At 47.3% G+C, this 71103-nt stretch overlaps 3 protein-coding genes and 1 long non-coding RNA gene across 11 annotated transcripts; all 4 read left to right on the forward strand.

The window, feature by feature from the left end:
- The first annotated feature begins 8663 nt into the window (after nt 1–8663).
- LOC103640376 (uncharacterized) lies at nt 8664–9248 on the forward strand. Its single transcript, XR_002264787.1, has 3 exons — nt 8664–8723; nt 8990–9094; nt 9178–9248. It is a non-coding gene; the product is annotated as an uncharacterized lncRNA (long non-coding RNA).
- A 2960-nt stretch (nt 9249–12208) lies between these two features.
- LOC100501729 (uncharacterized) lies at nt 12209–32398 on the forward strand. Of its 5 annotated transcripts, none has more exons than XM_035962374.1 (3): nt 12209–13676; nt 25280–25373; nt 32078–32398. In XM_035962374.1, the coding sequence occupies exon 1, from the start codon at nt 12326–12328 to the stop codon at nt 13622–13624; it is 1299 nt and encodes a 432-aa protein (XP_035818267.1). In that variant the 5' UTR covers nt 12209–12325; the 3' UTR covers nt 13625–13676; nt 25280–25373; nt 32078–32398. The 5 variants fall into 5 exon arrangements, 4 of the variants coding, with proteins under 4 accessions (XP_035818267.1, XP_035818268.1, XP_035818266.1 ...); XM_035962375.1 differs by lacking the exon at nt 32078–32398 and adding an exon at nt 28028–28258; NR_159511.1 differs by lacking the exon at nt 32078–32398 and adding an exon at nt 27823–28249 and having other exon boundaries at nt 12412–13676.
- A 16859-nt stretch (nt 32399–49257) lies between these two features.
- LOC100282968 (phosphomevalonate kinase) lies at nt 49258–57522 on the forward strand. 4 transcript variants are annotated; one of them, XM_008660414.4, is made up of 11 exons: nt 49258–49445; nt 49563–50610; nt 50706–50856; nt 50985–51082; nt 51214–51326; nt 51445–51497; nt 52318–52713; nt 52815–52916; nt 56017–56244; nt 56681–56808; nt 56987–57522. In XM_008660414.4, the coding sequence occupies exons 2-11, from the start codon at nt 50603–50605 to the stop codon at nt 57015–57017; spliced, it is 1308 nt and encodes a 435-aa protein (XP_008658636.1). In that variant the 5' UTR covers nt 49258–49445; nt 49563–50602; the 3' UTR covers nt 57018–57522. The 4 variants fall into 4 exon arrangements, with proteins under 4 accessions (XP_008658636.1, XP_008658634.1, XP_008658635.1 ...); XM_008660412.4 differs by having other exon boundaries at nt 56681–56803; nt 56987–57520; XM_008660413.4 differs by having other exon boundaries at nt 56017–56211; nt 56681–56803; nt 56987–57466.
- A 3803-nt stretch (nt 57523–61325) lies between these two features.
- Nucleotides 61326–62407, forward strand: LOC103639349 (protein RADIALIS-like 3). Its single transcript, XM_008662111.2, has 2 exons — nt 61326–61954; nt 62051–62407. The coding sequence occupies exons 1-2, from the start codon at nt 61695–61697 to the stop codon at nt 62082–62084; spliced, it is 294 nt and encodes a 97-aa protein (XP_008660333.1). The 5' UTR covers nt 61326–61694; the 3' UTR covers nt 62085–62407.
- The last annotated feature ends 8696 nt before the right edge of the window (nt 62408–71103 follow it).

The following is a 71103-nucleotide window of genomic DNA, read 5'->3' on the forward strand; positions in this document are numbered from 1 at the left end:
TTTATTTTTGAAAACATCCCTCCCGCTTTGCAACATCATCTTTTGTAAAAACAAAACCTTTTGTTTTGCTAGAGCAATACTAAGCATAGGAAAAAACCTTTTGTAAAACAGGTATTCAAAGGAAGGTAATCAAATTCAAGGAAGGAAATGCAGGAATTGTTTTAGCACACAACTCCTATCACCTAATGCATCAAGCAAGTGAGAAAGATTTTAGAAGGATCAAGGAGGTGGCAAATGCACCGGGGCTTGCCTTGTGTTACTGGTGAATCAGGCTTGGTCCTGCAGATATCAAAATAGAAACAGCTGCCTGCCTGATGTTCCTTAGGTGGTGGTGATGATGAAGTCCTTGTCTCTTCGATTTCTACTTCCTCTTCGTTTTCTAAATATAGCCAAGTATAGTAATGAATGCTCATGTAGTACTCATGAAGATGCAAAAATAATAGAAGTTTGTTATCTAAAGTCTTAAGTACAACTTTCCTTCACGGTTCTCCGAGAACCTAGGGTTTCCGGAGTCAATAGTGGAGTTCAAAGGGCAAGGACTAGGGTTTTGGGTTCTAAGTATCAAACATGGTCCAAATCATACCAAACTCTACCCAAGGCTTCTAAATATTATTTAGAGATTATTCTAAAAATTTAGTAAATTTTGGATTTATTACTTATTTTCTAAAAATCCAGAAGCATGGTCTTGGGTTGTTTTAAATACTCTATAATTTCCCTTTTGGACCAAAAATCAATAAATTATTTTTATTAAATACTATAGGAAATTAGAGACCTAGCAAAATTGGTCTGGCAATTTTATCATTTTCCTATAATTTCTTATATATTTCCAAATTTTAACAGAAAAAGAAAAGAGAAAAGCAGGAACAATATTGGGCTCATTTCAGTCCGAGGCGGCCCAGCAGAGACCGAATTCGTCCGCGTGCGCGCCCGCACTGGTAGTTTTGCACAGAGACCCCCGCTGACTTGAATAATATGTTAAGAACCCCTAACTACTATTTACCCTCTCTCTCTGACAATTACACAGAGGTCCCCTGACCTTTGCTTCTTCTCCAAATAGGTCCCTAACCACGGCGCGCTCGTCGTTCATCACCGACGCGGCCCGTACTGGCCATGACCGGCGGTGGCTGTTTAGTCTAGCTACAGGGTGAGTTTAACCGGTCCCAAGCGACCTAGGAACGAGCTTCACTTTGGCTTGCATACGCAGCGGATGTTCTACCCACGTACACGGCGGAACCCGCGACGTCGAGGCCGCGTTCCCAATCAATCAGGCCCGTAATGATCAAACAGCTACCACGATGAGCTCAACGGGTATACAGGGCTGCTAAAACAACGATTCATAGGCGCAGAACCATACCAGGTTCGTCGGGCCACGGAAGGGCTATCCACGGCGGCGCGGAGATTCAATTTGGGGGAAAACCTGAATTGCAGCGCTATGGCGGATGATTGGAGATGAGAGTGGGTGCTTTGGCTTGGGGATAACCTGACGGAGCTCACAGAGGCATCAATTTATAGAGATCAACCGTGAGCACGACGAATTTGAGCGGCGGATGGCTATCGGTAAGAAACAAGATGAGTCACCGGCATGGTGATTCGTGGCCTTCACCGTGGCGGCCTCCCCGGCGATCATCGGATATGCATAATACTGGTGATTGCGACGTGGTAATTGCTGAGGCACGTGGCGTTCGGTCGACGGGCATCCAACTCCGGTGATGATAATCTCGGTCGACCGCGCGGCAAGTGGGCATTACGGCCGGACCAGCTAGCGGCCGAAATTTATCCCACCACTGATCTTTTCACCCCGCCCCAGTGTTATCCACTCCTCATCGAGCACGAATCTCCCAGGCGAAACCCGAATCCCGGCGCGAGCTCACCGGCGACGGGTGCACTACACCTACGATCTTCTTCAGACCACTATTCATTCTGAATCTCCCTTCGAAGTTGCCTGACAACCCATGTTTGAGCCACAATTACTCCCTGCTCTAGGCAGTAACACACCTACCTTCCTTTGACAAAGTTGTACTCCAATATATGGTCTCCAATATTGTCACAGTGACCCAAGTCTTAACTCCACTGGATTAGTCACAACTTGACTCCAAAGTTGATCCAATGCCACTGATCATCCAATTTTCAGACTGTTTTAGTCTGACAGCCAATCTTTGGGTCTAATTATCTCCCAATTTCTTATGTAACCAAGGATTAATCCCTATAGCAAAGTTATTCCCCTTTTAAAGCTCTACAAACTTGATGTGGTGACCTAGGGCAAAATATTCATAACTTGGAAGATATAGAGCTCCAAAGTTGAGCTAATCCCACTGAAATTCAGACTTAGCCCATAGGTTTCAAATAGGACCTTTTGCAATTAGGTCCAAATCTCAAGGTTTAGGTTGCAACTCTTCATAATTGTGAACCATATGACTTAAGACACCTTACTTTCATAGTTTTTGCACTTTAGTCCAAAAGTGCACTAGTTTTGCACTTAGCCCCCTAGGGTTTAAGTCTAGGGCTTTCTGGGGTTCTTTTTAGAATTTTTGGCACTTCCAGGGTTTGGATGTTACTTAGGTCCATTCCTAGTGACATTTTATGACTATTTCAATTGAGTTTTAAGTTTTCCCTCCTTAAGCCTTGTTTACTCTATTATGCACAATCTAGGGTTAGGTACCCTACTCTAGAGTTTTATCCACAAAATGTCATATCAATACAACTTATTTGAAATTTTTGCCTAGTGAATGCACTCTAGGTGTGACAAACATATGGAATGCCAATGCTTATGATGTTATGCTCAAGTTTTAGTAACAGTAACACCAGGGGTGTTACAAGGGACCCCGTCGGGGAGTAGAGATCCTAGGTAATGTCTAGGCTCGGGTAGACCGACCTAGACTCCTCTAATCGACGTAGAGTCAAAGAGAAGCGAAAGATTTGGGTATTGGAAGACTAAACTTAGACTATACTAGAACTATTCCTAGGATAAAATGTAAATTGTACTGATTGAAGGTTTGATTGATTATTTCAAATCGGCCGTATACCTCTCTATTTATAGAGGAGGGGGGCTGGACCCTTTACAAACTAATTTCCGAGCTTATCTCGAGATTCTCGCCAACAAACATAGCAAGAAACTCGGAACTCTACTCTATTCTGCGCTTGCGCGGACCGTCCGGCCCACAGACGCGGACTGTCCGGACCGTGGACCGTCCGGCCCTAGGACCGGACTGTCCGGCCACTCATTTTGGTGCCCAACAGATATGTATAGATATGTTTACCTAGATCAATTATACAGTGATCTCTCGCTGTATACAAATAGCTAATTACACATATCATAAAGCACATGGAACACATAAACACCATGGGGTTAAATAGTTCAAGAAGCTAAATTTTGTCACACATCATGCAACGAACAATGATGCCTTACATGGAAGGAAAAACATATTAATACAGGTGCTACTTATAAATTGTTGTATTAACATGTAAGCAAAATAGGCTAATGTATGTGTTATCTATAACATGCATGCGCCACTTATATAGAAATAAACATAATATAAAGCACATGCGACACATGAACTAAGTGGGATAAACTAAAATGTTAGTCATCGCAAATTACGCGGCGGACTAATGCCATTTTAGGGTGTGTTTGGTTAATAGGGTGTTTGGTTTGAGGAATGAACTAATCTATCATCTTCTCATTCCTCACTATTTTTGTTTGGTTTGTGGAATGTAATGAGTTGATCTATCACCACCTCATTCCTCATAGTTAGTTAGTTAGTACTAATATGGGGAATGCGGTCATCCCACAAAATTTGAGGAATGAACCAATGATGCACCACCTCAATTTGGATGTAGTGATTCCTTAAACCAAACACACCCTTAAGGAATCACTACATCCAAATTGAGGTGGTGCATCATGGGTTCATTCCTCAAATTTTGTGGGATGATCTCATTCCCCATATTAGTACTAACTAACTAACTATGAGGAATGAGGTAGTGATGGATCAACTCATTCCATTCCACAAACCAAACAAAAATAGTGAGGAATGAGAAGATGATGGATTAGTTCATTACTCAAACCAAACACCCTATTAGATTCCCAAAGTAAGTTGAAGTGGAGGCTATGAGAAAGCTTACCTGTGTGTACATCATTAGGTTGCGTCCACGTTGCCTTTTGACGTACTCTATCTGCAACGGTTGATCTTAACAAAATTTTATTAATAAAATAAAATAATATAGTAGATTACACCTTTCGAACAAATTAAATAATAAGGAAAAAAGGATCTCAGGACGTGCAAGGGGAAAAAGAGGGGGAAACCGAATAGAACACAAATCCACCAAATCAGATGTGTAAAGTTGTTGTGGTCTACTAAGGATCTATGGTGAGGCCGAAGGAAAACAAAAATGCAGAACACGGATGCATGTGCGGAGCCGAGGGATCTCTACGGCAAAGGGGACGCCAACAGATCATGGGGCAAAAAGAAACGGTAAAGCAATGGATGCAGCAAAATGTGTACGCCTGGAAGGAAAACTGCGCGGAGAAAAATAGCACTGGAAAGATTTGTGTTCCGTTGAAGAAAAAAATCCCGGGTCTGTACCTCATGTAGGCAGAGCGACGGACAACAAATAGGCTTGTGGCCTTGTGGGTAGAAACACGCACGCAAGCGGAAGAGGCCAGATAAGTCCAAAATGCTTCGAAGCGGAAGTAGACGGTTCCACTGCGAAGAAAAAAAATGCACGAACCGGAGTCGACGAGCAAAGAGACTAATTTTTTTAGCAAACATTTGGATAAAGTGATTTCTCAAACTAAACACTCCCTTAAAAAATAGATTCATATCTCATGCTGGATAGAATTATTTAAATCATACACACTCTTAATGGCGCATCATGGGTCCATGTCCAAATTTGGTGTGATGACCTCATTACTCATATTAGTACTACTAGTCGGTTGTCCGTGCGTTGCAACGGCTTATAACAATATTAATGTAAACTATCTACCAAAAAAAATTTCAAGATTTTTTATTGATTGTCTCCGCTCTTCGTATAATATTTTTTTGATTTGACTAACTGATGTTATTGTTTACTCTATCCAATATGTCTTGATACAACACATGACCAATGAAGTGAGCGGTTTGAAGAGATCACAACGGCTTGCTGAACGAACCGAGATTATAAAATAACATAATTCCACCATACAGAGACTAAATAAGAGAAAATTTATGAGTTCAAGTTTCTAAAATAAGTCACATGAACTCAAACTTATAAAAAAGATGGATCAAAATATGGAGTGATTGTTAAAATCAAGCATCAATAAAAACTGGATGTGTTCCATATAAATTATGTTATCTCGTAGCAATTACTAACGTTTAAAACCAACAAATAACCTTTCATTTTACTGTCAGTGTGACAAATCATTGTTACTCCATCCAATTCAGCAACCTCAAACACCATTGAGTCCATTGCGCCAATATGGTCTCAGAAACGACCTAATGCTTGCAAGAGTCAAGAACGATGTACCATGCTTGGGCTGTAGTCTTGACCCGTAGTGCTGGCCCGGCCCGACACGATTATAATTTTTTATTTTACAAAAAAAGTATATACATATATACAATTTATATTCAATATTAAAAACATCTTAGCATTATGTTCTACTAGTTAGATAGCTTCACCTAGTGTCTTCTGCCTTTCTTCCATCAGGGCATGAGTTTGAACCCCAACTCCTGCACTATAGAAGTAACTATAAGGAATGTAGTGATGATTGACCAACTTATTCCAATCCACACACCAAACAAAAAAATGAGGAATGAGAAGATGATCAACTAGTCAACTAGCTTATTCCTAAAACGAATAACCCTATTACATTTTAGAACTAGTGTGATCTTCAGCTCCGGTCTCTATAGTGTGCCTACATATCTCTACTACTAATTATGTATGTATTGTAGGCGTGCACACCCATCCTGTTCTGCCCCGCGCCCCCCGCACGTCTCTCCGAAGCCGCCCGCGTCTCCACCCGATACCCTGACCCACCCCAGCCTCCACCGCCGCCGCGCTCGCGCTCCCCCGTGACAGCCGCCATGCGCCCTATCTTCGCTGTGCCTGCGCCTCCTCCCCCGCCCGCCAACCTCCCTCTACGCGCCTGCCTCCTCCTCGGCCGGATCCCGCCGCCAGCGCCTGATCCACCCCAGCCTCCACCGTCGCCGCGCTCGCGCTCCCCCGCGACAGCCGCCATGCGCCCTATCTTCGTCGTGCCTGCGCCTCCTCCCCCGCCCGCCAACCTCCCTCTACGCGCCTGCCTCCTCCTCGGCCAGATCCCGCCGCCAGCGCCTGATATGGAACCCTAGCCGCCGATGAAACCCTAGCCGGCCCTAGCCGCCGTCTTGGACCACCTCAAGCCCCACACCGTCGGCACCTTCCTCCCCCCTCGCCGCGCCGGCCCTCAATCTGCGTCCGCGACAGGTACCCCTCTGCCCTGGATCGTCGCCCTCGCCCTCGATCTGCGTCCACGTCCGCGTTGTGGCGTCTGCAGTCTCCATGGAAGGTGAGTCCGCGCGTGGATTGTGTACCCCTCTGCCCCGGATCGTGCTCGACCCTGCCATGGCCGTCGTCGCCATCCATGGCCGTGTTGGCATCGGCCTCTGATGAAACCCTAGCCACCGTCTTGTACCACCTCAAGCCCCACACCGTCGACACCTTCCTCCCCCCTCGCCGCGCCGGCCCTCAATCTGCGTCCGCGATAGGTACCCCTCTGCCCTGGATCGTCGCCCCCGCCCTCGATCCGCGTCCGCATCCGTGTTGTGGCGTCTGCAGTCTCCATGGAAGGTGAGTCCGTGCGTGGATTGTGTACCCCTCTGCCCCGGATCGTGCTCGACCCTGCCATGGCCGCCGTCGCCATCCATGGCCGCGTTGTGGCGTCTGCATTGGACTCCGCCTCGCCACCATCCATGGCCGCCGTCGTGGGGCTCTGCTCATCGAGCTCTAGGTACTCCGTGACAATAATGCTTGCTGGTGTGATCGATGGAGAGGCACTTGATCCTACGACAACTTTGGCCTGACATTTTTTTCATGGGTTAGTTTTGCTCATTTAGATCCGCTTGCTATATATTTTGCGCATTCGTTACTTCTGGTAAGTGTAAACAGGTCGATGATGGGCACCAGTGAAAATCCTCTGCTATGCCCTCAAGGTGGCCCTCTTCCTCGATAGGTAATTTGGTGTCATGGCTTCGCCCCTCTTCTTCTCTTCTCCTGCATTGATCGAGGTCGCTAATGTGCAATGGCCCCATTCTGTAGGGTGCTTGTCATGCCTGCAAAGATCTGCCTTAGTTCAATGCACAATACAAAGGGGGTCCTTCATTCAAGCAATTGCACACTGTTTTTTGTCGAGTCAAAAAAAATATCCTAATAATACTTAAACTCCACGTCTTTGCAGGTGGGAAAGGGTTCTTGTGCAATGGAATCGTTATATGATATCAACCTCATATCAAGAATTGTACTTGTTTTTTTGGATAATCCATGATCATGGTACAAGATAATATCAAGGAGTACGAAACTCGGTGAGGCTGGCTTGGTGGTGCATGTGCAAGGGGTTAGCAGAGCTGACCTCAAACAAAATTTGAATTATTGTAGTACATGGTCTGGGGATGGCTTGGTGATGCAGCAAACAAGGTATATTGTTAAGAGATTTACTTACTATTTTATTTTATCATCGATTGAAATGAAAGTGATAACCAAACCACGGAAAAATAATCATTTCCTAGCATTATCCTGCTTACTTGCTTAGCTCAAAACTCTATTCTTGACATTTATTCTATTAACTTGTCATTAGCTATCTTGTGGAATTTATGTCTTGTTCATGGTCTGGGGATTAAATTTGTTCTTGTTCCAGGAACACATGTTCAAATTGATAAGCTGTTGTCAGAAGGAGATTAGTTCTATGCAACACCCTCATGGGGCAACTTCACAATTCATCCTTAAGCAAGCACACTATTTGCACCTGCTTGTGCTCATAAAAATCAACCAGATTTTAAAATAAACCAGTATATATGACATCTACTGATCATATAAAACATATTACAAGAAAGTTAAGAGAATTGTGTAGCTATTGTGGCATATAATTTTCTTAGACATTTGGCCCTCAGAGCTCCAGGAGATATATTTGATATGCTTGCAGACTGTCACAGGAATTCCATGGGCATTCTTAACAGAGCTCCAAGACATATATTACCCTGCTGCTAATCAAGGTATGCACCCTTGAAATTGGCGATTTCATTAGCTGTTTGAACTTGACATTTTTGTTATAACAACTTTTTTCTTAAATCACACTAATATATTTCTTTTAGGTCCAAGTCAACAAGAGTGACTACGACAATGTGAAGGTTTTCCTCTACCTCAAAGTGAATAGGAAAGCAATCTGGGATCTTCGAAGCAATCGTCAAGTACAATGACATCCTCCCGTGCGAAATTCAATTTGTCCAATCCTAATCTCTTCTATATAGAATCACAGATCGCAGCGATGGAGCCGGATCCGGTCGCCGCTGGGGCATCCTCCTCGCCGCCGCCTTCACCAGCGCCGGCCACGTCCCCGCCGTGGCAAACGCGAGGTACTGTTTCTTAGTTCTCAGGCTAGGAGTAGGGTTTCTTTATTATTGGGGTGTACCCAGCTGGCGTGGTGTGCATACCGTGAAACATACCGTGAAACAACATTGCTATTTGATGAGATGCACTCTGCAGCTGCCAATAAGCAACGAGTTGGTCACTATGCAATTGTATTATTTCAATTATTGTACTTATATACTAAGTTGATAATGTGTAATTATGTATCTTCCCATGACATGTAAAACCATTTGAATCAGGCAACAGTGGACAATGCTGAACGTGACCGCACATCAATTTTCTTTTTGCCAAATAATTTAATAGTCATTAGTGCAGAAGGATGTGATATTATTTTGTAGCATGTGCTGTCACACCAACTATATATAATGATGTTTTGCTATTTGTATATTTCTCTATCCAGGTTGCAGTTGTTGTAGCTCATGAATTAGCTCATCAATGGTTTGGAAATTTTGTCACAATGGAATGGTGGACACATCTGTGGCTTAATGAGGGCTTTGCGACTTGGGTAATAAATTAGAACAAAAATAAGTAATTGCAAAGATCTATATAATTTATGTTGTTCATATAATATTTTTCTTTCCACTGCAGGTGTCTTACTTAGCTGTAGATCAGTTCTTTCCTGAATGGAATGTTTGGACTCAATTTCTAGAGGAATCTGCAATAGGTTTCAAGTTGGATGCTCTTGCAGGTTCACATCCAATTGAGGTAACAGAAAATTTTGTTACTTTGCAATGTTATGACCATATCTGTGCTCTGTGGGAATTTACAGATGTATATATTACATTCTTAGTGAATTTGATGTTCGGTGCATTGATGTGAGTGTTGATAGCTTCCCTAATTTTACCAGTCCTAAAAATAAATATGATATGATTGGCTTTACATGCATTTATTTAGTGGCAAAACATAGATGGATAACTCAATTGAGACTGAAGTTGGGACTCGGGATACACGCATCCCAGTTTATGTTTTATGAATGTTTTGAGTTGTTCTACTTCCTGGTGTGGTGGTACCCGCAAGCCTATTAATTAGAATATGATTAGCAAAATTTTGTTTGTTCTATATTAGCAAAATTATTGATTAGAATATGATTAAAGTAGTGTGATGATGAAAAATGATATGTGGTTGTATAATGGCCAGTTTAATGCCATTATGCAAGCTGAATATTTTTTGGGGCCTGTAACATATTCTAATCAGTCAACTTGTTTGTCAATCTGGTGTATCAATCTGGATCCAAAATTTGTATTCTCACTTATTGAGATGTACTATGCCATTTGCTCGTATATACTTAGTGCCAACAATGTGGTGCTTCATGATGTCTTTTGGTTTGAGCTGTTAAATATTTCTTAGGTCCTTAACTCTTTTAGAGTTAATTTTAATAATTGATGGTTTCCATTGTGATGTATAAGAAAAAGTGCTAGACCACCTGGTCCAGCTCACCAGATTTTGTTCTAGCACCCCACCAAAAGCTATATATTTTGTAGTAGCACTAAGCTAATATTGGTTGCTTAGTTAGCTATTAGTTACTTAATTTAGTTTTTTTATTCTGTGCTTGTATGTCTCTCTCATTCACATGAGTTGCATACTAAGTATTATCATGCAAGCAATGCTAGGATCTGGTTCTATGGTGATGATAACCTTACATTGGCTTTATGTATCTATGGAAGTGTATTGGCTCCAGGATCTCTTGCTAATGAAGAATCAGGTTTGTACACTGACAAGTTTTTATTCATATAATATCCTTTTCTATGTATGAAAATATGATAGCTGCTCTTTGTTCCTATTTTTGGAAGCCAAGTTAAGCATTATTTTGAAGGAATATTTATGTCACCTTTAAGAGATGATACGTTGCAGCCTACTAAACATAAGGACTAGGTGTTTTTTGCTTTCAGTTTCGTTTAAAAACAAATCAGTGAGTTCTTTGATGTCATGGTATAGAGACAAGAGTGATGACTGAACATTATGTATGGGTTCCCATCTTAACTCCTTGTGCATTTTAATTTTTTTCATTTGAAATGTTCTTATGAAGGGTTCTACTATGCAAATGTGGTCTCGAGCGAGACATTGATATGCTAGGAGGTGTCGTACTTGAAGTTGACATGAAAATCAAGAAAGGAGACGAAGAATCAGAAGATGTGCAACTGATTGATGGAGTTTCATACTACTGTTAACTGAGCACGCCACCATGCATAGTATTCACTAGCACATTGAGGATGCCTTTAGCGCAGTTGACATAAGCTCAGCGCTTCTGTGCAACGCTGTTGAGGCCATGATAAACATCAGGATATCACAAGCTGACGACAATAATAATAATGTAGATTTGTTGCTGACTTCGTCTGCCAGTGAATTGCCTGAAGAAATTCATCTCTTTTGCGGCTTGATGTCCAAGTCGTCTGGTGTGAAAGGTTTGTGGTTGTTGTGGTGAGTGGCACTAACTTGGATTTGAAATTCAAGGTTCGTCAAACAGGACTAGACGATGGTGTTGAACGGTTCTGTTCCTTCAAAGCAACAGAGCATGGATGCAGTATCGAACAACTAGCACTTGAGTTTGCCACTATATTAGTGAAGCTTAATTGGTTGACTTTGGTAGTTTCAATCTGATGTCTGCCCTGCTTGTAGATATCGACTATGTTTATTCTGGGTTTATTGTAACCTACACAACTTGACTATTGTAGCATGCAAGTTGTGTGTTAATGATATTTTGTCAGGTATGCTAATGCTACATTCCTTTTTAGAGGTTATTCCTTTTTTAGAGGTTCTGTCTTACGGTATATGCAGTTTCATAGTAATTGGTAGAACACACAATTGTGGTTTCAATTCTCGAAGCTTTGCGTGCTAATTCTACTTGGTTCAGGGTCAATGGGCTTGGAAAATACGTTGTGATCAATATGTATAATTATGTGAGTATGACTGTATAAGTACATGGTGCCACTTTAGGGTCATTTGGTCAACCATATTCCAAAATAAGGGATTGCAGGGACAATAATAACTGTACTACTACAAAGCATATTACTACAAAGCATCAGTCGTCGTGAGTCTAAAACTTTTAAAAAATTTCTTATATTTTTTAACCACCAGATCACATATACTTTAGTGTTTAAAAATAATCAATAATTATATTTGTTGCCTAGGCGCCGTTCCCCAGCCTCGTTGCAATGTAGTGGTGAAATAGCTAGATTAAAATAAAAAAAATTTATATATGGCTAGGAGCCTAAAATTACAAATAGATTATGAAATCTTTTTTCGTAACAATATAACACACATTTAGATATAAATTATTGCATTTTAGTTGTTTCCGTTGCAACGCACGGGCATTCACCTAGGGAAACAGGAGAGGAAGATGTGACATGAGCTAGAACTGGAAGCGTCTAGCAAAGAGTGTATATTCAAATTACACCTGCTGCTGCGAATGTGGAAGGCATCCAATGAAGAACCGCACGTCTGCTCTAGGATGCCGGTTGCTGTGACCATGAGATGAAAGAGTTCTATATTAATTTTTGGCGGCAAACGGAGCAACTGTGCTATATTTTCCCTCAAAGTGAATTTGTGCACGGCAAATATGGGCTTGACTGGGCCGTGACAAATGGTTCTCTCAGTGGCATCGTTAGATTCAGCTTATGGACAGGTGTATCACGTACTGCACGCGCGTGCCGTAAAGGACCGAAGTCAGCCGACCCCGATCCCCGACTCACACGGTACGCGCTTCTCCTCCTCGCTTGCCGCCGCCGCCGCCGCCGCGATGGAAAAGGAGAAGCTCTCGTTCTCCATATCCTCCTCGAAGCAGCGGCCCCCCAAGCCTCCCGCACGACCTGCGGCCGCCGCAGACGACGATGACCTCCGCTCCGCGCCCGCTCCGGGCCAGCAGTACGTCACCGAGTTCGATCCGTCCCAAACCCTAGCCGCCGCCTGCGCGGCGCGCGCCGTCATCGCGCCGCTCCCCAACTCCGGCAACTTCCTCACCCACCGCCCACGCAAACCGTCCTCGCTCCCCACCCCTGAGGAGGAGGCCGCCCTCGCCGCGGAATCCGGCGGCTGGGGCCCCGCCTTCGTCCTCGACACCTCGACCGCTCCCGAAGACCCATCATCCAAAATCGGCTACGGCCTCACTCGCCGCAACGGCGCCATCGACGCTGCTGCTGCCAAGGAACCGGAGAAGGCGCCGCCACCGTCACCGTCACCGCCTCGGGCCACTGATGCTGCCTCCGCTGCCGGCAACCTCATGCTGCAGCGGTACAAGGAGGACATGGAAGGCCTTCCGGAGCACCGTGGAATGGACGAGTTCAATGAGATACCCGTGGAGGGATTTGGCGCGGCTCTCCTTGCTGGATACGGCTGGACAGAAGGTAAGGGCATTGGTAGGAACAATAAGATGGGGGATACCAAAGTTCTTGAATACCACCGCCGTGCTGGCACACAGGGGTTAGGGTACAACCCCTCTGAAGCAGACCCTAGGAAGACTCGTTCTGGCGACTGGATTGTTGGCAAGAAGGTGTCAGAGGGCGGGAGTGCGAAGAGAGATCGAGGCAGTAGAGATAGGATGGAAGAGAGCGATTCTAGTGCCCAGAAGAAGAGATATAATGAGGAAAGGTCTGAGAAGGAGGGCCGTGAAAAGGTGAGGAATGGCCGTGGTAGCCGAGAAGGCACAAGTAATGCAAGCGGTACTCATAGCAATGTACTGTGGTTGCAGAGCCATATCAGGGTTCGGATTGTTAGTCAGAAACTAAGCAAGAGGCTATACTTGATGAAGGGTAAGGTTGTCGATGTGGTGGGGCCTACAAAATGTGACATCATGATGGATGATGGATCAGAGTTGGTGCAGGGGGTGGAGCAAGATATGCTTGAAACTGTACTTCCACGGACGAATGGGCGGGTGCTTGTGCTTTATGGGAAGCACAAGGGTTTATATGGGCACCTGGTAGAGAAGAATTCCAAAGAAGAGATCGGATTGGTGGAGGATGCAGATACAAAAGATATTGTACGTGTTAGATATGATCAGATGGCAGAATACACTGGAGATCCAGAGTTGCTTGGCTACTGATTAAGTTTTTTTGGGGGAGGATATGCTTACCGGGAGCCTTCTGCTATGCTTGGTATTATATTTTTCTTCTTTACAAACTGTCAAGAATTGCTGCAATGTAAAACCTTGAACAAACTGGCGGTTGCTATGCATTTCTTACTTGTCTTTGTAAGCTTGCTACTTATTTGTCAGCCCTCAAGTTAGTAATCATCTAGGAGTGACCACTAATGTTGGAGTGGGGCTCTTTTGATAAACAGTGGAATGTTTCTGAGCGTAACTGTTTGTTTCTTTGTACGCGAAAGAAGCTGTAGTTTTGTGTTCTATTAACTTCATGTCGACCGATGTTATTTTGTTCTCTCTTGCTTCCTTTCTTGAGTTCTTATAAATTGAAGAGGGCTTCTTGAATGACTTAGTGGAATACTTGCCATCTTGTTTTTCTGAACTTTGTTTATTGTCCTGTGATTGTCACTATCTATAACTAATGTTCACTGAAATGCATCAAAATCATGCATCTATATTAATTTATGCTCACATCAGAAAATTAGGGATTGCTTTCATAATATCTCAAACTTGTGGGGAGAGTAAAGGAGGGAAACAACTTAATGTGGAAAATGGATTGACCTTTAATTCTCGTATTATTCACCAAACTGTTGATATTAATTCACGTCTATATTTGATAACTTCATCGTTAATTTTGGTGCTCTTTTTTAATATTGTGAAACTTCCTATTTGGTTAGATATTAGTCTGTGTGGCATGTTCATTTACCTTTTGTTTTCACACAATATTCTGGTTCAGGGAGCTAAATTTAAGGGTTAGTAGAATCCTATGTTTTCTGGTCGCTCGACCAGCTAGTCGGACTGGGGGAACGACCAGGCGACTAATCTCAATTAGTCGTCGACTAGGTCGACTAATCGATCTCTGGTCGACCTGGTCGTTTACTAGTCGTCCTGTTCATCCAGGAGACCAGGACCTATGTATATAGTATATACTATATAATATATACTATTATACTATATAGTATACGTGAGAATGTCTGCAGTTACAGAAACCCTAGCTACAGTGCGGCTACAGTACTAGTGTTCTAATGGGCCAGGCCCATGTACATATATCTGTAATACCCCCCCGGCAGTCGAAACTCTAGCCACTGCAGATGTTGAGACTGGACCGAAACTCTGCAAACACCGCGGACGGAAGCCCTTTGGTGAAGACGTCGGCGAACTGGGAGGCGGCCGGGACGTGGAGGACGCGAACATCTCCACAGGCGACCCTCTCGCGGACAAAGTGAAGATCGATCTCGACATGCTTCGTGCGCTGGTGTTGGACAGGGTTGGTGGAGAGGTAGACGGCGCTGACGTTGTCGCAGAAGACGAGTGTGCTCCGTGCTAGCGGACTGTGGAGCTCTTGGAGCAGCTGACGGAGCCAAGTTGCCTCAGCCACGCCGTTTGCCACGGCGCGGTACTCGGCGCTGGAGCAGGAGACGATCGGCTGGCGCTTCGATGACCAGGAGACGAGGCTGTCCCCTAGGAAGACGTCATAGCCCGAGGTGGACCAAAGCGTGTCTGGACAGCCCGCCCAGTCGGCATCGGTGTAGACGCGAAGCTCCGTGGTCGGGGAGCGGCGGAGAAGGAGCCCAAAGTCGATGGTGCCACGCAAGTACCGCAGGACGCGCTTCAGCGCGTTGAGGTGCGGCTCTCGAGGGTCGTGCATGTGAAGGCACACTTGCTGGACGACGTAAGCGATATCGGGCCGAGTGAAGATGAGGTACTGCAGGGCTCCAGCAAGGCTGCGGTAGCCGGTTGGATCAGCGACGGGGGGCCTGCGGCAGAGACCTTGCCCTGGGTGTCCACTGGGGTCACGTAGGGCTTGCACTCGGCCATGCCAACGCGCCCGAGGAGGTCGACGGTGTATTGTCGTTGGTGAAGGAACATGCCCTGGGGCCTGCGCTCGACGGTGACCCCTAGGAAGTGGTGGAGGGCCCCGAGGTCCTTCATCGCAAACTCCTGCTGGAGGCAGGAGACGATGTGACGCAGGAGCCCAGGGGAGGAGGCGGTGAGCACGATATCGTCGACGTAGAGGAGGAGGTACGCAGTGTCCGGACCGTGACGGAGGATGAATAGGGACGTGTCCGACTTGGCCTCGACGAAACCCTACGAACACAAGAAAGTGGCGAAGCGACTGTACCAAGCCCGGGGGGCCTGCTTGAGGCCGTAGAGGGACTTGTTGAGCTTGCAGACCATGTCGGGGTGAGCAGGGTCGACAAACCCAACGGGCTGAGTGCAGTAGACCGTCTCCGTCAGGGTGCCGTGGAGGAAGGCGTTCGCCACGTCGAGTTGGTGGACCGACCAGTCCCTGGACAGAGCCAGAACAGTCCGGATGGTGGCAGGCTTGACCACCGGACTGAAGGTCTCGTCGTAGTCGACCCCGGGGCGCTGGGTGAAGCCCCGGAGCACATAGCGGGCTTTGTACCGCTCCAGGGACCCGTCGCCGTTCAACTTCAGCTTGAAGATCCACTTCTCGGTGACCACGTTGGCGTCGAGGGGAGGGGGCACCAGGTCCCAGACGTGGTTAGCCTGGAGAGCCGCGTACTCCGCTTCCATGGCACGTCGCCACTGGGGGTCGGCAAGCGCACCACAGACAGTCGTGGGCACCGGCGGAAGAGCCGGAGAAGAGGCCGCGGAGAGAATCAGGCGATTAGGTGCCTGGAGGACACCTGCCGCGCGCCGGGTGACCATCGGGTGGATGTGTCGAGGATCTCGGTGGGACAGTCGTGGGCACCGACGGAAGAGCCGGAGAAGAGGCCGCGGAGAGAATCAGGCGATCAGGTGCCCGGAGGACACTTGCCGCGCGCCGGGTGACCATCGGGTGCATGTGTCGAGGATCCCGGTGGACGACGACGGGGTGATAGGCCCGGGGCTCGGCGCGAGAGCGAGCCGGGGCACCACGTCGACCACGGCGCTGGTACGTCTGGATGGGGTCGGTGTAGCGAGACGACGGGGCAGTGTGCGTTGGTGCGGGAGGCACCGGGGCTGTGCGGGGGACGGCGGGGCCGCGCGAGGCGACGGAGGGGACGTTGGCTGTGCGAGGGAGGTCAGCGCTGGTGGGGCCGCGCAGGGCGACTCAGGAGGCGTCGAGGCCGCACGTGGCTGTGCGGGGGAGGGCGTCACAAGCGGGGCCTCACGAGGCGGAGCAGTGGACGGACCTGCAGGGAAGGGAGGCACGACAGTGGGGGACACAGAGTCGGGGTCGAGGAACACGTCGAGCTCGGTGAGAGAGGCTGCGGGAGAGGACGAAAAGGGGAAATCCGACTCGTCGAAAACGACGTGACGAGAGATGAGGACTCTGTGGGAGGTGAGGTCGAGGCATCGATACCCCTTATGGTCGGGGGAGTATCCGAGGAAGACGCAGCGAGTGGAGCGGGGGGCTAGTTTATGAGGAGCAGTGGATGCGAGATTAGGGTAGCAAGCGCACCCGAAAACGCGAAGATGGTTATATGAGGGGTGGATGTCGAAAAGAGCGAAGTAAGGAGTGGGGGTGGGCAACCGCCTTGGTGGGAAGACGGTTGAGGAGGTAGGTGGCAGTGGCGAGGGCCTCAGCCCAGTAGTGAGCAGGAAGGGAAGCCTGAAAGAGTAGAGAGCGCACGACATCGTTTGTCGTGCGAATCATACGTTCAGCCCTGCCGTTTTGAGGAGACGTGTAGGGGCATGACATGCGGAGGTGGATGCCGCGAGAGAGGAAGAAGTCACGGGACGCATTGTTATAGAACTTGCGCCCGTTGTCACACTGGATGCTTCGGATGGTGCGACCAAATTGAGTAGAGACCCAGGCAAAGAAGTGAGACAGGGTGGGAAAAGTGTCCGACTTCTGACGTAAAGGAAAAGTCCACAAATAATGCGAGAAGTCATCGAGAATGAGTAAATAATACTTATAGCCAGAAATGCTGATTACAGGGGATGTCCATACATCACAGTGTATCAGATCAAAAATGCCTGCTGCTCTAGAGGAGGTGGGGAATGGGAGCCTAACATGGCGACCTAACTTACAAGCATGACAGAGGTGCTCAATAGATCCCCTACAACCAGAAACATAAGTACTACTGGAGAGCTTGGACATCACATCACGCCCGGGGTGGCCGAGACGACGATGCCAAGTCGCAGAAGAGGCGGCCGCTGCAAGAACATGTGGGGCTGAGGTCGAAGTAGTGGGAGCAGGCAGGCGAAGCGTGTAGAGGGGCTCGGGGCTGTCACACCGAGCGAGAAGAGTCCTGGTGGCAAGATCCTTCACAGAAAGACCAAACGGGTCAAACTCCATGGAACAAGAGTTGTCAGTAGTAAATTGACGTACGAAAAGAAGATTTTGAATGATGTGGGGGGCAACAAGAACGTTGGTTAAGCGGAAAGGACCGGGGAGGACCGCGTCACCTACTGAGGTGACGGGAAGGGCGGACTCGTTTCCGACAATGATGGAAGAGGGAAGAGAGGGGTGGGCGGGGGAGGTGGAAGATAGAATACCTGCCGAGGCTGGGGAGGAGCCAAGGGTGCCGCCGGGGGTGCAGAGGCAAAGAAGACCTGCTGAGAGGCGGTGGGGCGAGGGGCCGAGGCACCCGCGGACAGCCCGGGCCACATGTGAATGGTGCTAGTCCACGGGTTGTAGAAGGATGGCCACTGAGAGCCACCCGAGGAGCCACCACGGCCTCCCGACAGGCCACCGCCACTGCGTCCGCCCTTGCGACCACAGCCGCGTTCGCGGCTGCGAGCGCCCCCGAAGCCAGTAGTCTGTCGCGGAGCTCCAGAGGGCAGCGGGGCCGGAGTGCGGGGAGCAGGACCCCCCCGGAGTCGGAGGGGGCAGCCCGAGGTGCGCTGTAGAGGGCCGTGGCGGGAGCGGTGGTCGCAGCGGCGGAGAGGCGAAGCTCCTCGAGAAGCAGATCGTTCTTAGCCTCCGCAAAGGTGGGAAATGGCTTCATGCGGGTGAGGATGGGGGCCACGCGATCGAAGCGAGGACTCAGACCACAGAGGAGGTTGAGCACGAGGCTCTCATCGGTCATGGGGGCCCCGAGGGTGCGGAGAGTGTCCGCCATCGTCTTCATCTGACGGTAGTACTCATCCACAGAGAGATCGCCCTGAACAAGCTGGCGGAAGGCGGTCTCTAGGTACAGGATCCGAGTCTGGCGGTTGTCGAGGAACTGAGCCTCAGGGGCACCCCAGATATGGTGAGCAGTATCGTCCGGCACGCGAACGATGTCCTGAAGTTTGGCCGTGAGGGTGCCATGGATCCAAGAGAGCACCACTTCGTCCATCAGGAGCCAATCCTCCGTCGGTGCAGCGACCGTGGGGAGGACGTGGTCGGCAAGGGCGTAGCGGCGGAGGGTCTGCAGGACCTGGTCGCGCCACCGAGGATACTGAGTGGAGTCCGACGTGAGAACGTCGGTGACGGTTGCTCGGATGCTGGTGAGGGCCGCCGCTTGGGCGTGAAGAGAGGCGCGAAGGGTCAAGGCTGGGACGGGCGCGGGCTCGAAAGTGTCGGCGCTGTGACGAGCGGACATAGGAGAACCATCCGAGACACCCTTGCTAGCGAGGCGACGGTAGGTCTCGGCGTACTGGCGCTCGATGGCGTCGACAACCGCCTGTTCCTGCTCAAGGGCACGAGCGGCGTCCTGGGCCCGCTGGCGAGCCGCCGCAACAGCAGCACGGGTTGCAGCGAGGATGGTTGCAGCGTCATCCGAAGGGGAAGGAGCACACATTGTAGAGGTGATAGCGGACGGCTGGCTGTAGACCGCCGTGCCAATGGTGCCACCGGGAAAAACCAGGGGCAACAGCAGGGCGTCGTCGTGGCCGAGCACGGTGGTCTGGGACGCGCGAAGAAGGGAGATCGACGCGGGACAGGCACCGGCAAAGCCGGACCCGGCCGGACCCGGCAGCGGCGCAGGCGAAGGAAGCGCCGGCGGCGCAGGGGGCGCGGGAGGAGGTGCAGCGGGGTCGGGGGCGGGCAGGCCTGGCGGCAGAGGTGTGGCCGACGCGGGCTGTGCGCCGGCGGGGCCGGAGCCGCTGGAGGGCGGTGGCGGCGCGGGGCTCCCGGCCATGAGGGCCAGCCCGGCGGGTGGTGGCGCGGCCGACGCGGGCCCGCCGGATCCGGCGGAGGGAGGCGGCGGCGCGGGATGTCCGGCCATGGGGGCCGGCGGCGCGGGGTGCCTGACCAGAGTCGCGCCGCGCTCGGGAGGAGAGGGCGCGGCCAACGCAGCCCTGTAGGAGAGAGGGAGAGGAGGGAAGAGCTCGCCGGAGGAGGGGAGAGAGGGCCGGCCAGCCATGGGACAGCGGCGGCTGGAACAGTCAAGGCTCTGGTACCATGTGAGAATGTCTGCAGTTACAGAAACCCTAGCTACAGTACTAGTGTCCTAATGGGCCAGGCCCATGTACATATATCTGTAACAGTATATAATTATATAACTATATAATATATATGAAGGATAGGGTAAACATGACATGAATTCAGCAATACTGAAAACAGCAAAGAAACAATTACTAGTTACTAATACTACCAGTCCCAGATACCACACAACACCCATTACCACCCAGTTACCTAAAGAAGATCTTCATCCAACTGAAATTCATCACCTGCAGCTCCCCTTCCACCTGATTCTTGTTCGCCTTCATCTTCATCATCATTCATTTGTCTTGCTGTCTCTTGTTCTTGTTCATCTTCAGCAGGAGAATTGTCATCTTCTTCACGTATGTCTTGAGCTGTAGCTGTTGCATTTCTGGGTCGTTTTCTGGTTCTAACATAGGTTTGTGTCTGAGTTTGAGAGGAGGAACCAGCAGCAGCAGTCCTAGGCAAATTTTGACCCCGAAGACCCTGAGTTGCACCTAGAGCTTCATCCACAACATCCCAAATGTTATCACCATCAGATTCTTCTTCAACCCATTAATTTTGCCACGTAAACTCTTCAAGCAACAGTGGATTGCTTCTCTTTCCCTTGGAACCTAGCTCTCTTATATTTGTGAACCTATTATCCATCTTCCTGTTGTAGCTTACATAGGCCAATTTATTTAGTCTCTTGTGCTCCAGTCTGTTTCTCTTTTTTGTATGGATCTGCACATGGACATACCGACATAGTGACATACATTATTAGTTTATTACTCAATCTGAAATTCTGAACTCTGAACTGAAGTATGAACAAACAAAAAAACAGTACTTACTGCTGCAAAATCACTCCAGTTTCTTTCACAACCAGATGCTGAGCAACATAGGCTTATAATTCTTTTTGCAAGGCTTTGGAGTTCATATGCCAATTGTCCATAGGCACCCCACCATAAGACTGTCATATAAATTTGAGATTGTTAGATACTTAGGATGTCTTTGGTTTGACTTTTGGCTTTGACTTTTGCCCGATAAAAGCCAAAAGCTAAACCAAAGGGCTGGATCCAGGAAGCAGTTTTTTGTAAAAGCCGACTTCTTCGCAGTGCAAAACTGAAAGCACCCATAGACATGCTTTTAGTGGCTTTCGGATAGAACTGTGAAAACATATATCGAAGAACTTTTAACGGCTTTTAGTGGTTTTCACCAAACAGTTTCTAGCTTTTTAACAGCTCACAGTAGCTTTTTCCATAGCTCACAGCCCACAAGAACTTTTTTCACAGCCACAGCCACAACCCAACCAAACAGACCCTTAGATCAGTAGAAACTAGAAAGCACATTAACAGACAGAACCAATTAGAAGGAAGGTTTAACACTTACTAGGATTTTTTTCTCTCTGTCTCTTATCGCTCTAGGTTTTGAGAATGCTTCCCCTTCGGACCTCTCGTAGTCATCTGCTTGATTACTTATTTTAGTTTGTTCTTCCTCATCACTGATCATTTTCCACATCACATCATTGAACATAGATCTCAGAATTCCAGCTTGCTTCTTGTCTTTCTCCCTAATGGAGAAGAATTTCCCTGGATTCAAAAACAGTGCAGCCATATTCCTTCCAAGCTTGTTCATGCTTCGACCTCAATGTTGTTGCCCTATCGACAACCCTATCAAGCCAAGGTACCCTAACATCATGGTACGATGGACCACTGTATCCAGGACCAAATTGCCCAATTGACTCCAACATAACCTCCCAGCTCCTTGAATTGACGACGTGCAATGGTATTTTGTTCTCATATAGAAAATCTGCGACATGGTCGTTAACAATTTGCTTGGCTTCCTTTCCTTTCTTTGTGCAAGCTTCAAGAGTTGACTGAGTGGTTTTATTTTTATGCCTGTCAGCAACAACTTCTTCTGGCGTCTTGCAAAACATGGCAGCCACTGACTTGCCGGACTTTTGGGTGGGATGAGCTGAAACAACAAAAGAGCTAATGGTGGCTTGAGTTGCTTTCTTCTTCGCTTGCTTGTGTTTTGTCTCTGAACTTGGTTCATGTACCTTTTGTTCAGGTTCAGTAGCATCACCATCTTTCTGTCCTCCTTCCTCACTTTCAACAGAAAGCACAAGCCTTGTGTTCCTTTTCAAATAAGCATACATATCATTCGAAACTACTTCTGGAACCATTGAACATTTTGTCGTATCAGAAAATCCACCGACAAGGTGCTGTTTGAACCTTTTAATCCTAGAAGGAACAACTTTCAAACAGAAAATACATCGGATAAAGTCTTTCTTGGTAGGATCTGGCCACCATCCAAACTTCCAACCAGGATCTTGTGATTTGGCCTTTCTCTTTGAATCAGTTGCGTGTGCATGAACTTCAGCAGGCAACTTTGCAATAACCTTCTCAACGAGTGTTGCAGAATCCACAAAGGCTGATGATGTCGAAGCAAGATCATTGTTATCCGCAACAGAAGATGGATTGCCGCTGCCCACAACTTGTGATTCTGGGAAGAGCACCTCAACATTATCCTGACGGCGACGACCAAACTCTGTATGTAATGTATCAAATGAATAAGGAATAGGATGGACAATGGAGTACAAGTCTACAGGAATAGCCGAATAGGATGAACTGATGGAGTACAAGAACAAAAATTCAGAAGTCCAGAATGACACAACACATACAAGGATGAAGAACAGAACTACACTAAATAATACCTCCAAAAGATGATCTCATGCCGGTGAAATATCCTGGATTTCTGGAACCGCGCGTGTCTGGAACCGCGCGTGCGTGTCTAGATGAGAAATCTAGGTCGGTGAAGTCTGGAACTTGGAACTGGAACCGCGCAGCGCGCACAGATGATCGTCGGTCAGCCGGTGTACTGGTGAAGTATGGATTCTAGAATGAGAAGTCTAGGAGCCGGTAGGAAAATAGAGAAGAGAAGGAAAGGAAAGAGATTGAGATGCCAGGAAAGTAGAGCTAACCGTCGGTTTAGTAGAGAGTAGAGACGACGGCACGACGCTGGCGTTCCATCTCCGTGTAGCCGGGCCGCCCGCCAAAAAAGCCCACAAAATCAAAAAATCTGGATACTAAACCCTAGTCACGCAGAATCGTCTAATCGAGCAACTAATCGACCCTAATCGTCGACTAGTCGGACGACCAAGGCGATTAGGTGCTCCGATCGAGTCGGTTGTGCTAATCGAGCTCTACTAACCGACTAGCCCGACTAATCGCGATTAGTTGGACGACTTGAAAACAGAGGTAGAATCATAAGGTTCTTTGGAGGAATATGATGTGAGATATTACATATTTGGTGGGTTTTAGGACAGGTTCTTTGTGGAATGGTTGAAGACAAAGCACTATTGGAATATCTACAAAAATAAGATCAGAACTATGGTGTCCCATTGTGCATATGTCTATATTAGGGCTTATTGCAAATAGAATGCATACATCATCTTTTGTGAAGAGAAGGTTCCACTAATTTAAAGATCTAGTGCGAGCTATTTGTAAAGGAGAAGGTTCTTGGTAATCTATATAGTGCTCCAAAAATTATGGATACTATTGTACATAACTTGTATAGATATGTTGTTGATCTTGTTATAAGAACTAATTATATGTTTGGTTTGAGATCAAAGTAGGATTAGGCGGTGGCGACACCGTCCCCTCGATTTGTTGGGATCACGCCACCATCAAAATTACTCCGGTGTTTACCTCGCCCCCACGTGACTCTCATCCAAACACTAGAAACTATGGCCGCCCCCTTCCATCCCTCCTTATACATCCAACCAAACACGTAATAAGTGTCCAGGACGCTAGGAACATTGGCTCTGTTTGGAACAGCTTATTAGTTGGCTTCTCAGTCAAAAAAAGCACAAGCCATCCCAAACACTTGGCTTCTTGCAGGCTTATTCTAACCTCACCTTCTCTTGTATAACTACCCAATCCCAATACCGTTTATTAAAAGGGACTCACGAATGGAGGCATGGGAGCATTTCTAGGGATGCTTCGCCAATCTCGTCTTGATGTGTGTCACGTCGAAGCGCGGAAGTGTCGCGACTCGCGACGGCGTGTTGCCAAAAAAGGAAAAAACACCGCACGGTCGAAGCGCGCAGCGTCACGAGCGCGTGCTGCCAAAAAAGGGAAAAACCTACCGCTCTCCTACCACGAATAGTTCGCATGCGAGAACTGCGCTCACGCCGTACCCGGAAGAGCAGGGACACCTCCTCTCTACGGGATTTGGGCGTTGACGTCGGCGGACCGGCGCGGCGGGGGTGTCCCGTCCGCCATGCCACACTTGCTCTCCGCCACGCCATGCATCTAGCCGTCCACCGCTCCACGTGTCGGGTGAGGTAGGGTTTTGCTCATAGGTACTCCCTTCAGCCATGGGATCTGTCGCGCGCCAAAAATCTGTGGCGGGTCGTACTTTCATTTCGGACCGCCCCCTCTCATAGCGCCTGTGCAGGTCTCCGCCACGTGATGCTGCCCATCGGCCGGGGCGCGCGGTGGACGCCCCTCGCCATCCCTCTGCCGCAGTAGTGCGTTGTACTTTGGCCGCTGTGTACCCATGTCGTCCTCTAGCTGCTGCCCCACGGATAAGCCCTTGGACCGTGGGTTTCCTCTTCCCTCCCTCCTAGCTCTACAACCTACCTACCAGGGTGGTTGATTTTCCCTCCTGGAAACCATCCACTCGCCCCCTTCAAGCGCAAGGTATTGTACCGTTCTTTCTCAACTCTGATTTGTGCACCAAACGCTTGCTACTACACTTGTAGATCTGCTTATCAAGTGCTACCTATGCACCGTTGTAGTGTTGCTCCGCTGCGGCCCTGGCGATGGCGCAGGCATGCAAGGCTTGTGTTGCTCTTCCCGTGTGCAACGTTTAAAGGTAGGCTGCTTGCTGTGTTGTGGATCTCATGTGCGCTTTGTGGTGTGCGTTCTCTTCTTTGTCCATGCAAGTTTAAAAAAACTGTAAATATGGTTTTATGTTCGCCTGCTATTGGTTTTGCCTGATTCTCAGTTGTCCTAGCAGTGTGCCAGTTTTTGCAAAACAGTTTTTGCCGAATCATTTAGAAATTGGACATGAAAGCAGCATGGGCAGTCTCTCCTGTTTCTAATCTGGTAGGTTTACCAGGTAATCAGGTTTCTGAACTAGAACACTGATTTAGTTAGCTATAGATCTTCTGTTCTATGGTCGCGCTGTGTTTTTTTAAATCTTGTCAGCAAAGTAGTATCGTTGAACTAAAGTAGAGTTTCCTAACTCCTGCTCCAAATTACAAATGCAATTCTGTTAATGGAAGGTTTTAATTAAGATACTCGTTTTCGAATCAAACTGCTGCTCAGGTCTCCTGTTCGTCAGCTGAAGATCATACTTGCTGTGGAGCTTTTGATCCCTTCAGAGGGACCAAGGATTGGAGAGCACATTTTCGGTTACACGGTCAGTACATAATCTATTTAAAGGTTCATTTGTCTCACTCTCACCAGTATTTGTAATCTGTCTAGCTGTCCTGATTTATATTCGTCAAACTGTGCGAACATAGTTTTTCATAAAGACAGTGTTTGTAGCGATTAATGGTGTTGTCTGAATGAACTCATACATGCATTTTCTTCGATCGTACCAGGAATCGAATGTTGCTGGTTAGATTCATTTATGTTTTGTTCGTGCTCATGGTGTCTTGTAGAATAGATAGAGTGTATGCCTGTGTTCTCTTCGGAAAGTGTATTTTGGTGCAACAACCCCTATTTTTTGAACTCAGGTTGATGCTTCTTTTTTTGAATGTTCGCTACATATAATGAATATGGGTTGGGTTTAGAAGGTGCTAGACAGAGACGGGAACACAGTTTGGGGGACATACTAACCTGAGGGGGTACTATTACAGAATTCACAGAGATAACTAATAAACCAGTGGCCCTCTTCATCATCTTTCTCTTATGCCTCCTTTGTCGCTTCTTCATCCGCTGTGTTCTTTTCGGAAATAAAGGGTTTATTGCTCTTTCCACAATTTACTGCTGTCACACAGTCCCAATTTCCATGCCAGCCACCTTTGACATAAACCTTGTGGTTGAATTTTTATCCTGTGCATTTTTTTGGCATTTGCTCAATGCAGCTCTTGTCCTCCCAAAATTCTTTGTACATTAATATTTGGTTGGACAAAAGGTACACTTCTTTTTCCCAAAAAACAAATCTGTCATACGTTAATGTTTTAGGTCGCCTATTTCAATAGCTGGTTATTATATTCTCCATAAATAGCAAATTGAATTCAGCATCTTAGTCAGTTTGGCGATATATATATATATATATATATATATATATATATATATATATATATATATATATATATATATATATATATATATATATATATATATATATATATATATATATATATATATATATATATATATCAGTTGGAGTATTTTGTCAAATATCTGAAATCTGATATTCTGATTGTAAACGATCTTTAGTAGAGTTGCAGTCATTAGAGTTAGAGTCGATTGGTAGCCTTGTAAGTTGATTCTGGTTTGGTTTGTTTCCTGTGACTTATGACCAATGTCAAAAGAATCATCGATCTAATGGGTACAATAATCTAGGCACAGATAAACCAATGCCATCTTCTTCGTGCACCCTCCTGCGGTTTGTCTTCGTTTGGACTTGTTGCTCTTTAATTCTGCCTTTCCATGTGTACATAACATGTGCAATCTATTTTGGTTTCTTCCTGACTGTACTATCTGACCAGAGTCAAATTCTTCACTTCAGCTTGTGTATCTGCATATGTTTGATATATGCTTGATCATGTTTAGGACATTAGAACTGCATGCTTGCTTGTCTTGTATCATTGTATACGACCCTTAAAATTCTGACTGAAATGGATGTTCTTTAATAAAAACATAAGCTGTCAAAGTTCCTTCGTAAAGAATGTGTAATAAACTAATAATGTTATATTCAGCCAACTGGAAAGGTTGGTTTTCTGCAAGTATTCATATGTAGGGATTCATTTGCCCTTTGAACATTTTTTTTGGAAGCTTTTGCCTGTTGCAACCTCTTGGTCACCCAGTTACTGAAATCCATTTTCAATTTCCCCTCAAGTTTTGTCCTTTAAAAGTTGTGATAGTATAGGTATTCAGTTATTCAAAATAGTATACGTTTCAACGTAACAAAAGCATAGCAGCCACACAGTGCACAGCACACCTATAATTTGTCAACGACCTACTAACCACAACTAGGGTGACAATGGGCTCTAAATTTTACACCATAAGATTTAAGGATATCAGATTAGGATTGGGCCCTATTTCTATTTATTTTTGAACTAAAGTTTATTTAGTACCCTACCATTTTGTGAAGAAGCATTTGGATCGCGACTCATTACCACAACATACCAGTCTATAGTTCGAGTACCGATTACCAACAACAGCCTGCATAGCAATATACTATCGTGCTGACATGTTTTGGGCATCGACGTGTTTTTGGCAGCGACATGTTTTGTGGCATGATTTGACAACAATGCTTTGCGTGACCGAAGTGTTCAGTTTTAGACTCAGTTGTGAAAAACAACTGCTCTGTAGAGAAACTGTTTTTATCTTCTTATGAATCATAGACTAATGTCCTTCTTTCAACTTTACTTGTCTTACGATTTGCATGACGTTATCAGCTTAGAAATCAATGCTTCATGGTATAGCAGTCTGTCATGTATATAGTTTATTTGGTGCTCAGAATATCGCATATGTAGCCAGTATAGGTTCATTAGCGAGCTTCATCGCTTCATTGCACGTCGCTTATTGAAATGACTCGTTCAAGCTAGCTGCCATTTTATTTTCACGATTCAACCAGCAACATAGCTGTTTATTTTCTGGGCAACTTACATAAAAGCCTTTTTCGCCTTCCTCAGATCTAGTGAGGACGCCATCTAGACACAAAAGAAGGGATCTTTTTCTTTTGTGCTGCTGGAAAATATGCATTTGATGCTTGTTTATCTACTTCTATCTTCAGTCTTGGTTGACGAAGCTCTGTGCTTTTGCGTATCTTGCGATATTGTATAGGACATGTTCGCCTGCTTCTATCTTATCCTCAGCGGTTATGCTTGTCTTGTGTAGCTGGAGCATCTTGTTGATCTCCATGGACTTTGAGCCTTTGGTTGTACTATTGGGACCCTAACATATTGTATTGTAGCTTGCTTTTGACGACAGCCAGCTAGAATGCCGAGTAGCTGTGAAACATAATCGTTCTGTGTAACATATGGATAGACCGAATTTTCTTGAACCTTGTATGAAACCTATGCTACGATTCTACTCTGGTATATGTAAATGTGTTAGCAGTTATGTTTTTTTCCCCTTGCATTTCATATTGCTTGTGACAGCAGGTAAAAGCAACGACGTTGTCTGCGTGTCGAAATAGGTATGGTGCAGGAAACATCTCGCTATTTAAAATTGAATAGCAAGGAAATTTCTTACACATGGATCATCTCGTGATCTCTGGTCACTAAATCAGCCCTAAGTTTTTCGTGCGCCTCCTGTTCTGGTAAGACAAAAGCCCACCCTAAGTTTTTCGTGCGCCTCCTGTTCTGGTAAGACAAAAGCCCACCCTAAGGTGCTTCTCTAGCTTTTCACCCCCTGACGGCTCGCGTGGAGCTGCTCAGGCCCTGATGCGATGTCACCAAATGTGGATTGTGAAGCCGTGCCATGCTGGCCCTGCTCTGGCATCCGTCGTCACCAACGAGATCCAGCCATGACAGCAAGAAGCAAATCCGCCAAACTGTCAACTCTTTTTGTGCTAGGCTTCTCTATTAAACAGTTGTTGTGGGAAGCATGGAAGAAGCTGACTTTTCGATTAAGGGTGTGTTTGGTTTGACTTTTGGCTTTGGCTTTTACCCCCTAAAAACCAAAAGCCAACCAAAGGGATGGATCCAGGAAGCAGCTTTTTCTAAAAGCCGACTTTCTCGTAGTGCAAATCTGAAAGCACCCCTGGACCTGCTTTTAGTGGCTTTTCGGATGGAACTGTGAAAATATATATCGAAGAATTTTTAACGACTTTTAGTGGCTTCCACCAAACGATTTTTAGCTTTTTAACAGCTTACAGCCTACAACAGCTTTTTCCACAGCTCACAGCCCACAGCAACTTTTTTCACAGCCCAACCAAACAGACCCTAAGCGCTGCTGGAAGAAGCGGTTCCAAATGCGACCATTGTCATGTGACCCACAAAAGACAACAATGTATGCCAGTTAGGTGATGGCTTAGCACACAGGTCTCATGCAACCGGTAACTAGGAAGTGTTGTACCTAAGGGTGTGCCAACATGTTAACAAAATAGAAATCATTTGGTATCATGTGTGCATGCATGGTGTAATCTTGCAACATTTATTTTTAATGTTGTGGAGCCATGACATATGCTACTATTAGCTTTATATGTAACATTTCTTGGGAACTCTTGTTCCATTTCATCACACCTATGGCGCAGTCTTTACTAACGCCCCAGCTTCCTTTTTTCCTCAAACTATCAAACACGCAAGAGGCAGGATACTATATCTTTGTGTTAGGTTAGATATATAGAAAAGAGAAGTACTGGTCCCTTGCAGTGCCCCAAGTCGCAAGCCCAGACACACAATGACACAAAACACAAGCATAAGTATTAAATCAAAATACGATTGCACTCAACATTTGGCTCTGGCCAGAGCTCCCATAATTTCTTGCGATCTGGCACAATCCAAAGCTACCTCATCATATATTTCTTGCATGACTGAAGGCATACTGGGAGTAACCATGCTGAACAAGCAACCATCGCGGTGCTTTCAACATACATGCCCAAGTGTGATAAAAGAACTCAAGCTTTTGCACCTAATGCTTGCTTCTTGTGCCAACATACGTGAAGACTTCATGAGTGTCAAGTGCAAGTTGATGCTTGTTGACTCAGTGGTCAGTGCAGTAGCTGAAAACATAGTTCTCCTATAAAAACACAAGAAAATTAGAAGGATATGTTGGATCCCTTCCTTATCACAGAAGGGACAGCATGGCAAGCCTCAATGTGCATGTTGATTTGCAAACTAAATGACCAAGTCACTAGGAATGATGGGCCAAAGGGAAGAATTTACTTATTTGCAACACCATGTTGCCTGAGATTTCCACAAATGCTTCCAAGTGCACAGTGAAGAACGAAATTTGGAACTATGTCTTGTTTGGTAGAGACCTGACTAGACACTAGAGGGATGTCTTGAAATATGTTGTTCTGCCCACTCTTTTAAAGGCGTCACCTAGGTGTCCAGGCGGTGGTCCAACGCCTAGGCGCCTTGCTCGTCTACCTCACCTAGGCGTCCAAGCGGTGGTTCAACGCCTTGTCTCATCGTACCATTTTAAAACCATGGTTATGCTTCATCTGGATTGAGCATAAAATCCTAAAGGCATTTCCAACTCTGGAGGTACTAGATCATACCACTATTGAGGCGGGGGCTTTTAACTATTTGACATCCTTACGAAAATCCCTTAATCATGTGTCACTGATACATGAGTCATTGACATGACATTTTGTATACCACCCACCTCCAAATAGTGGTAAATAGTTAATTTCCCCATTGATCTTCCCAAACCACCTTTGATCCTACTGAGCTTGAAAAAGTTGTTGCCGACCTTCTAAGCACCAGTGTTTTAAAGGCGTCGCCTAGACGTCCAAAAAATCCTAGGCGCCTTGCCCGCCTAGGCGTCTAGGCAGCGGTCCAACGTCTTGTCTCACCTTACCGCATTAAGAACCATGTTAGGCACAAAATTCTAATTCCACCGTGCTCGTTGCCCTTGAACTCTTTTCTGTAACTTTGAGCACAATTAGCCCAGCTTTACTAGCCATGCAAAGCATCCAATGCCCACTTTGACCTTTTTGGTATTCCATCTGTAGCTTATATTATTCTCTACATACTGCATTCTCCAATGTTTGTCCATAGTACACCATCTGCCGTAACCAAGGAAGTTCTATTTCCAAGAAAAATAAAGGTGAAATGACCATCTACACCTCTAATAAATAACATGTTACAACTACTCTTCAAAGCATTTAATCAAAGGTGGAGAGTGGAAACTCAGCAATAACTTGCACACTTGATATCCTCAATGGACAAACATTGTGGAATATATTTGTCGTGGTGAGGTCTATGGACGTCTTCATTACAATTACAACTTCATCTTTTGTCATCCCCTCTTCATCATCTTCCAACATGTGTAGGCGTATGCCTGGTATGGCGTATTGCCCTGTCCCTTCTGGTGTATAGGTCACTGTAGAGACCCCGATTCTGAGGTCCCTGTGGCTGGGGTTAACTGGTCCCACCGGTCAGCGGGGATACTCTCCAGAATGTAATCGGCATCGTGCTTGACAGAGGCCCTTCGATACTGCTTGTATGGTTCGGACATGGCTTGGTGATGATCTGTCTCATCGTGTTGTCGTGGCATGATAATACTAGGTCGGTTCTTCCCTCCTGTAGATGTGCTCGCCAGAGAGTTGATTGTCGTCTTGCTTGGTTGCTCGGCAGGCAGGTTGATCAGGAGCCTCGCCTCGCCGGGTTGCTTGGCGGTATTGCAACGAGCGGGTTGATCGACAATCCTGCCTCGTCGAGTTGCTCGGCGGGCGGGTTGGTCGGCAATCTTGCCTCGCTAAGTTGCTCGGCGGACGGGTTGGTCAGTAGCCCTGCCTCACTGGGTCACTTGGCAGGCAGGTTGGTCGGTTAGTGGGCCCTCTTCGGGAGGCCTTTTGGGCCTTCTTCGGCACCCGGTTTCTAGGTACCCGACAATATTTTTCTGAGGTCGTGGACAAACATTGTAGTGCAGATGAGTAGATTATAGTCATTTTGCTGAGTAATTTGGGTGAGTTATTGCAAAAGAAAGGATATCTTTCTCCTGTATTTAGTTAGACCAGTCTACATGTTCCTGTAACAGTAGCACATCATTTGTAGTTCTTGTTTTGCTAGTATAATCCAACCAACTTTTATTTAAGTCCTCTATGACTAAAAAACTTCTTGTATCTTTGTTATGTACTATGAATTTATATTTATACATCTCTTACATTGTAATTTTATCAATATTTTCTTGTTTATTGGGTTGTGGTGTTTCAATTATTAATGTTTCTATATGTTTTTTTTACTATTAAGATTAATAAGGGCATGTCTAATGCAGTGGCGAGAGCTCTCACCGAGTCAGGTCATGGGTTTGAAGCGGTCTATCGTTATTTGTGGAGGAAAGCTTGTCTTGGTGTATCCTCTCTTTAGACCTCCCTCAAGTGAGTCCTGCGGCATTGAGTATGCCCTTATTATTATTAAGGTTGAGTACATATCTCTAACAACTTTTAATTATTAGACTGTAAGCTTAAAGAAGTGTCTATTGGACCCTAAATGTGTGGTTTCTCATCACTCACTCACCATATAACCTTAATGTTTGATAGCTATTTACAACTTAGTGACACCTTCTATCATCCTAACATGCTTGATTTGTGCTCCCTGGACTAAGCAGATCAACTTTTATGTCACTCTATGCCTTCTTTATCCAGTTTGTCTTATTGTTGAGCAACGGATGCATGTCACAAACTGTATATCATTCCCCACAAAGTAAGAATATGACCAACATTTCACATGAACAATGGAAGCATCCACTATGTTCACTTGTCACTTATGGCATTATCTTGAGTAAAATATATTTACTGTCCTTAAACTTGTCGTCATGTGACAAGTTTTGTGCGTGTAGAAGAAAACTGAACAACACTAATCTAATATATATCCCGAACGAATTAATAGAAACAACACCGGGTGAGTAGTATACATTTTTTGTGTGAATCAACAAGGTGTGTTATCTGTGTACATTATCAAGTAAGCAAATTTAAAGTGTCAGGCTCGAGACAAAGGTATAAAGCCCTACGTTGGTCCAAAAGGCGAAGGGGATGCGCTATCGGTGAAGACGACATTCTGGGTCGAGAAGAAAAGGTGGAGGTACGAAGGAGGGCTGCAACTACTAGAGCGCACGATAAAGGGAGGATGTCCATACGGTGGTGGGGATAGGCTTGATGAGAAACATTGGCCACTAGAGAGCTGGGAGGGGTCGTGAGCATGTGGCGCATCGTCGGCCGTGTGTCTCTTGCTGATCGGTTCAGTGTCCGAAGCAAGCAAAGGCAACCGATTATTGCGTCGTGGGGTACTGCAAGCGAGCAATGATAGTGAGATTGTACCTAATAGTGGGGTACTGCAAGCCGATTATACCTAATAGCGAGAGGGCTTCTCTTCTTTTTCCCTTAGATTTATTAATAAGGTTCTTCTTTCCTCTACCGGGCTTGTTAAATCCAAATCTGGGACTATCATGATCTGAGCAGTTGTCCATCAGCTTCTTCATTTCCTCATCTTCTATAACGGGCACAAGCTCCTTGATTTGTGTAGGTCGTTCATCTTGATTATTTTTATCGTTGCTAACTGTTGCAGTAAACTAGACCTAGCCTTTTATAGGGATTTAATCATGTTAATGCTATCTTCTATTTCCCTATCATTGCTTCCTAGCTCTACCTTTAGAGTTTTAGCAATTTCAATTAGAGTGCAGCTATCTGTATTCGGAACAGAAAAGGGGCTGGACGATTTACCTTTGTGGATGAATGCATATTTCGCCTCTACCTTGGAGATCGCCGTGTTGGCTACTTTAACATCTTCATACGCCTCCAGTCTCAAGCTCCTCCTTACACCTTCTGCTTGCTCTCCATTTTTGGATTTGCCTTTTATCATCTAAAAGCCATCATTCAGATTGTCATCCTCTTTGTGTACATTATCACTCCCCTGAGAATCTTGCATTAGAACTCCCTTTTTTTGCAAAATAGTCATCTGCCTCATGAGAGCTAAGCAAATCCTCCTCACTATCATCAAAGTTAACTCTATCAACATCCTCTTTATTATCCAAAGGAACTATCTGTATGTTTTCCTCCAAATGTTTCCCATAAAACCCACTTAAAGATTTATTGGATTTTCTAGAGCTCTTGTTTTCTCCACACTTTTCTGCTATGATTATACCAGATCCTCCCTCACTTTTTCTCGCATCTAGCTCTTTTATCACTAGATTTTTCTTCTTTTTTCTTTATCACATTTGTCTCTACTGAAGCTCTTTTGCCCAGACTCACCAACTCCTCATTTCAACCTCTCTCCTCCATGGTATCAATCTTGAGAAATATGTCATACAAATAGGGTTTCACCCCAACCTCAATGTCAAGGAATCTTGGAAATACTCTTCACATGAACCTTAAACCTCACACAACCATTTTCCTTAAGGGGTCGTTTGTTTCTCTTCATTTTGAAGAATTGGAATTTAACTAATGGAGTAGGCTATTTTTGTGACATTTCACAACTCTTCAAAGTGTATATATAAGCCTATCTCAAATTCATGGGGCGAGAGATGGAAATTGGTTATATGGATTTACATGCTACTTTTCTAATGTACAATTTATAGCACACTCTTCTAGTTGCTTCTCTATAACATAAATATAGTGTATAACTAACTTTCTCATATGATTTAGGATATTATACAAATACATTACATAGATAACTATTTTAACTTAATTGGTTTTGTCTAAATTATAATTATTAGAATAGAATTCAATTCTAACGAAACAAACGGGGCATAAGGGCTTTCAGATCCATCTCTTCCACAACACCTAGAATAGATCCCAATTCGCATATAGCTTGATAGCTAAGCATCTCCTCAGGGATATTTTCTGTAGAAACACAAATGGTGTGTAATCTCCCTTTAGCTTTGGTCTGTGAGCTCCAGGACACCATGACCAATTTAACACCAGACAAATTCATTTTTAGCTCCAGAAAATGTATAAGCTCTTCCAACCTCTCTTGAGAGGGGAACTGCATAATGAATCCAACATGACATTCAGTTGCTTTCCATGTTCTATCCCAGGGAAAATGGAACCCAAAGTCCTTCTCTAACTGAGCCTTAGACACCACCCCTTCTAAAATTTTGACTAGCCCCAGAAAACCTGGTTTAGGGTTCCTAGGATTAGACTTTGCAAACTGAGAGATGTAAAAACCTAGACCATTCGTTGTCATTCCAACAAATGGCATCACTGGCTTACTTTGCTTTGTCCATACACATTTGGAAGTCACATGTTGTCGGTGTTTTGGGTCCGACCGCACACCCGGGGTTGCCCCTCAAGGTGTTTTTAGGAGTAGGACGGTGTCAACGACTGTAGCAAAATGGTTCGTGTCTGTCGCACGAGGGACAATGGACAAGATTTACAGGTTCGGGTCGCTTAGAAGTGCGTAACACCCTACGTCCTGGTGAGTATATGGGCGTGGTTACAAGAGGACTCTCTGGATTGAGGGCACAGAGAGTTTACGTGGGTGGCTAAGAATAGAGTCGATCGTTCTGAAGGGGTGCCCCCTAGGCCTTATATACTCGACCGTGGGGCAATACACTTGGATATGATAACAACAAGTAACTAAAAGATAGAGAACCTCTCGAGTTTATCCTGCGTGATCCTCCCCGGCTTATCCTCGCACGGCTTCGTTGCATGGGAGCTCCAGCGCGGGAAAGTCGGGTCTCCGTTGCAGCCGCTTGCTCGACGATGTGGGCCATCCGGGTTTGCACCAACCTGGTCTTACGTCTTCTCCGCTTCGTTGATTGTATTTCCCCAGGCCCACGAAAGAACGACCTTACGATTTATTGGGCCTTTGGGCCTTTCGTGAGGTCTTTTATCTCTTTAGTGGACCCGGGGGATATCTATCCCCCACAAGCCCCCGATCTTTGGGTTGATTTAGAGGTAATCAACTCAAAGATCCAAGGTCCGAAAAATGACTTCCTGCTGTCTTCTCTTGCTCCGATCACTCGTTCGACCGAAGTTTAGTTTTGTGCTTGTGCCTTAGAGGTCGGCATTTTGAATTGTAGGATTCTGGACTTCATTGGGTGCACCGGAGGTGCACCCAATGGGTGTAGCCCCCGACCTTTGAGTAGATTTTAGAAGACAATCTACTCGAAGGTCTTCCCCAAAGATTATCTCCATTCGCGCTCCTGCATCTTGGTTGAGAATTGGTCTTTTCAATCTTGTCCCACGCCTTAGAAGTCGGCGCTATATCGGTTTAGAATGATAATCCATGGGGTGCACCGGAGGTGCACCCAATGGGCGTAGCCCCCGACCTTCAAATGGATTTTTTAAGGATAATCCATTCGAAGGTCTTCCTTTCGTGCCTCTTTGCTGAAAATCATCTCTTTCGTTTGTAGAATTTGGCATGAAGTTATTTGCATTATGCTTTGGAGGTCAGCATTATGTCATCAATATTTTGCTGCAGAGGTCAGCATATATTTTGTCTTTAGCAGCCGAGTTTGCAATCCATCCATATCTTGCTAGGTAATGCAGTTTATTTGCTTCTGCAACTTGATTGGACGTTTGATGGACGTTCTCTGTCTAGTCCCCACATCGCTTCTGTCGGTCATATCTTGTACTTTTGCTGGCTATATTTGGCTTTCCTCTGATCCTTACTGATATCTTATTTTTGTCTTGAAGTATTTACTGCATGCCCTGCACGGATGTGACCGTTTTGAAAAATATACTGATAATTCCTGGGCGTCCCCTCCCCAATGGGTGTGGGCAAGGGACGGCTTGGTACGCTGAGTGTTTTAGCCGGCTACTTCTGAGTAGTAATGTGATGGGACGGCTAGTGTAATCATATCCTTTGCGCTGTTGACTGGAGTCCCAATGGGTGTAGAGTTGCATGAAACGGCGTCAGCCGCCTGACGTGTCTTCAGATGGGTGGAAGTGCTTATTGAATGCTTTGCGACTGTTCAGTGACCGCGGTTGGAGGTGAGCGGTTGCCTTTCCTTTCTATAAATAACGCCCTTGCTCCCCTGGTTTTTTCGCATCCTTTGCTGTTCTCTGCTTCTTCCCTTTCTTCTCTCCCAAAGCTTCCACCATGGGCAAGAACAATAAACGCAAGCGTGAGCCGACTCCTCCGTCGGAGGATTTCGGCGACTCGGAATACTCGGAGGAGGAGTTCTCCTCCGAGTCCGAGGGATCTCCGGCTCCCGTCTCTCCCCCGGTGTCGTCTGATGATTCAGACGACTCCCAGGGGATTGCCGCGGAGGTCTGGACGTACATCCGGGCCGTCAAGCGATCCGGGCTCGAGGGCTCGGATGAGTCTGCGTTCTCCTCGGACGAGGAGGACTCGGACGGCGGCGAGGACGAAGATGACGATGACGACGACGGCGACGACGACGATGATGGCGACGGCGACGGCAGCAACAGCGGCGGGGGCAGCGGCGGCAAGGGCGGCACCAGAGGCGGCAGCAGCACGGGCAGCACCAGAGGCGGCAGCAGCAAGGGCAGCACCAGGGGCGGCGGCGGCAAGGGCAGCAGCAGCAAGGCCAGTGGCTAAACGCCACTGGTCTTTAGATATTAGTATAGTGTAGTTAGAATAAAGTAGCAGTAATGTAGAGTAGTATAGTGTAATTTAGTAGTAGTAGTAATGTAGAGTAGTAGCAGGGAAGCACCAACTCGCAAAGAGTTGGTTTGTAATTTCATTAACTTCCCCTTAATGAAGAACTGTCGTTGACCCCCCTTTTTGATGACTCGGCGTTGCTTTTTCTGACTGTTGAACTGTTTCTTTTGATATAGTAGAAACAACGCCGAGCGATGTGAAGGTTGACATCAGCGTTTTTAGAAGTAACACCAAACAATCGAACACAAGACCAGCGTTTTAGAGGCAACGCCGAATGATAGAAGGTCAGCATCGGCATTTTTAGAAGTAATGCCGAGCGATAGAATACGAGGTCGGTGTCGGCATTTTAGAAGTGACGCCGAGCGATTGAACGCGTGGTCGGTGTGTTAGAGGCCGCGCCGAGTGATTGGAGGTTGGCGTCGGCATTTTAGAAGTAACGCCGAGCGACAGAATTCGAGGTCGGCGTTTTAGAAGCAACGCCGAGTGATTGAAAGTTGACACCGGCATTTTTAGAAGTAATGCCGAGCGATTGAACACGAGGTCAGCGTTTTAGAGGCAACGCCGAGTGATTTTAGGTTGACGCCGGCATTTTAGAAGTAATGCCGAGCGATTGAACACGAGGTCAGCGTTTTAGAGGCAACGCCGAGTGATTTTAGGTTGACGCCGGCATTTTAGAAGTAATGCCGAGCGATTGAACACGAGGTCAGCGTTTTAGAGGCAACGCCGAGTGATAGCCAGCCTCATGAGTTATTTTGAGGATAATAACCGAGTGATGAAGTGGCACGTCGGTTTTCTTAGAAATAACTGTCGGATGTCCACGTGGCATGCTGGGATTTCGGAAATAACCACCGGGTGATGACTGGGCACTTTTTGAATGGGTATCTGGCTCAAGAATATCCCATAAGAGTTGCGCTTTTAGCCGCCTTTGCTTTCCGTGCCCTAGTTCTTGCATTCCCGCATCTGAATCTCCTCTGCCACTCGCCTCCTACTCTGCCCGCCAGTGAGAAGCAAGATGGCGCCCAAGAGAAAAACTGCGAACTCGTCTGCTGCGGTGATCCCCGCAATCGACCCCAACAGTCAGTTACCTTTCGCAGGTAACCACATGTCCGTTATTTCCGAAACTGATCTTCTCCGTCTTGTCTCCATCGGGGTTCTTCCTCCGCGGGAACTCTGTTCTTGGCGGATCTGCCACGGGACTACTGTCTCAACCGAAGATACCCACGAGTCAGTAGTTTATGCTCCTTTTCTTCTCCGCGGCCTCGGCCTTCCAATCTCTCCTTTTTTCCGTGGCCTTCTTGACTTTTATCATATCAACTTGACCCACTTGAACCCTAATTCCATTCTCCAAATCTCCATTTTCGTTCACCTATGCGAAGCCTACCTCGGTGTGCTGCCGCATTTTGGTTTATGGAAGTATCTGTATCATTGTCGCCCTGGAATGGCTGGGGGCAACATCAGTTGGTCGGAGGTGCCAGTTTGGAGATGCGTCGTGGGCGGAAGACCGAGTATCTCGAGATACCCCTCAAAGATAGCATTAAAGGCTGGCGTCTGGAGTGGTTTATAGTTGATAATTATGGAAATTCTCTCCCCTCCCGGTCAGGAAGACAGCCAGACGTTCGTACTCCGAGTTGGACTGAGCCCCCCACGGATCAAGAAGTGGCCGAGGCAGGCGTATTGCTTACTGAAGTCGGATTACTGAAAGAGAGAGGTCTGACTGCCGAAGCTGTGGTCACAGATTTTGTTTTCAAGAACATTCAGCCACTGAAAGACAGGGCCTATCCAGCATATCTGTATCAAGGGTTGGCTGACTCAACCCGAGTTACCAATAGGAGAATTCCTTCTGTTGACTTGGTAAGCCGACTTGAGATGATCCTCAGGGGTAAAGTTTCGAATGTTGGTGCTCCAGTGGCATACTCGGCCTGGAACCTGCCTCCTCCTAAAGCTTTCACCCTTTTTGTGTCAAATCCGCCTGCGACCGACAGCAATTTGGGCCTTAGAGTGCGACCCTCTGCTGAGGAAGTCAGTACTTTGGTTGCTTCGCTCGGGGCAATTCCTGATGATGAACGGCAGGTTTATTTCGAAGTGCCTCTGAACCCCAGTGATGCTGACATAAATGACATGCTTGATCTATTAGCCGAGGATTCGTCCAATGCTGCTCCTGATGGTACCTTGGCAGTGGTGCCCCTTCCTGAGATTGATACAACTTTGGATGTCCCGAAACCTGTCAGCACCCGTCCGAGGCGTCCTAGCCGGACCAGTCAGCCCGAGCCTTCTGCTGATGAGCAAAAGAAGAAGAGAAGACGCCTCCGGCGAGTATCCAGCTTTGATGAAGACGCTGGTACCTTAGCTCCTGCTGCTGAAGAAGTGACTGCAACTGGCCTTACTGACACTGAACCCAATGGGTGTGCCCAAACTGCTACTGATCCCAATGGGGGTGCTGCTTGCGTTGTCACTGTGGAGGATGAGGAGGAAGAGGATGAAGTTCCTTTGACTCGGAAAAACAGTCGGCAGCTCATCGCCGGCGGTGAGAGTAGTGGAGTTCCTTCTCCTGCATTGTCTGCCCTTATTGGTCTGCAAGAACTGTCCCTGGCCAACTTTGATCAAACTCTAGAGGATATGGTCCCAGAGGACTTGTTGTCAGAGCCTGTGGATGATGATGCGACAGGGGCTTGTGCTGCCGTGCCTGATGCTGGGTTGAGGTCATCCCGTGCCTCGTCGACCTTAGAGCGCGATCTCGAGGGTCGGGAGACTGATTTGGATCGTCCTGGTCCCATGGAAGTAATCGAAGGCCCATCAACCTTAGAAGTGGTTACTGCAGAGAGCCTGGACCCCAAGAATAGTGCCGACGCATGCTCAGCCCCCGAGGATGTCGCCGGGGATGACTTAGCTCGGATGAAGAGCATAAGCCATTGCCCAGCCCCCGAGGGTACTGCCGGGGATGATCCGGCTCAAGTGGGCAGCGCCAACTATGACCCAGCCCCCGAGGGTGTCCGAGCAGGGTCTCCTTCCTGTACTTCCATGGACGTTCACGCAGGATCTCCTCCACACTCTGGCTGCATGGTGGTAGCCCAAACTTTGGATCAGGGGGTCGCTTTAGAGGGCAGCATCCCCACTGGTCTGGCATTAAGCTCTGCTGAACGTACTGAGCTCGTTCCTGCTGGTCTGCTGCAAGCTGCTTCGGGTGGTGGTCTGGCACCTGGTTATCAGCTGATTTCTCCTGAATTGGGAATCCCTTCGCTCTTTTCCAACCTCCAGGTGCTGTGCTGTGCTTTAGTTTGATCTTTATGTTGCATGGATTGTTGTCATTATGTTCATCCGCTCTTCTTATCAGGCTTTGGTGGATGGAATGGTCAGCCAGCTGAAGTCACATGGTGCTTCCATCCCAGAAGTGGCTTCATCTCTTGAGCGTTGGAATCCAGTGTTGCTTCCTCGTCGTGTATCCGAGTTGGAGGCAACTAATGCTGGTTAGTGTCCTTTCTTCTTCTTCCTTGCCTTTGTTCGTGGAATGTTTTACCTTCTAACCTCATTTCGTTTGATTACCTCTTGATAGGAATGACTCGGCAGATTGCAGCTCTTGAGGAAAAACATTCCCGAGATCAAGCTGAGATGGCTCGACGGTGCGCTGACTTCGAGGAGAAGTACTTTTTGAGCCAAACTGAGTTGAATCAGGTCTCCGCTGCCTTGGATGACGCCAATGCTCTGAGTTCTTCTCTCCATGCTCGGCTTGACTCTGAAAAGGTGACTTACAAAACTGTGCCTTGCCTTGCTGTGCTCTAATCACTTGTTTAGTTTCTGAAGGGGTTGATTTTTGTTTGCAGGAAGAAAAACGTATCCTCGCTGCTTCTCGCGATAATCTGGATAGATTGTACCGAGATTCTAGCAATTCGCTGACCATCTTGGAGAGAAGCCATCGTTTTACAATGAAAGAACTGGACAATCAGCGTTGCAAGCTGCAGGAATCTTCGGACGAAGTGACCCGCCTTACGCAGTTGCTATCAGCAAAGGATGCCACCATCAAGGAACTCCGAGCTTCTAAGAAATCCATTGCTCAGGAGTTAGAAGCTGCTCAGCTGGCTACTAGGGTTGCCGAAGAAACTGCTGTTACTCTCAAAGCTCAGCGCGACAAAGCCATGGACAAGGCTATTCGGGCAGGACGAATCTTGATGAGGAGACCCGGCGTGGTTGTTCCTGATGACATAAGGGCGGACGTGATCGCTGCCCCTGATTCCTCGAGTCGCTCTTCTTCGTCGGTCGCTCCTGAGAAAGACATTGCCAAATAGAAAACCTTTTGCGCGCTTTGAGCGCGTATTAGTATGGTCGAGTTAGAGGGCCTCAGTTTGGTATTCAGATGATATAACTGCTCTTTTATTGTATCAGAATTCATTAGTTCGTAATTTTGTAGTAATGAAACGACGCACGATGATTATGAAGTTTGTTTGTGGGATATGGAAGTCATCCCCTGAATTGTATGAGCGCAAATATGCTGTACCGACTTAAGCCATCAATGACTTTAGCCGATAACTCCGTTTGTAGGGCATAGTGGTCACCCCGAATTAAGTTAGCGTGAGCATGTTGCACCGCCTTAAGTCGTTGCCGACTTAAGTCGATTGCTCCGTTAGCAGGGCATAGTGGTCACCCCGGGTTAAGTAAGCGTGAGCATGTTGCACCGCCTTAAGTCGTCGCCGACTTAAGTCGATTGCTCCGTTAGCAGGGCATAGCGGTCACCCCGAGTTAAGTAAGCGTGAGCATGTTGCACCGCCTTAAGTCGTCGCCGACTTAAGTCGATTGCTCCGTTAGCAGGGCATAGTGGTCACCCCGGGTTAAGTAAGCGTGAGCATGTTGCACCTCCTTAAGTCGTTGCCGACTTAAGTCGATTGCTCCGTTAGCAGGGCATAGTGGTCACCCCGAGTTAAGTGAGCGTGAGCATGTTGCACCGCCTTAAGTCGTTGCCGACTTAAGTCGATTGCTCCGTTAGCAGGGCATAGTGGTCACCCCGAGTTAAGTGAGCGTGAGCATGTTGCACCGCCTTAAGTCATTGCCGACTTAAGTCGATTGCTCCGTTAGCAGGGCATAGTGGTCACCCCGAGTTAAGTAAGAATGCAAGTCAATCGTAGATGAACTGAGTATCTTTGAAAACCTCTTTTTATTGATGACATATTTCCACTTTACAGATTACATCGTTGCCCCAGCAGTTTTGAGATACAACTAGGGATAAAACTTTCTGAGGTGTTCTATATTCCAGGAGTTCCCAACTTCTGTGCCATCCATCTGAGTGAGACGATACGATCCGGGCCGAGTGACCTCTGATACTATGAAAGGCCCTTCCCATAAGGGTGACAACTTGTGCCGTCCCTCCCCCGTTAGAATTCGGCGGAGGACGAGGTCCCCTATCGAAAAGGAACGTTGCCGCACAGCCTTGTCGTGATAGCGCCTCAAAGTCTGCTGGTACCGTGCAGATTGGATCACTGCATTCAGTCGTTCTTCCTCAAGTACATCAATATCCTCCAGCCTGGTGGCCTCGGCTTCTGCTATGCTTTCGAAGATCAATCTTGGCGCCCCGAATTTGAGATCAGCAGGCAGCACTGCCTCCGACCCATAGACCATGAAGAAAGGAGTGTTTCCATGCAGGGCTCGGCTAGGTTGAGTTCTCAGGCTCCAAACAACATAAGGCAGCTCTCTTATCCACTTTCCTGCGAATTTTTCATTCTTATCGAAGACTCTTTTCCTGAGTGCCTCCAGTATCATTCCGTTGGCTCGCTCAACCTGCCCGTTGGCTCTTGGATGTGCTACAGATGCGTATTTGATCTGAATGCTTTTTTGCTCGCAGAAGTCAAAGAATTCTGAGCTGGTGAAGTTGGATCCTAAGTCAGTGATGATGCTGTTTGGTATCCCGAATCTGAATATTATATCCTGTATGAATTCCACGGCCTTAGCAGAGGTTAAAGAAGCAATGGGCTTGAACTCTATCCATTTAGTGAATTTGTCAATCGCCACCAGTACATGAGTATATCCCCCTTGAGCTTTCTTGAAAGGTCCAATCATATCCAGTCCCCAGCATGCGAAAGGCCAGGTTACTGGTATGGTTTGCAGTTGCTGTGCAGGCATATGCTGTTGCTTTGACAAGTATTGGCAAGCTTCACACCTCTGAACTAGCTCGGCTGCATCATTCTTTGCTGTTGGCCAATAGAATCCTGACCTGAAGACCTTCCCGACTAGTGTTCTGGATGCTGCATGTATTCCACATTGCCCTGCATGGACTTCCTCCAGAAGTTGCTTCCCGGTGGACGGGAGAACGCACTTCATGAGGACGCCTGACGCGCCCCTCCTGTATAATTCCTCCCCAATGAGTGTATAGTGAGCTGATTGTCTGGCAATGCGCTCTGCCGAGTTCTTGTCATCTGGTTCTTCTTCATTCTTTATATACTTAATAATCGGTTGTCTCCAGTCATCAGAGTCTGACTTGGGTTGATCTATGATGTTGCACTCTTCTATTTAATCCGTCGAGATGCTCGGCTGGAGAATTTCTTGCACGAAGACCCCGGGCGGGACCTGAGTCCGACCGGATCCGAGCTTGGACAGTACATCGGCCGTCGTGTTCCGATCTCTTTCTATATGATGAAACTCCAGACCCTCGAATTTATCTTCTAGCTTTCGGATGACGGCGCAGTATTTTCCCATTGAATCGCTTGAACAATCTCATTCCTTGTTTATCTGACTGATGACTACCAGAGAATCTCCATATACCATCAGTCTCTTGACACCCAGTGATATGGCGATGTTTAATCCGTGTATCAAAGCTTCATACTCGGCTGCGTTGTTAGAGGCCGGGAATAGCAGCTGGAGAGCATACTTGAGGTGTTCGCCTCCAGGTGCAGTGAAGAGAATCCCTGCTCCTGCTCCCTGCAGCTTCAGCGAACCATCAAAATACATTCGCCATACTTCTGCCGTTTCTGGATTGTCTGGAACTTGCTGTTCTGTCCACTCTGATACGAAATCGACCAGTGCTTGAGTTTTGATGGCAGTGCGAGGTCGGAACTCGATATCATGGGATCCCAACTCGCAAGCCCACTTGGCTATTCGGCCGATAGCTTCCTTGTTGCGAAGAATGTCCCCTATTGGAAAACCAGTGACTACTATGACTTTGTGGTCGTCAAAGTAGTGACGCAGCTTGCGGGCAGTTAGAAGTACTGCATATAATAGCTTCTGAACCTGAGGATACTTTTTCTTTGAGGGGCCTAGAACCTCACTAATGAAGTAAACAGGATGTTGTACCGGATAGGCATGCCCTTCTTCCACTCGCTCGACTACCAACGCAGTGCTTACCACGTGAGTCGTGCAAGAGATATATAGCAGTAAATCTTCAGCCGGTTGAGTCGGCGTAGCTCGCCGGGGCGGTTTTAGTACTGGTGGTGTTGTCAAGAATTTTTTCAATGCATCTAGAACTTCTTGTGCTTCTGAAGTCCATTGAAACTTATCCACCTTCTTAAGCAGCTTGTAAAACGGCAAGCCTTTCTCCCCCAGCCTGGATATAAATCTGCTTAGAGCTGCCATACATCCGGTGAGTCGCTGAACCTTCTTTTGTGACCGAGGAGCTTCCATCTTCATGATAGCTTCAATCTTATCTGGATTAGCCTCAATTCCCCGGTGGCTGACGATAAATCCGAGCAACTTTCCTGCTGGTACCCCAAAAACGCATTTTTCAGGATTGAGCTTCCATCTATATCTTCTTAGGCTGTTGAAAACCAGCTGTAAATCTTCGATGAAGTTTTCCGAATTCTCAGTTTTGATCACCACGTCATCAACGTAAGCCTCCACACGCTTGCCCCAGTGATCGGCTAGGCATGTTTGAATGGCTCTCTGATAAGTCGCTCCAGCGTTTTTGAGGCCGAACGACATGGAGGTATAACAGAAAGCACCAAACGGAGTGATGAATGCTGTTTTTTCCTCATCTTCTTTTGCCAGACTAATCTGGTGATACCCGGAATAGCAATCTAAGAAAGACAACACAGAACATCCAGCGGTGGAATCCACCACCTGATCTATCCTCGGGAGCCCGAAGGGATCCTTCGGACAGTGTTTGTTGAGATCGGTATAGTCGACGCACATGCGCCAATCCACTTTATACTTTTTGAGTACAAGAACAGGATTGGCTAACCACTCAGGGTGTAATACTTCTCTAATAAATCCAGCCGCGACCAGGCGAGCTAATTCGGCACGAATGGCCTCTCTCTTGTCGGGCGTGAAGCGACGTAGCTTTTGTCGAATCGGCCTCGCCTGGGGGTAGACTTTCAGTTTGTGCTCGGCCAGTTCTCTTGGGACTCCCGGCATATCCGCAGGTTGCCATGCGAATACGTCCCGGTTATCTTGCAGAAACTGGACGAGCGCGCTTTCCTATTTGTCGTCCAAGCTGGAGCTGATGATAGCCGTCTTGCGCTCGTCAGCGAACCCCAGGTTGATTCTTTTGGTTTCTTCAGTCGGCCGCATAGAGGTCGCGGCCTGAGCTTCATTCGCCGGTACCGTGGGGTCCTCCTCAGGCTTAGAGTTCGCCGATGTAGAAGGAACCGTCGACGGCTTGGTGGTGAGGGCTGCTTGAATGGCCACTCGGAAACACTCTGCGGCGCCTTGGAAGTCGGCGCGCATAGTTATGATTCCTCGTGGTCCCGGCATCTTCAGTATCATGTATGTATAGTACGGAATGGCCATGAATTTGGCCAGTCCCGGCCTCCCGATGATGGCGTTGTACCCGCAGTTAAAGTTCGCCACCTCGAACCTCAGGAACTCGGTTCTGTAGTTCTCCGGAGTTCCGAAGGTGACCGGCATGTAGATGTGGCCCAGCGGGTATTCCCCTTCCGTCGGCACGATGCCGAAGAAAGGAGTGTCCGACTCGTGGAGCTCTTTGAGGTGAACTCCCAAGCCTTGGAGTGTACGGGGGAAGGTGACGTTGATGCTGCTCCCCCCGTCCACTAGCACCTTCTTTACCCGGCTCTCTCGGATCACCGGATCGACGAGGAGCGGGTATTTGCCTGGATGGTCGAAGTTGAGCCACTGATCCTCCCGAGTGAAAGTGATCGGGTGCTCCGACCACCGGTATGGGGCGGGAGGACCTGTGGCTGCCACCAGTATCTGGCGGTCGTTGAGCTTTTGTTGTCTTTTGTTCTCCTGCGAGCCATGTCCGCCGAAGATGACGTTGACCTCCCTGTCAACGCGTGGGAAAGCTCCTCCTCCCCCCTCCTCCTGCCGATGGGGCTGTTGTGGTTCATCTGGTCCTCCCCTCGGCGGAGGAGGCGGTAGAGGTTGGAAGGGTCGGCCGTGCCCGACGGAGTGCTTGAAGTCCCGGCAGTTTCGAAGAGTGTGGCGTATGTCCTTGTGGTACGGGCACTGGGCGTCGAGGATGTCGTCCAGCGTGCGCTCGCCTCCACGAGGTCCTCCTCGGGCGCGAGAGGCGGGTGGTCCGGCGGCGTGTACTTCTTCTCGAGGCCTCTTCTCCCAGCGTTTGTCGGATGGCTGGTTCGCGTCACGTCGCGGTGCTGCCGGTGCAGGCTTTGCTCCTCCAATGAGATCCTGGGCCCGCTCGTCGGCGGTGATGTAGAGGTCGGCTTCCCGGAACAGCTCCTCGGAGGTAGTCGGTGCTTTTTGTAGTATGGCTCGGACGAAAGCCGAGTCATTGGATCCTCTGTAGAAGTCCTCGATCACGGCCGCCTCCGTGACCTCGGGGATGCGGTTTCTCATGGTCTGGAACCTTTTGAGGTATGACCGGAGAGTCTCATCCCCCCGGCGCTTGATGGATTTGAGGTCCCATGGTTGCGCTGGCTCGTCGGAGAGAGACTGGAAGTTGGCGGTGAAACGTCGACTGAAGTCTCCCCAGTCGTCGATGCAGTGTCGGGGTAGATGTCGTAGCCACTGCAGCGCGTCTTGCCCAAGGACGATGGGCAGATACGCGGTCATGACGTCTTCGGATGCTCCGGCAGCCCGAGCAGCGGTGGTGTAGACGGCTAACCAACCCCCTGGATCCTGCTTAGGTTCATATTTGTCGACATTGGATACCTTGAAGTTGGGAGGCCATTGGATGGCCCTAAGGCGCGGAGTAAGAGCGGATACTCCGCACGTATCCTCCTGTCGTCGGGGATGACGCCTGTCCCGGGGAGGGGAGTAGTGGTGGTGGTTCCTCGACCGTCCCCGGGTGGTGCCGCCAGTTGAAGCTGTTGCCGACTCAGTCCTGGTGGCCTGGCTTTGAGTCGGGAAGCCATGATCTCGGTCATACTCCTCCCGACGGCGAATTTCGTTCTCATGCCGCCGTTCGCGCGAAGCATTGATGGAGCTTCGCGCGTCTCGGCGACTGTTGATGGCATGTCGCAAATCGTTCGGCGGGTGAGCGAGCGGTAGAAGATGGTTGGCCGCCTGAGTGAACAGGCGTCGGTATCCCTCGGCGTCGGGAGTCCGAGGAAGTCCGTCAGCTATCCGAGCTAGAACGCCTCCGACCTCGCTCGGCGTGTTCATAGCTCGGGCGAAGTCGGGGTTCAGGTTGCGCCCGAAGAGCGGATTCTCCCGGCGTTGCCTTGCATCTTGCTCGGCTTGCTCCTGAGTTCGTCGGCGATCACGTCATCGGGAGTTCCTTCGTTCCCTGAAGACGCGTTCTTCCGGAGTTTCCCCTATCTCTGAGACCTCGTCTCGCGAGACAGGCTGCTCCGGATCCCATTCTCCGGTCGCGTGATGTCGTCGAACGTTCCTGCGTCGGTTCCTCCGTCGGCGGGATTCTCGTTGAGGTGGTTCTTCTCCAGGCGCGGTCGGTTCGTCATCAGAGATGGCGGGCGACTCCACTCTCCCGATGAAGAGGACGTCGGGGTAGAACGGTACTGCTGTCGTGGCGTCTTTCTTTCCGTTCTCCTTTGAGGTCGGAGGAACGAGAAGAACGACTTGCCTCTCCCTGGTCTCCTCCTTTCTCGCGACCCGTGTCCACTCTTTCGTCGGGGAAGTAGTACTCGGGGGCTTGTGGGTCAGCGAGCTTCTAGCTCCAGCCTCCCTGGAGACGATCTTTTTCCGAAGAGTCGGAGGTAGCGTCTTTCCAGCATTTTCGGAGTTTGTTGGAGGAAACTTCTTTTCCGGCGGATCCGCGATGCGGTGTAGAGTTCCCTCTTCATCCGCTACAGATGAGATTGTCCCGAAGCAGAATACAGATCCGGGACGCACGGTGATCTTGCTGCGGAAGGTGACGACCATTGAGCTAGCTTGGATCGTCGACACACCCCCTACCTGGCGCGCCAGCTGTCGGTGTTTTGGGTCCGACCGCACACCCGGGGTTGCCCCTCAAGGTGTTTTTAGGAGTAGGACGGTGTCAATGACTGTAGCAAAATGGTTCGTGCCTGTCGCACGAGGGACAATGGACAAGATTTACAGGTTCGGGCCGCTTAGAAGTGCGTAACACCCTACGTCCTGGTGAGTATATGGGCGTGGTTACAAGAGGACTCTCTGGATTGAGGGCACAGAGAGTTTACGTGGGTGGCTAAGAATAGAGTCGATCGTTCTGAAGGGGTGCCCCCTAGGCCTTATATACTCGACCGTGGGGCAATACACTTGGATATGATAACAACAAGTAACTAAAAGATAGAGAACCTCTCGAGTTTATCCTGCGTGATCCTCCCCGACTTATCCTCGCACGGCTTCGTTGCATGGGAGCTCCAGCGCGGGAAAGTCGGGTCTCCGTTGCAGCCGCTTGCTCGACGATGTGGGCCATCCGGGTTTGCACCAACCTGGTCTTACGTCTTCTCCGCTTCGTTGATTGTCTTTCCCCAGGCCCACGAAAGAACGACCTTACGATTTATTGGGCCTTTGGGCCTTTCGTGAGGTCTTTTATCTCTTTAGTGGACCCGGGGGATATCTATCCCCCACACATGTGTATCCTTCAGAATCTCTAGCGTGGTGTTCCTCCTCCCCACACTTTTGACAGAAGAACCTCCTTCCTGGATTTGATTCCCCAAACCTCGAGAGCACAATATGAGGATTAGGGTTACATGGGAATTCTGAAGCAGCAGAGGACGACGAACCAGGAGCTCCCCATTCAAGAACCCTACCCGCAGGAGGTTTGATGTGCCAGCTCAAGTTCCGGCTTCTCCCCCAAATTGGAGACTCTTGTTGATCTTCACAGTGATCTTTGTTCTCCCATTTCTGAGTCCACGACTTCTGCTCCATGCTTGCAGACTTCCCTTTCGTCGAGCTCCCTCTGATCCCCAGTCTCGGCAACTCCCCGACCTCCTAGCGGGGGCAAAGAGGGATACTCCGCCAGCCGCCGCAGAAGTTGACAACCGAGTGCGTCGGCAAATCCCACAAACAGGAAACGAGACCGGCGAGATGAGGGAGTGACTGCGTGCCAATTAGGTCATCAGCCCCTTCTCACTTGCCACCATCGATCTTCGATGCGTCGGTCTGTCGCTATCCGCGTCCACCAGACGATGGGCCTGGGCTCCTGATCAGCAAATGGATCTGATCTCTTCTCCCGTTCCTTGATTCCACCCGCTGCACTGGTCAAAACAAGCGGCCCGATGTGGATGACGAACTAGCTTGCCTTCCGAAGAGAGGGGGGCCACATGGCGGAGAGGAAGAAGGGGTAGAGTAGAGATGGCCAAACGGGCCGCCTGGCCCGGCCCAGCCCGCAAGGCACGGTTAAAAAACCGGGCCGAGCCGTCTAAGCCCGCGGGCTCGATTTTCTGTTCGAACCTGGCCCGCAGCAGGCCTAAACGGGCCGGCCCGACCTGTTTAGCATGAAAAAAGCGGGCCGAAAACGGGCTAAGCGAGCCAGTAAGCACGTTTTAGTGCACAAAAAACGGGCTTAACAAATTTAGAGGTAAACGGGCCGTGCTGGGCTAGCCCACCGTGCCTAGTTTCTTGTCCGAAGCCGGCCCGCTTATTCGTGATAGGCCGGTCCGGGTCGCATAGAACCGGATCGTGCTGGGCTCAGACAGGACCCAAACATCGGGCTTCGTGCCGGGCTCGCGGTCGTCGTGCTTATTGGACACATCGCCAATTCTTCTCGGTTCCTCCGCCCCCGTAGCACCCCGCGCGCCCAGCCGTCGCCGCGATCGCGAGACTGCGAGAGCCTTCCGCCCTTCCCCTTCCCCTTCCCCTTCCCCGGCCCTGCCGCGCTGTTCGGCCCGTCCTCCTCGGTCCTTCCATCCACTCACGCGAAGCTTCCAGCAGAGGCGACCTCCGCATCGAGTCTCGGCTGCCGAGGAGTCGAGTCATGGAAGTGTCAGTACTCGCTAGCAGCCTAGCACCGTCCTTTCACTGTCTCGCTCCCCCGCTAAGGTTCCGCACTGGGCCCCGATCTGACCGCGTTGTCGCAGGGTGGCGTCGGCGCCGGGGAAGGTGCTCATCGCGGGAGGATACCTCGTGCTGGAGCGCCCCAACGCCGGCCTAGTTCTCAGCACCACCGCCCGCTTCTACGCCGTCGTCCGCCCCCTCCGCGACAGCCTCCCAGCCGACTCCTGGACCTGGGTGAGCGCATTTGAACTGCGCCCCTCCCCTCCGCCGCAGCACCCAGCCCCCTTATGCCATCCCGCTGGTCTCAACAGCTACACTGTGTTCTCTCGCTCCTCACCCTGGGTGCTCTGTACCGATGCTAGGCATGGACGGACGTCAAAGTGACTTCCCCTCAACTCTCGCGGGTGGCCACATATAAATTGTCCCTAAATAAAACGACGCTGCAATTGACGTCTTCAAGGCAAGTTGCTCATCGTTCTTAATGACTGCAAATTTGCAATCTCGTGGCGAGGTGCTCCTGTTTTTGTTATATTATTGCTGAAACTCGAGTCTGGTGGTAACGTCACTGACAGCGTTACTGTTGCATTTCAGGGAATCGACAAACCCTTTTGTGGAGCAGGCCATACAATTCTCCGTAGCAGCTGCTAAAGCGACCATTATTGATAAGGAGAGGAAGGATGTGGTAGATAAGTTACTGCTGCAAGGTTGTGAAGCTTCTCTTAGTTATTTTTGCTGCTCTTAATCACTCCATCATGTTACATGCTTGATGGACACCACTCGAGTATATCATTTTTTTGGTAATGTCTCAACTTCTTGTTGCAGGTCTGAACATTACAATTATTGGTCACAATGATTTCTATTCTTATAGAAAGCAGGTGAACCTTTGTAATTGTATAAGCATACTCAGATGTATATCTTAGCTTCCTGCAGAACTCTAACTACACCCAAAAGCCCAGTCCAACTTGGTAAAGAAAAGCGAGAAAAAGAGAGATTTGATGTTAACATGACCCTTGTAGCTCCTTTTAGCTTTTCTATTTTGAACCATCAGTTGCAAAAAATGAACTACCTAATCTTGGACATATGTTTATTTTCTAATATCAACAAAATTTACTAAAACACTTACCAGAGTTTAATTAAAACTTAAAGTGTGAACTCTTTTGTACTGTGCTTTGGTTCTCTGTTCTCTTGATGATGGTCATAACTATTGTGATAAAAGTATCAGTTTAGTTAATTCTAAAATTAGCATAGTGCACTTCTTAATACTAAGTATGAAATCAGATGCAGAACTCAAAGCTAATGTGTTGGCATATATATTTGTATGACATATGATATGTGTGGATGTAATGCTTGATTTTTTTCTTATAAAATTTGCGTAGTTGAAGATCATTTTCCTTTATGCTCTATGCATTCATGACAGCGTTCTTATGTAAAACTTAAGGTTCAATGAACTTCAAAGGGGTAACCATCTGTAAAATTTTGAATAGATGACTAGACTGCCAGATGGCAATGTAAAACATTAAAAAAGTCACTCTCCTTGCATTATTTAGTAAATTTCAGCATGTGAATCTATTGCCTTTTGCATAGTAAATATCTCTTTTAAACCATATAAAATTTTCTTGTTTGACCTAGTTCATGTTTACAACTAGAGCTCAGTGAGGAAATACTATATCTTATTTGTTTCTGTTGTTTCTTCAGATTGAAGCACGTGGTCTCCCTCTTACTCCGGAGGTACTGCTTTCATTGCCTCCATTCTCTTCAATTACATTTAACTCAGAGGTTGCTAATGGAACAATGACTGGAGAGAAATGTAAACCTGAAGTAGCCAAAACTGGACTTGGGTCATCAGCTGCCATGACCACATCAGTTGTTGCAGCTCTTCTTCACTATCTTGGTGCTGTTAACCTCTCATGTTCAGGACAATCTTCTGGCGACAATGCAAGTGGACGAGAACTTGACTTGGTTCACGCTATTGCCCAAAGTGCACATTGTTTAGCACAAGGGAAAATTGGCAGTGGTTTTGATGTTAGTGCTGCTGTCTATGGGAGTCAACGCTATGTAAGGTTTTCTCCAGAAATACTCTCCTCGGCTCAGGTAAGAAACCTCAGTGGCAGATGATATGCACCTCATCAATTTTGTCAGTATAATCTGACTACATATGGAGAGTTGGTAATTTATGGCTACAATATTTACAGGCTATAGGTGGGACTGTCTTGCCAGATGTAGTATCAGATGTTCTAACACAAAGGTGGGATCATGAGAATAAACAGTTTTCATTACCTCCTCTGATGACCCTTGTAAGTCGCCAAGCCTCAATGTCCATTTTGTTGTTTCCAAAATGGCAATCAAATCATTTTACTGGTAGTCACCAGCCACCATAACTACTGGTCTGCCACTACTGGTATAGGATTTACAGTTCCTTTACTAGACACTGCAATGCTATGATGCTTATAGGCTATAGACATTAGGCCATGCCTTATGCTGATAGTGGCAACACGTGCCATGAGACTGCTGTTATGACCTCATGTCATATCTATCTCACACGCATACCATGCTGGGAAAAAATTATATGCATGCATGATGGATGTCGCCTCCTGTGCATCACCGATTACATGCTAGCCGTGCGTGTCTGTCCCACCTTGCGAGCGGCTTGATGGAGCTGGCTTCGCGAAACAGCTGGACTGGACAGATTTGTAGACCATGTGCTGCGTGGAGATCAGTTGGAAGGATCAGAGCATCAACATGATTGTACGACATCTAGTTGGTGCTGCACGGGCTTTGTTATACATCGTGCCTCATATACTTTTTCCTACCATGCTAATATTGATGTCATCAAAATTTGGAAAGTGATAAGCTCTAGATCTTCTTGTATTCTCATCGTCACCAGATACACCTCTGGTTTCATGTTAGCCTATCACTCATAGCTTTGCCTTCCTTTAAAAATATCCTTGCAAAGTTGTATCTTTATTAATATTTCTTCACTTGATCTCCATGTGAAAATGTTTGCTGTACAGAAACCCTAGCTACAGTGCGGTGGCGGGTCCTGGTCTGCCACCGAGCGAGAAGGGTCCTGGTGGCAAGATCCTTCACAGAAAGACCAAACGGGTCAAACTCCATGGAACAAGAGTTGTCAGTAGTGAACTGACGTACGGAAAGAAGATTTTGAATGATGTGGGGGGCAACAAGGACGTTGGTTAAGCGGAAAGGACCGAGAAGGACCGCGTCACCTACTGAGGTGACGGGAAGGGCGGACCCGTTTCCGACAATGATGGAAGAGGGAAGAGAGGGGTGGGCAGGGGAGGTGGAAGATAGAATACCTGCGCCCGGGGTGGTGTGGTAGGAGGCGCCGGAATCCGCCACCAAGTCAGAGACTGAGGTGGGCGGGGCCAGCGTCATCGTGGAGGAGCTGGCGAGGGACTGCGCGTCCCACCCGTTAGTCCAGGGCCCCCACATGGGCTGGGCCGGAGACCCCGGGAGTGGCAGAAGACCTTGCTGAGGCTGGGGAGGAGCCGAGGGTGCCGCCGGGGGTGCAGCGGCAAAGAAGACCTGCTGAGAGGCGGTGGGGTGAGGGGCCGAGGCACCCGCAGACGGCTTGGGCCACATGTGAATGGTGCCAGTCCACGGGTTGTAGAAGGATGGCCACTGAGAGCCACCCGATGAGCCACCACGGCCTCCCGACGGGCCACCGCCACTGCGTCCGCCCTTGCGACCACGGCCGTGACCGCGGCTGCGAGCCCCCCCGAAGCCAGCAGTCTGTCGCGGAGCTCAAGAGGGCAGCGGGGCCGGAGTGCGGTGAGCAGGACCCCCCCCCCCCCCCCCCCCGGAGTCGGAGGGGGCAGCCCGAGGTGCGCTGTAGTCTGTAGAGGGCCGTGGCGGGAGCGGCGGTTGCAACGGCGGAGAGGCGAAGCTCCTCGAGAAGCAGATCGTTCTTGGCCTCCGCAAAGGTGGGACACGGCTTCATGCGGGTGAGGATGGGGGCCACGCGATCGAAGCGAGGACTCAGACCACGGAGGAGGTTGAGCACGTGGCTCTCATCGGTCATGGGGGCCCCGAGGGTGCGAAGAGTGTCTGCCATAGTCTTCATCTGACGGCAGTACTCGTCCACAGAGAGATCGCCCTGAACAAGCTGGTGGAAGACGATCTCTAGGTACAGGATCCGAGTCTGGTGGTTGCCGAGGAACTGAGCTTCAAGGGCACCCCAAATACGGTGAGCAGTATCGTCCAGCACTCGAACGATGTCCTGAAGTTCGTCCATGAGGGTGCCATGGATCCAAGAGAGCACCACTTCGTCCATCAGGAGCCAATCCTCCGTCGGTGCAGCGTCCGTGGGGAGGACGTGGTCGGCGAGGGCGTAGCTGCGGAGGGTCTGCAGGACCTGGTTGCGCCACCGAGGATATTGAGTGGAGTCCGGCGCGAGAATGTCGGTGACGGTTGCCCGGATGCTGGTGAGGGCCGCCGCCTGGGCGTGAAGAGAGGCGCGAAGGGTCGAGGCTGGGACGGGCGCGGGCTCGAAAGTGTCGGTGTTGTGACGAGCGGACATGGGAGAACCATCCGACACGCCCTTGCCAGCGAGGTGACGGTAGGTCTCGGCGTACTGGCGCTCGATGGTGTCGACAACCGCCTGTTCCTGCTCAAGGGCACGGGCGGCGTCGTGGGCCCGCTGGCGAGCCGCCGCAACGGCAACACGGGTGGCAACGAGGATGGCTGCAGCGTCATTCGAAGGGGAAGGAGCACGCAGTGTAGAGGTGATAGCGGACGGCTGGCTGTAGACGATCGTGCCAATGGCGCCACCGGGAAAAATCAGGGGCAACAACAGGGCGTCGTCGTGGCCGAGCACGGTGGTCTGGGACGCGTGAGGAAGGGAGATCGATGTGGGGCAGACACCGGCAAAACCGGAGCCGGTCGGACCCGGCGGCGGGGCCGGAGCCGCCGGAGGGCGGCGGTGGCGCGGGGCTCCCGGCCATGAGGGCCAGCCCCGCGGGTGGTGGCGCGGCCGATGCGGGCCCGCCGGATCCGGCGGAGGGAGGCGGCGGCGCGGGATGCCCGGCCATGGGGGCCATCCCCGGAGTCACGCCGCGCCCGGGAGGAGAGGGCGCGGCCAACACAGCCCTGTAGGAGAGAGGGAGAGGAGGGAAGAGCTCACCAGAGGAGGGGAGAGGGGGAGGGGGGCGGCGGCTCGGAACAGTCATGGCTCTGGTACCATGTGAGAATGTCTGCTGTACAGAAACCCTAGCTACAGTGCGGCTACAGTACTAGTGAACCCTAGCACAATGTACATGTTAGCCAAGAGTATGAAGTTTACCATAAAAATGTATTTCTGTTCATGAAGCACAGTAAGATTTTTTTGGGGGTCAATATTAACAATATTTTTTCCTACTTATGTTTGTTTGTTGCTAGCTCCTTGGGGAACCTGGGACCGGAGGATCATCTACTCCATCAATGGTTGGATCTGTGAAACGGTGGCTGAAGTCTGACCCTGAGAAATCCAGAGATACATGGAGTAAACTGGCCATTGCCAATTCAACGCTGGAGAACCAACTGAGGATCTTAAAAGGACTTTCTGAAAATCACCATGAAGCATATGAGTCCATGGTGAGGTCCTGTAGTCGTCTCACATATGGGAAGGTAACTATGTAATTATGTTATATACTTAGGGGTGGTAATGGATCGCGATCCAAATGTTTCTTCACAATTCGTTTGAGCTCTCGATAATTTTAGTTCAAAAATGAATAGAAATAGAGCTCGATCCTAATTTGATCTGATCCTTAAATTTTATATTGTAAAATTTAGAGCCCATTACCACCCCTGTATATACTTATATTTATTATATCACACTATCCAGTTTCTGAAAACAACTTAGCATTTGTTTGGACTAATAGATTGATGAACAAGGTAAAGGCAGTGTAAGTATAAACCATAATATTTTGCCTTCTAGCTTTGGTTGACGAGAGGTTATACTCCCCTTTTTAATCACCATGTATCATGCTCGTATCTGTGGAAAAAGGAAGAGGTAAACTTTAATTATTTTTAACTGAATTCTCTTTTCCTTTGTTCTCTGCAGTGGGCAGAGGTGGCTACTAACCAACATCAAGAATTAATTATAAGATCATTGTTGGCTGCAAGGGATGCTTGCCTTGAGATAAGGCTTCACATGCGAGAGATGGGCATAGCAGCTGGTGTTCCAGTAAGGTCCCCTATACATAACTGCAAGTACTGTAGTATAGCATGCTCGAAGGAAGTATATTCAGTATGACGTTTGGCATAATCACAGCAGTATGGGTGACTAAGTTACGAAATTGTAGGTATAATATAACAGGGTCAATATTCTTATTCAATCTTGTTTGACATCTTTGCCCTAATTTTGTAGATTGAGCCAGATTCACAAACACGGCTACTAGATGCCACTATGAATATGGAGGGTGTTTTACTGGCTGGAGTTCCGGGAGCTGGTGGCTTCGATGCAGTGTTCTCAGTTGTTTTGGGGGATGCAAGTAATGCTGTAGCACATGCTTGGAGCTCTGTTGGCGTTCTGCCACTTCCTGTTCGAGAAGACTGCCGTGGTGTTTCATTGGAAGACGCTGACCCGAGAACAAGGGAGGTGTCAGCAGCTGTATGGTCCATCCAAATTAACTGATTCTACTGTTAATAGTTCTGTTTATGCATGGTGTACCAATATCATTTATTAACGATGTTCGCATTGCTGCAGTTACAATTCATAGAGACAACATAGTATAAATAGTAGAAGCCGTTACGGATTAAAGCCAAACTAGCAGGCTCTATCTTTTATAAGTACAAAATTGTGCCGAATGCTCTATCTTTTATAAGTACAAAATTGTGCCGAATGCTAGGAAGAGTTCGAGGTATGTGGTTAAATAAGTGCTGCACTTGCAGCAAGATAGCACATGAGCAAATTAGTGCAGAAAATAAGGAATTCTATGGATTTCCATGGAATTAGTGCTTCTAGTTGTAGCTGTGGAATATACGTGAGCAAATGTCAAGGTATCAACAAACTTATTTTGCACCGTGTGTTCAGGTGACGGAGGAACCAGATGAGCCTTCTCTTTTACATAGGTAAGCTGGAGTAAGGCAATGATGGAGGAAATTGAGTCTATCACTCACCTCATTGACCTTTCGCCCAATTATCGAGCGATAGAGGTAAAATGACTGTTCAAGATGAAGAGGGACGAGCATGGGCCGTTGACTAAACACAAGTTGAGGCTCATAGTAGGTCTACGTGCAATGACACGACATCCGACTACGACAAGGTGTTCATGTCAGTGGTTAGAACAGACTCGGTGCGCCTGACCATTGCAATCGCGGCACACGAGGGATGACATTGCAATCGTGGCACATGAGGGATGATAGGTGCACCACATGGACGCCGAGTCAATCATTTTTGGACGGCGACTTGCGAGAGGAGCTCTACGTGAAGCAGCAGCCGGTTTTGGCATCACCACCAAGGAGCACAATGTGCTCACGCAGTCACGCTGCGAAAGACGTTGTACATACTACATCAAACACCACGCGCCTGGAAGGAAAAAAGGGTGGACGACATTCTGATGTCGTTCGGCTTCAGGAGGAGCCTATCGAAGCACGCCATCTACATCAGGTGAAACGATGATTTGCAGATGACAATATCCACCAACCAGTATAAAAGAACTCTGATCTTATACGACTGCGAAGGATGATGCTAGCTAGCTGCAATATATTGAAAATTCTGGGAACAAACCCAGGCCTCCCGATATTACCTTCTGAAGCACTTGTTTTTGAGCGTGTGCTCATCTTCTTATTCAGTGAACGATGATATGCGATACACAAAATCTTACAACTTGGAGCATATAATCTTTCGGCGTGCACCCACAATTAAAATTAGATGGAAAAAAAAGCATAGCGTCGTGGAGCAATTACAAAACAGTACGATACACATGACAGTGAACTGCAGTGAAATTCTGTATCTAGGAGCTTCCAAAGCGTGCCTGCCACCTTTCATCGGTGCTATTATCTCCAGTAGCTGAGTAGATTCTCTCCTCCATTCTTTCTGGCCTCTAGAGAGATACGCCACGATTCGCTCAACGGGTACAGATTGTTGTGCATAGACCTTGGCTGAGATATACTGGGGGCCCATATATTATGTCCAGGAATCAACTTGATCACAGTGAGCCATCAGAGTCAGAACCAGCCGACTTAAATCCAAGAAACCCTTGGCAGCACCTTATATAGCTAACCCTTCCCTCAGGTGAGCATTTCTAAACATATTGACCTTATACTACTCTAGGTAAGTTGAGACTCCTCTAGGTGAAGCATGTTTAATCTAGTTGGATCAAGTTTAGCATATTAAACAAGGTAACTATATAAAGCATAAATAAACATAAGGTGCATAGACAAAGCAACACAAATCATGATCCAAGTCAGGACATCCCTCTTAATGATACAACCAGTGGGGCCCCTTTGCACCCCGAGGCACCTCACATATTGGCTCCTGCCCTGCCCGAATCAAGAAAAGATTCTACTAAAGTCTTGTGATAACCATCTTATGCTTAGAAATGATGGAGACAAATTCACTTGGTTGTGGGACAAAGGATGGAAGGATGGGAACATTAGTTGGGGCGGCAGGACAGCAACTCCTTGAGGATGCCATAACTCTACTCTGGAGTATGGTGAAGGCCAATGAGTACTTCTGAAAGGAACATGAAGTTTACTTTCAAATGAATCAGCCCCCACCATAAGATTATGACTGAGTGGCTGAAAAACAAGGGAGTTTTGAACACCTAGAACAAAAGATCGAACAAGTCAGCCTCCAGCACCTAAACAAGCCTTTTAGCTTTTGTTTCCCAAAGGCCCATTAGGAGGGGTTGATTAGGCTTTCAGTATCCCTGGTCGTTTAAGACTGTGCTCAGTGGACAATGTAAAACATTGTTTTGCAATATAGACAACACAATTCACATAGAAGTTTGAAATAGGATAGGAAAGACTATTGGAGATAGCCTAACATATATAAATACTAGATGCAGCTGCTATTGAAAATGTGGGTTTTGTTTTCTGCCAAAGTTCAGTTACTGCTACTTTTTTATGCTACTTTTTTATAATCGCGTGACTAGGCTAGAGCATCCGTTTAGTTGATTCAGAACCCCAACTTGTGAAGTTGTTAATGTGCTTATAATATTGTTGTAGGAATCTAAGTCCCCCGCCTTTCGTGCACTTGCGCCATTTGATTTGCCTTTTGTTCATGACCTCCAGGCAGTGTGCATATATATACAAATGTTGGGCATAAAGTCAGGTGCACAACTTGACCCGATTCCTTTTTCCTCAGATGGGGCCATTTATTTTATATGCCATAGGCTGCAACCTGCAAGTCATGGTAAGCCAAATTTTGTGAGATGAGACATGATTGGCCTATCCTCCTTTCAATATAAGGCAAGCAATCCAGCATCCAAATCTAGCTTGTTGGGGCATTTGCTTTACCTAGTAGTAGTGGTATATACGGAAGGAAAGAAAAAAATTGATTACGGAAGCAAAATATTGGTCATTTGGTGCCGACTAGATTCGCTTTGCTTATCACGGAGACTTTTCAAAACTCATTTCTTTTCACTAATTTGTGGTTTAATAATTAGCCTCTAATTTCTAATAGTAACACTAATAACTTCGTTGTTACCGATTGGACACATTAATTAATCCTTACTAATAAAAATCTAAAACCACAAACAAAATTATTAAGGCCATATATTCTCAATGCACAACTTTATCAAATTGTTTTCAAGGTTTTTGCCACGTCAACATTTGTCTATGTATACCCATGTATTTAGAGTTTCACCCACATGAAACTCCATCATATCTCTCTTTATTAAATTACATGTCATATCTTATATGGCATGCCATTTAATAAAAATAAAACTCTCGTGAAATGACCACTGTGAATTGTCAAACAAACGAATTACTAACAATAAATCCGTCTTATTGGCCGTGGTCTCACGAAGTTCAATTGATTTAGATCTCCTCTATACACATACACTGAAAAGATCACACACTTAAGAGCATCTGCGGTAGTCACGTAAACAATTCCATAAAAAGTCTTCAAGAAAAATTCAAAAGTCATGTAAAACATGTCCCTAAATCCACAAACTCCCTATAAAACTTAATTTCATCTCTACATTTACCAAGCTTGTTAGGTCTCTCGGAATCAACGTTGGTACTAAGACCATCGCGAAAAGCCTACTCTAACTACTGTTTCGCGTCTTCCCACTGCCCCTCGTGATCATAAATCCATCTCTATCGTCTCAAACGCCTTGACGCCGCCATCACCAGACAACCTCTCGTGTTGAAGCGCTGTCATAGCACCTCTTATGTTGCCTGCATGTTATCTCCGTGACGACCTCCGTGGATGGGTTATGCCTATCGCCGTGACCGTATAGTGTTCCATCGACAACCTCAACTTTCTAAAACTTGGTTGTTGGTACATATTTGTGCCACCCTCGAACTTGAGTGGAACCGTAGCGTAGAATTAGGCGGCGAGCTGTGCATATTGAGCTATTTGCATGAAAGGAAGAGCATCGATCCCTCTGACCTGGCAACCATTTAACAGAAAGACAAGCTGGCCTAAAGCCCCGATACTTTCTTACGTCTGTCGAATAAAACGTCCGCCAATCAGCTCGCTCATCGGCTAGCTACCTGCCATTACAAGCCCTCCCACAACTTGCACTTCCCGACCCCGGCCCTTCGCATTGAGCTTTAGCATGCAACTAGCTTCTTACAATAATATATAGATAGATATATAGTAGCATATCATCACGACTATTATTATGCTATGCAGGCAGATCAATTCTTGCATTTGTTGCAGCTACATGCGTCATGCGTGTGCATGGGAATGGGAGGTGTGAATTAGACCCAGCATGTTGCGACAAAAGACTTTCTTTGTCCCTCTATAAATACCATCAGCCATCCAAATCCTCGGTTCGAAGCAACACAACTAAGCAGGATCGACAACTAAGCTAGACGACGTTGGTCATCAGTCATCACCTGGCTTGAACAAGAGTGTAGCAAGAAGCGAGCTGTGCGCTGCGGCTGGGAGAGAAGCTATCATGTCGTCTTGGACCTACTGTGAGAACGCGCTGTTCGAGCGCGCGCTGGCCACCTACGACCGGGACACGCCCAGGCGGTGGGAGCTCGTGGCCGCCGCGGTGGGCGGCGGGAAGACCGCCGAGGACGCGAGGCGCCACTACGCCCACCTCGTGCTGGACGTCGGCGACATCGAGTCCGGCGGCTACGACAACCCGAACCCCCGCGGGCCCGCCCCCACCAACAGCGGCGGTGCCAGCATCAGCGGGAACGGCAACAACAGGTGCGTAAAACTAGCAGTCGTCCGACGTTGCACACCGATGGATGGAGACTTCAGTTATATGAATGCCTCACATGTGGTTGTGGTTCGATTTCGCAGGGGCGGCGGCAGAGCCAACCGGCCCCAGACATGACGGCCTCCCGCCTCCCGGAAAACTACACCAGCATGCCGTGCGTGCAATGATACTATGATAGCGTGAGTCATCAGATATATATGTATGCATGTTATGTTCGTGTGCGGTGTGCGTGTGTGTAGATATATAATAATGTACAGGCATGCAAGAGTGTGTGCATGTGGTGTTGTGCAGACGCCGTCTGTTCAGTCAGTGTGCGTACTGTACTACTGTGAGTGCGAGGCCGGATGAGCACACGGGCGCATAGCCTGCTAGCTAATCTAGCTCCCGACACCAAGGCTCAAAACCTAAGGTCTAATTTTTATAGACTATTCGCTTATTAACTGTCAGTGTTATTTCTACATACAGTTCTAGTGCTGTTTCTTTTTTTAAAAAACCGTTATTAGAAATCATTTTTATCCTTAATTTTTTAGTTTTTCAAACGACTTCGTATGATAAAACTAGACCTCATCGAAATAAACTACCAAAATAAAAGTTATAGGTATCGAAAAGTTATAAAACTTTGTATTGATAACATTTTTATTTAAAATCATCTCGGCTCTCAAAAATTACATCCGAATTTGTCAAGTTAAAAATACAAATTTTGCAGACGACCTCGCATGAAAAAAGTATCAAAATAACAGTTATATAACTTCAAAAGTTATTCAACTTTGTAGTTGAAAACTTTTTTTAATTAATTTACGGTCTCAAATAGTCAATATACACTCAGTTATTTATAATATGTGGATAACAAAAATGTAGTCTAAACACAAGGCACGTAATAGAAGAGGCTTCACGAGGGTAAGGTTATGGGTTCGATTCTCAGCCGCCACATAGCACGCGAAAAATGCTATAACTTGCGACTTCGATAAAGACGGGTGGGCGAGTCCTCTCCGATTAAAATATTTTTTTGCTATTTCAGAACTATTTTTATGTTTTCTAGAAAAGATTTCCACTAACAGTTTTCTTAGCACAACTTGTGTATTAGTGTGGTGGACTGATGGTTTTAAAAGACACGGGTGGGCGAGTCCTCTCCGATTAAAAGAGACTTGTGGGCGGTTTTCAAGTACCTGTCTGTAAAAAAATAAATTTTATGGTTTTAAAAAACGCTATAAATAGATTGAGAACTATCACTATACAACTTGTGTATTAGTGTGGTGGACTGATGGCTGATGCCATGTAAGGGCTTGTTCGGTTATTCTCATTATACATGGATGAGATGAGATTGGAAAAAAATTAGAAAAAGTTTGACTTGCTTGGGATTTAAACTCATCCAATCTCACTCAATCCACATAGATTGAGAGCTAACTGAAAGTCGCCTAGAGAGGGGTGAATAGGCGAAACCTGAAATTTATAACTTAAACACACACTACAAGCCGTGGTTAGCGTTAGAATTAAATCCGAGTCCGAGGGAGAGGGGAAAACAAATCAACCAAGAAATAAAGCGAGTGAATACGGTGATTTGTTTTGCCGAGGTCCAGTTCTAAAGAACCTAGTCCCTGTTGAGGTGGTCACAAAGACCGGGTCTTTTTCAACCCTTTCCCTCTCCCAAACAGTCACTTAGACCGAGTGAGCTTTCTCCTTAATTCTCACGGGTCAGTTAGACCCCGCAAGGACCACCACACAATTGGTGTCTCTTGCCTTGCTTACAAAACACTTGGGAACAAGAATGAGGAAGGAAAAAAGCGATCCAAGCAACAAGAGCGCAAAGAACACGAACAAACACTCTCTCAAGTCACTAGGTGGTTGGAATGAGTTCTAGACTTGGAGAGGCTTTGATTCTATTGAATTGTGTCTAGGAGTGAATGCACTAGCTCTTGTATTGAATGTGAAGTGCTGAAAACTTGGATACTTGGAGTGGTGGTGGTTGGGGGGTATTTATAGCCCTCAACCACCACAAAGCCGTTGGGGCAGGCTACTGTCGATGGGCGCACCGGACAGTCCGGTGCGCCAGCCATGTCACCCAACCGTTAGGGTTCTAGAGCATTTGACCGTTGGCGCGCTGACTTCTTGTGGCACCAGACAGCTACTGTGCATTGTCCGGTGCGTCTCTGACTCCTGCTCTAACTTCTGACGCGCACTGTAGCACACTGTTCATCTGTTCGCACGCTTTTGCAGTCGACCGTTGCACTGAGAGCACCTAGAGGGGGGTGAATAGGTGATCCTGCAAAATTCAACTCTAAATAGCCACAAAACTTGGTTATAGAAATGTTAGTGCGACTAAGTAATTGAGAAGCGAGTTCTTGTGGGCAAAACAGTCACACAGAGATCAACACAAGAGACACGCGCTTTTATCCCGTGGTTTGGCCAAGTAACACTTGCCTACTTCCACGTTGTGGCGTCCCAATAGACGAGGGTTGCACTCAACCACTTTCAAGTGATCCAATGATCAACTTGAATACCACGGTTTTTCTTCCTTATATTTTTTCCGGTTTGTGAGGAATCTCCACAAGTTGGAGTCTCTCACCCTTACAACAAAGATCACAATGAAAGCACAAGAGTAAGGTTGGGGAGCAACACACACAAATCTGCAACACACACACGCACACAAGCCAAGACTTGAGCTCAAAATGAAGCACAAAGAGTTCTCAACTAGAACGGAGCTCAAATCACTAACACAATCGATCAAGTGCGCGAAGACGAAGTGTGGGAGACTTAGAATGCTTAGTGAATGCTTGGGTTGACTCCTCCATGCGCCTAGGGGTCCCTTTTATAGCCCCAAGGCAGCTAGAAGCTGTTGGAGACCAACAAGGAAGGCCAAAGTTGCCTTCTGTCGGGTGGTGCACTAGACAGTCCGGTGCGCCACCGGACAATCACTGTAGCTGTCCGGTGCGCCACCGGACAATCACTGTAGCTGTCCGGTGCGCGATCTCCTTCCTTTTCTGGTGCATATGATCATTGGTCCACGAGATCGGTTGGCGCACCGGACACTGTCCGGTGCACACCGGACAGTCCGGTGCCCCCCGCCGACCGTTGGTGCGGGCCACGCGTCGCGTGAAGATTGCGCGACCGACCGTTGGCGCAGACGACCGTTGACTCACCGGACAGTCCGATGAATTATAGTCGTACACCGCCAAACTTTTCCCGAGAGCGGTCTGTTCACCGGAGTTCAGCCTGGCGCACCGGACACTGTCCGGTGGACCACCGGACAGTCCGGTGCACCACCGGACAGTCCGGTGTGCCAGACCGAGCTGGACTTTGGCTGTACACAGCCAAGTCACTTGCAATCCTTTTCTTCTTTTCTTTTCTCTGTTTCTAGCACTTAGACAAAATATGTTAGTACTCAAAACAATATACTAAGTCTAGAAACGTACCTTGTTACATGATTTGCACTTTTTGCTTGTTTGGCACATAATATCTCACTCACTATGTGTTGAACACTTAATCACCAAAACATTATAGAAATGGCCCAAGGGCACATTTCCCTTTCAATCTCCCCCTTTTTGGTGATTTATGCCAACACATCAAAAAGCAATGCAAAACATGCAACATCGATTCAAATTGAAGACCAAATCATTTTCGACTCTAATTTGGCATATTTGGATCATTCTTTGCCACCACTTGGTTTGTTTTTGCAAATCAAATTCATTTTCCTATCTCTAAGTCAAACTCACTTGTTTGGGCACAAACAGAGATATTTCAAGAGTGAAATTGATCAAGATCCAAAAACTCCCCCTTTTCCCATAATCATAAATTCTCCCCACAAGAGACCAAATTTTGACAATAAGAGTATTTTGACAAATCAAAAATTCTAACTCTATTGTTTTCAAAATACTCAAGTGGTAGCTGATCCATTTGCTTTGGCCTTAATTTCTCCCCCTTTGGCATTAAGCACCAAAACGGGATCATTATTGGCCCTTTAACCCCATTGCCTCACCAAAAATGTCAATTAAGAGCAAAAAGGCAATAAGAGCATAAAGATGAACTTGGAACGAAGTACACCAATACCGGAGTGCAGTGGAAGTCTTTGCAATGTCCAAGTCCATTTTCCCTTTCAATGCACCTTTGAGACTACATCAAGAACACTCAAACACAAAGGTTAGTCTCAAAGGGTCAAGTTGTAGCACTTCTCTCCCTAAATATGTGCATCATTCACACATAGACTTGTGAGGTCCGGGGATCCCTTGCACAACTTGAGCACCATAAATAAGCAACAAATTATATAAATGCATAAAGTAACATGATCAAAGGCGTAAAACACATGTATGCTATAGATCAATCCAAGTTACGTGAATCTAAGACATTTAGCTCACTACGCAGCCTGCAAAAGGTTTTCTCATCTAATGGCTTGGTAAAGATATCGGCTAGCTGGTTCTCGGTGCTACTATGGAACACCTCGATATCTCCCTTTTGCTGGCGGTCTCTCAGAAAGTGATGCCGGATGTATATGTGCTTAGTGCGGCTGTGTTCAACAGGATTATTCGCCATGTGGATTGCACTCTCATTGTCACATAGGAGTGGGACTTTGCTCAGATTATAGCCAATGTCCCGGAGGGTTTGCCTCATCCAAAGTAGTTGCGCGCAACACTGTCCTGTGGCAACATACTCGGCCTCAGCGGTGGATAGGGCAACGGATGTTTGTTTCTTTGAACTTCAAGACACTAGGGACCTTCCTAGGAATTGGCATGTCCCTAATGTACTCTTCCTATCAACCTTGCATCCAGCATAATCGGAGTCTGAATATCCAATTAAGTCAAAGGTAGACCCCTTTGGATACCAGATCCCAAAGCAAGGCGTAGCAACTAAATATCTAAGAATCCGCTTAACGGCCACAAGGTGACATTCCCTTGGGTCAGATTGATATCTAGCACACATGAATACGCTAAGCATAATATCCGGTCTACTAGCACATAAATAAAGTAATGACCCTATCATAGACCGGTATGCCTTTTGATCAACGGACTTACCTCCTTTGTTGAGGTCGACATGTCCGTCGGTTCCCATTGGTGTTTTCGTGGGCTTGGCGTCCTTCATCCCAAACTGCTTGAGAAGATCTTGAGTATTTTGGGAGATGAAGGTGCTGTCCTTGAGTTGCTTCACTTGGAACCCAAGGAAGTAGTTCAACTCGCCCATCATCGACATCTCAAACTTTTGAGTCATCATCCTGCTAAACTCCTCACAAGACTTTTGGTTAGTAGAACCAAATATTATGTCATCGACATAAATTTGGCACACAAAAAGGTCACCATCACAAGTCTTAGTGAAAAGAGTGGGATCGGCTTTCCCAACCTTGAAAGCATTAGCAATTAAGAAATCTCTAAGGCATTCATACTATGCTCTTAGGGATTGCTTAAGTCCATAGAGCGCCTTAGAGAGCTTACACACATGGTCGGGGTACCTTTCATCCTCAAAGCTAGGGGCTGTTCCACGTATACCTCCTCCTTGATCGGCCCGTTGAGGAAAGCACTCTTCTCGTCCATTTGAAACAACCTGAAAGAATGGTGAGCGGCATAGGCTAACAATATTCGAATAGACTCTAGCCTAGCCACAGGAGCAAAAGTCTCCTCGAAATCCAAACCTGCGACTTGGGCATAACCTTTTGCCACAAGTCGAGCCTTGTTTTTGTCACCACCTCGTGGTCGTCTTGCTTGTTGCAGAACACCCACTTGGTTCCCACAACATTTTGCTTGGGACAAGGCACCAGGCTCCAAACTTCGTTCCTCTTGAAGTTGTTGAGCTCTTCCTGCATGGCCAACACCTAGTCCGGATCCTGCAAGGCCTCCTCTACCCTGAAAGGCTCAATAGAAGAGACAAACGAGTAATGCTCACAAAAGTTAGCTAATCTTGAGCGAGTAGTTACTCCCTTGCTTATGTCACCCAGAATCTGGTCAACAGGGTGATTTCGTTGGATCGTTGCTCGGACTTCAGTTGGAGGGGGTCGTGGTGCTTCTTCCTCCATAGCTGGTTCTTCTTGTGCTCCCCCTTGATCACGCGCCTCTTCTTGAGGAACCTGTTCATCATCTTGAGTTGGGGGATGCACCATCGTTGAGGAAGAAGATTGATCTTGCTCTTGTTGTTCCTGTGGTCGCACATTTCCAATTGCCATGGTGCGTATTGCGGTTGTTGGAACATCATCTTCATCTACATCATCAAGATCAACTTGCTCTCTTGGAGAGCCATTAGTCTCATCAAATACAACGTCGCTAGAGACTTCAACCAAACCCGATGATTTGTTGAAGACTCTATACGCCCTTGTATTTGAGTCATACCCTAGTAAAAACCCTTCTACTACCTTGGGAGCAAATTTAGAATTTCTACCGTTCTTCATTAGAATGTAACATTTGCTCCCAAATACATGAAAGTATGAGACGTTGGGTTTGTTACTGGTAAGAAGTTCATACGAGGTCTTCTTGAGGAGGCGATGGAGGTAGAGCCGGTTTATGGCGTGGCAAGCTGTGTTCACAGCTTCCGACCAAAACCGCTCAGGCGTCTTGAACTCTCCAAGCATTGTCCTCGCCATGTCAATAAGCGTCCTGTTCTTCCTCTCTACCACACCATTTTGTTGTGGTGTGTAGGGAGCAGAGAACTCACGCTTGACGCCTTCTTCCTCAAAGTACTCCTCCACTTGCAGATTCTTGAACTCGGACCCGTTGTTGCTTCTTATCTTTTTCACCTTGAGCTCAAATTCGTTTTGAGCCTGCCTTAGAAAGCGCTTGAGGGTCCCTTGGGTTTCTGATTTATCCTACAAAAAGAACACCCAAGTGAAGCGAGAAAAATCATCAACAATAACAAGACCATACTTACTTCCCCCGATGCTAAGATAGGCAACGGGTCCGAAGAGGTCCATATGTAGTAGCTCCAGTGGTCTTGATGTTGTCATCACATTCTTGTTGTGATGAGTGCTTCCACCTGTTTCCCTGCCTGACAAGCTGCACAAGGTATATCTTTTTTGAAGCAGACATTGGTTAGTCCTAACATATGTTCTCCCTTTAGAAGTTTATGAAGGTTCTTCATCCCAACATGTGCTAGACGGTGATGCCACAGCCAACCCATGCTAGTCTTAGCTATTAAGCATGCATCTAGATCGGCCTCCTCTTTCGAAAAATCAACCAAGAAGAGTTTACCATCTAATACACCCTTAAACGCTAATGAACCATCACTCCTTCTAAAGACAGAAACATCAACATTTGTAAACAAACAATTGTAGCCCATGTGGCATAATTGACTTACAGACAAGAGATTATACCCTAATGACTCTTCTAAGAATACATTTGAAATAGAGTGCTCGCTTGTGATGGCTATCTTTCCCAAACCTTTAACTTTGTCTTGGTTCCCATCTCCAAAAATAATCGTATCCTGGGAATCCTTGTTCTTGACGTAGGAGGTGAACATCTTCTTCTCCCCCGTCATGTGGTTTGTGCATCCGCTGTCGATAATCCAGCTTGAGCCCCCGGATGCATAAACCTGCAGGCAATTTACACTTGGGTTTTAGGTACCCAACTCTTGTTGGGTCCTACAAGGTTAGTCACGATAGCCTTTGGGACCCAAATACAAGTCTTATCACCCTTGCATTTGGACCCCCAACTTCCTAGCAACTACTTTTTCATTCTTACAAAAGATTGCAAAAGAAGTATTGCAAGCATGGTAAATAGTAGAAGGTTCATTACATACTCTCCTAGGCACATGATGCACAACATTACTTTTCCTAGGCCTACCATGCACAAAAGTAGAGCTAGAGGCTAACATAGCATGTGAATCATTATAATCAACATAACTCCTATTATAATGCGCATTCCTAGAAAATTTTCTATCATAAATGAAAGCATGATTCTTTTGAATGCTACTAGCCATAGGGGCCTTTCCTTTCTCCTTGTTGGGAATGGGAGCCCTTTGACTTGTTAAGTTCTTGGCTTCCTTTTGAAAGCCAAGTCCATCCTTAATTGAGGGGTGTCTACCAACGGTGTAGGCATCCCTAGCAAATTTTAACTTATCAAAATCAATTTTGCAAGTCATAAGTTGAGCATTAAGACTTGCCGCTTCATCATTCAATTTTGTAATAGCAATAAGATGTTCATTACAAGCATTAACATCAAAGTCCTTACATCTATTACAAATTACAACATGTTTTACACATGAACTAGATTTATTAGCTACCTCTAGCTTAGCATTTAAATCATCATTCAAAATCTTTAAGCTAGAGATTGATTCATGGCACACAGACAATTCAGAGGATAACATTTCATTTCTTTTAGTTTCTAAAACAAGAGATTTTTGCACACTAACAAACTTATCATGCTCTTCATACAAAATATCCTCTTGCTTTTCTAAGAGTCTATTCTTTTCATTTAAAGCATCAATCAATTCATTGATTTTATCTACTTTAGCTCTATCTAAACCTTTGAATAAGCTTGAGTAATCTACTTCATCATCACTAGAATCGTCATCACTAGAAGTAGTGTATTTAGGGGTATCACGAACACTTACCTTCTTCTCCTTGGCCGTGAGGCAAGTGTGTCGTTCGTTGGGGAAGAGAGAGGACTTGTTGAAGGCCGAGGCAGCGAGTCCTTCGTTGTCGGAGTCGGAAGAAGAGCAGTCCGAGTCCCATTCCTTTCCGAGGTGTGCCTCGCCCTTTGCCTTCCTGTAGTTCTTTTTCTTCTCCTTCTTCCCGCTCTTTTCTTGTTCCTGGTCATTAGCATTATCGGGACAATTTGCTATAAAGTGACCAGTCTTACCGCACTTGAAGTAGGAGCAGTTTCCCCTTGTTTTGTTCTTGTTGGGGTACTCCTTGCGTCCTTTAAGAGCGGTCTTGAAGTGCTTGATGATGAGCGCCATTTCATCCTCGTTGAGCCCGGCAGCCTCTACTTGTGCTACCTTGCTTGGTAGCGCCTCTGTTGGGGGCCTTCGTCCTCCAAAGGTCCTCAAAAATGAGATCTAACAAAAACCTTTCAAGTATAGCATATGAACAGGTACCTTCGAACTCGGGCTAAAAGCATGATCGTGACGAAGGCTGGAATTGCTCCGAAGCTACGTACGAAGGAGTTTCGGCTAAGTGGCGGAGAAAGGAACCGACTTAAAGGGGAAAAGGCTATCTAGTCCTCAT

The sequence above is a fragment of the Zea mays genome, chromosome 9 (assembly GCF_902167145.1).
Source record: "Zea mays cultivar B73 chromosome 9, Zm-B73-REFERENCE-NAM-5.0, whole genome shotgun sequence".
Taxonomy (NCBI): Eukaryota; Viridiplantae; Streptophyta; class Magnoliopsida; order Poales; family Poaceae; genus Zea; species Zea mays.

Excerpts from the sequence above, each read along its gene's own strand:
- LOC100501729 (XM_035962374.1), top strand. The coding sequence starts at position 12,326 with ATGGAAAAGGAGAAGCTCTCGTTCTCCATATCCTCCTCGAAGCAGCGG.
- LOC100282968 (XM_008660412.4), top strand. Across the intron at positions 51,498-52,317 it reads TCTATTCTTATAGAAAGCAG|ATTGAAGCACGTGGTCTCCC; the intron begins GTGAACCTTTGT and ends TTGTTTCTTCAG. Across the intron at positions 52,714-52,814 it reads AAATACTCTCCTCGGCTCAG|GCTATAGGTGGGACTGTCTT; the intron begins GTAAGAAACCTC and ends CAATATTTACAG.
- LOC103639349 (XM_008662111.2), top strand. The coding sequence starts at position 61,695 with ATGTCGTCTTGGACCTACTGTGAGAACGCGCTGTTCGAGCGCGCGCTG. Across the intron at positions 61,955-62,050 it reads AGCGGGAACGGCAACAACAG|GGGCGGCGGCAGAGCCAACC; the intron begins GTGCGTAAAACT and ends TCGATTTCGCAG.